The 72,089-nt window shown below is 34.4% G+C and overlaps 2 protein-coding genes and 1 non-coding gene across 3 annotated transcripts; 2 read left to right on the top strand and 1 right to left on the bottom strand.

The window, feature by feature from the left end:
* The first annotated feature begins 21,844 nt into the window (after positions 1 to 21,844).
* On the top strand, positions 21,845 to 44,151 carry LOC129220986 (proton-coupled folate transporter-like). The gene is made up of 6 exons (XM_054855422.1): positions 21,845 to 22,853; positions 29,822 to 30,058; positions 34,893 to 34,976; positions 37,424 to 37,580; positions 41,505 to 41,560; positions 43,505 to 44,151. Exons 1-6 carry the CDS (start codon positions 21,845 to 21,847, stop codon positions 43,555 to 43,557), a joined length of 1,596 nt encoding a protein of 531 aa, XP_054711397.1. The 3' UTR covers positions 43,558 to 44,151.
* Positions 44,152 to 45,050: 899 nt separating this feature from the next.
* On the bottom strand, positions 45,051 to 66,503 carry LOC129220985 (uncharacterized). Its single transcript, XM_054855420.1, has 7 exons — positions 66,386 to 66,503; positions 64,674 to 64,852; positions 55,515 to 55,600; positions 49,258 to 49,403; positions 49,076 to 49,159; positions 47,483 to 47,642; positions 45,051 to 45,162 (listed from the first exon to the last, which is right to left on the bottom strand). The coding sequence occupies exons 1-7, from the start codon at positions 66,501 to 66,503 to the stop codon at positions 45,051 to 45,053; spliced, it is 885 nt and encodes a 294-aa protein (XP_054711395.1).
* Positions 59,821 to 60,012, top strand: LOC129221667 (U2 spliceosomal RNA). Its single transcript, XR_008580544.1, has one exon. It is a non-coding gene; the product is annotated as a U2 spliceosomal RNA (small nuclear RNA).
* Positions 66,504 to 72,089: the final 5,586 nt, after the last annotated feature.

Below are 72,089 nucleotides of genomic sequence, written 5' to 3'. Positions count from 1 at the left end.
GTTATGCATTGTGATTAATATTGTTACCCAAAAATACGAAAATAACCTACCGTAATGTTTTAATTTCTTCGACGTTCATCTGCGATGCCGCATCTGTTAGTCACTACAGAATGCCTTCATAGAAGACTTCTAATGTCTTCAGGAGCCTTCAAGAAATCTTCAAAAGGTTTCAAAAAGGTCTCAATGAATTTGCAGCGTTCTCTCACTGCGCGTTTACAAATCAAAGGACAGGGAGTTGGGATTTTTGGCAGCAACCATTAACATTAAACTCTTCTGTTGTTCAGCAATATCTCCTCTAAAAAACGCTTCGCACTTGGTTAGGATTAGGTCAAAATTCTACCTACAATGATCCGCTTGTTTTCGCCTTATTAAGGGATTTTCTTATTACGGTGTTAAGTAAAGTACCGGCAATGAGTTGGAGATTTGGTAAATGGGAACGAACTCTATAAGATGCCGCTAGGGAATAAGTGTCATTTCGTTACAAGAAACGATGCGTACGAACGAAAACATTTCAAAATATACTTTAGTGCTAAGTGATTCGACTCTTTTTATGGTTTACACAGCGCCGTGTCCAAGGGAAGGGTTTTAGGGGTTAAACCCCTCCCTTGGGGAAAAAATAAGCAAAATGAAGAAAATGTATATTTGACTTAAATTTACTTTAATGAGAAAGTTTGCGTTCAGCGTTTTTATTTTATTTTAATTTTCTCTCTGAAGTTTTTTGCGATTTACAACTGCTAAAGCCTTACAAACTGATGTAATATTTCGGAAAAAGTATGCCGGACGAACCGCTGAATGATCTACCAATGCAAAGAAAGAATATTGCTTATTGTAAGGAGCTTATGGTGAATTTGGCATATGTTACATCTATGAATATGCATTAGTGATTGTGCTTGGCTGTGTAATTTGCATCTGCAAAGAGCTCTTTCTTGTTCAGTTTATTAAGCATTATTTCAGAACATAACAACCTGATATACATTCTACATTATAAAAGAATTTGTGAAGAGTTTTTAATACTCATTGCAATATACTACATAGTAAACAGATTTAATTAAAAAGAAGCAAGCAAAGTTTGATTAAAGTGAATCTGTGAAACGAAGGAATACTTTGGTAACTTGTACAGCCCCCCCCCCCTAGAGGTATCCTTCAAAAATACAGCAGCCCTTACATGTGAATAAACGCCATACTGGGATCGGCAATTTGTCGTAAAACTAAAAGCTGTAAGGGGGTTGAATTCTCCCCCCTACTGGTAAGATTAAAACCCCTCCCTTTATGAAAATCTGGACACGGGCCTGGGTTTACATTCCGGATTCGAAAGGCTAAAACACACACACACACAGGGTTGATATCTTATTATTTGGAATAGGAATTCGTCGAATATCTTCTTTTTTTACGAGTACTTAAAATATCAGTGGCGAGAGCGAAATATATATTACATAAAAAAGACTTCAAAAAAAAAAAAAAAGTTTACTAAACACATTAAAGTGCAGAGCTATTTCAGAAATTCAGTACTTATGAAAAGCTATATGCTCTGTTCCTTATAATACGATGTAAAAATGCTCCCATAGTATTCTATAAAATAAAAAATAAAAAAAAATCGACGTAACAAGTCACAAAATAAGAAGAAATTTTACATGCGTTAGATTAACATGAAAGTGATTGCATAATGAGAGCAAAATGATCATTGATTTCTAGAAAAATCCCAAATGAATGGAATGTTTTACTATAATGTTGAGTCACCTCTAACGTGAATGTACTGGGTGATAAGTTGAGCATTGAAGCATAGCAATGTCGTACGATGTTCCACGTCATCTCGTGCCACAGTTACTACAAACCCTCCACAAATTCCATCAAACTCATAGGCTGTCCAATTTACCGTCTCAAGGCTGTTTCGGCACCCAGCCTACAAGGCACCAAGCTATGTTCAATTTGTGGCAATTCAGGGCATCGAGCTGAACAAAGTGATAATGTGGAAGAGGAATTCCCCGACACCCTTGCTGTGTGTAGCATTATACTGTTAAAAATGACTCCTGGGAGCCCCGCCATGAGTATCAGCACATGTACTAAAGCATGACACTAATTTGCCGTTATACAGTCACGGTGCTGTGGATCAATATTATGGGTGACACTGTTTCGTATATGATAGTACCCCATAGCTTCACGCCAACTGTGGGTGCCGTCCCAATAAAGCCATTGCTTTTCAGCGGCAGACCGCATTTACAGCTGGAGTGACGTTATAGAGTGCTATCATATACGAAACATAGTAACCGCTAGTATAGATTCACTGCACTATGACAGCCTGTCGGTACGTTTGTGTCATGCTTCAGTCACATGTGTTGGCACTCATGGCGGGGTTTCTACGAGCCTTTTTATTTAAGTATAATGCTGGGTCACACACAGCAAGGGTCACAGGTTGGCTTCCTCTTCCGCATTATCACCTTTTCTGACCCCCGTGATGCCCTGATTTGTCACAAATTGAGCATATAGTATGTGATCACTTGAGACGGTATTTTGGACAGCGGATGAGTTTCATCGAATAACTTGCGCTTTTGCGGTAACTGTTGTACGAGATGACGTAGGGCATCGTACGAGACTGCTATGCCTCAAAGTTCGATTGTATCGCCTCGTACATTCACGCTACAGAGATGACTCAACAGTAGGGTACTTAAACCTCCTCTCCGATTCAGAGTCACAACTGACTTCAACTGTATTTATGTCGAGGACTGCATACTAAGTGCCTTGCCTCCATTATTTTATATACCGATAGATGGCAGCACCATCACCGGATCGAACAGTTAGTGAGAATTTTGTACTAGTCCAGGAGCTAAACCTCCTCTCATTTTGGGGATTTTCCAGCAGTCAATGATCATTTGTTCTTCTTCTTTCTTCTCGGAGCTTAATGCTCAGGTTTAATTTTGATAAGGACTACAATCTAAGGAGATGTTTCGCCTCCCTTACATATGTTATACTTTTTTTCCATATAGGACAGAACATGAAAGAATTTACAGCACACAGAAGGGAAAGTACGTCCGAAGCGAGGGTGGGAGTCGAACCCACCACCTCAAGTGTGTCAAGCAATCGCTCTGACTATTCGGCCACTGAGGTCCCCAATGATACTTTTGCTCCTATTTCGATTTCGATTCCGAGTCACAACTGACTACAACTGTATTTGTGTCGAGGACTGCATACTAAGTGCCTTGCCTCCATTATTTTTTTATACCGATAGATGGCAGCACCATCACCGGATCGAACAGTTAATGAGAATTTAGAACTAGACCAGGAGCTAATAGCTACCTGATGCTAGCACCCCCAGAGGTATCGTTTCACTTGGAGGACATTGAGACCACGAGCATATTTAACGTCGCCCAGTCCCCTTTAATGACGACGGTGGGTTTTCGACCATCGAGATTCGAACTCAGGACCCTCCGGACCAGAATCCGACACGCTACCGATCGGGCTACCACGGCCCTCTTTTGCTTCTATTTTGTAATCGCTTTCTAACATCAATGTTGCCATCACGTGTGTAAAAGTTCGTTTCATTCCGACTACTCCTTCTTGGTGCGCCCATTTTTTTTTTTTTTTTTTTTTTTTTTTTTGTAAAATGCATTTTTTTTAATCGTAACTATAGCATTGTTCCAACTCCCTCAGTGTTTCAGCTGAGATAACAACTAATCGAAATTCCAAAACAATATCATTCCGAGAATTTTATTCCGTTGGTTGCACTATCTCGACAACGATTCTCGAGATACCTTGGACCGCAGGTTTATCATCCAGGATATATTTAAAAACAAGCTCGTGTTATTTATTTGACAGTCTCGTAAATTTCAGGATGTTTTACCTTCTACTCAGTAACCCCAATTTTTTAGCAGTTGTGGAATATTCGTTCAGTTTTCACTGAGCACCGTAATGTTTTACTAAAAGAAGTGGTCAAAGATTTAGAGCCATACTTCCTTACTGTGTGACCATCGATTACATGGAAAGGCTAATATCCGGTTTATAGGCGGAAATGGACGTATCTATTAGTTTATAGGGATGTTAGTTGGTTTGTTTCAGATGTGCACTTTTGCCTCTCTATTATTTAGCCTTAGTTTTGTAAAAATGAAAATTTACTGACCGCAACATTTTTTAAATCTAAAGTATATTTGATCTATATTCTCACGGCAAAAATTAATTGATTTATTTATTCGCAACAAAGTTTTGAGCTTACCATTTTGCTTTTACATTTCTGAACGAAAAGAAAATATTTTATTTTGTTTTTGTTGTTTCCATGGTAACTATTCTTGTTTCCCTTTATTTTATTTTTGAGAATGCAATAAATGAATAAGGCTCTATTGACATTATAAAACGCGTGCATCAAAAATCCCACCGTTATTTTCCATTCTCCCCTGCTAGATTCATTCGGATGGAATCGTCTTTACTTGGCAGATTGCCGAATTACATACAATCCGTGTTCAAGATAGATTTAAATACGAACCTCTAAACGCAGTTGGGTGATTTTAAAATACATTGACACATTAGGTTTGACTCAATTTGAAAATGTGGGTTGTTTTAAACATAAAAACTTCTCAAGGTACTGTCTGACCATCGATTACATGGAAAGGTTAATATCCGGTTTATAGGCGGAAATGGACTCATCTATTAGTTTGCAGGGATGGTAGTTTGTTCGACACAGATGTGCGCTTTTGCCTATTTAGACGCAGTTTTGAGCAAATGGCACTTCATTCCCCGAATCATTTCTTAAATCTAAACTATGATAGATCTATATTCTTACTACAAAAATTAATTGATAAATTTTTAACAACATAATTTTGAGCCTACCATTTTGATTCTACTTTTCTTGATGAAATGAAAACATTCAATTTTCTTTTTGCTGTTTCCATAGAAACTGTTTGTTTCCACTCTTTTTGAACTTAGAGAATGCAATAAATTAATTAGGCACTGGTGACATTATAAAACGTATGAATCAAAATCCCATCGCTATTTTTCCTTCTCCCTGCTAGATTCATTCAGATGGAATCGTCTTAACTTGGCCAATTGCCAAATTACATACAATCCGTGGTCAAACAGTATCGATTCCTTACAATGTACAAATTTCTAACCAGGTGATTATTTGTGAATTTATTTATTTAGGTTTTAGAAATTCTAAAGAACTTCTTGCAAGTCACCGTTTTTCTCACGAGTGTTACCTTAATAAAACATTCTGTATTTTCTTTTTCTAAAAATAATTTACCCAAAAAATCATGTTTAAACTATCTAAAATGCTTGGTAATAAGTCAAAATGGTATAAATATTTATTCATTTAAGAAACTTTAGATCTTTGAATAGCTGTTTCTCTCACGAGTGTTTATGTTGTTTCTTAAATAAAGGGTTTTGTAGTAAAAACAAATTTAGCTAAACATTAAATGTTTTAATTGCAATCACCATGAATAGCTAAACAGTTTCAATAGGGAAACAATTTTTTAAAGATTAATTTAAAAAGTTAATTAATACAAATGCTATTTTTTATCTTATGACAAGAAATAACTTGGACATACATGATACATTATAATTTTAATGCTAATGAAAATATTACAACTAAACTTCAAAATAAATATGAATGCATTATTTCGTCTAGTATATTTACAAATTTTCAAAGTTGCTACTTTTAGCTTTAAACGTATCACAAAATTTTCCGCTTTGGACCGCACTTACTGATATTTTATCATACATCCCTAGAATAAGGATTTCTTTAGGGATTCCAAAGTTTTATGAGGTTTAGCACACACCCTTGTGACCAAGCAGAATAAACCATTGGGTTCAAATCTTCCCTAATACTTTTGCTAGCTACAATAAACAATTATTTTGCATATAAATAACATTAACTGAGGTAACACTCATGAGTTGCACATCAGGACACAAACTGCGTTTAAATTTTAGGGTGTTATATGGAATGCTCAGTTAAATTCTATATCAGTTGTTGTAAAAAAGCAGTCGAAAACTTTGTACTATGGAATAAAGTAAAACAACACAACGTGTATAAAGTACAAATAAAGTATTAAAATAAAGTTTAAAACTCAGCAAACAGCTGTTTCGGGGCTGTCAAATGCAAGCCCCTTCATCAGTGCATAAAAGAAGAACCAAAAGCTCACACAATGTAGACCAAACGACAAATGAACGAAAAATGGAAGGAAGCACAGTAAATGGACATGGAAACGTGATGTACCGGAAACATTCCGTCACAGAATAGCAACGACACCTATAGTGCGGAAAAACGTCACAAACAGAAAAAGGTTTTCAAAGATAAGATCTCCAAACACCAGGAAAGGTGGCGTACTTGACAAATCATTAACATTTAGATTCCTGGGAATCCTATTACATTTGGGAAAACTCTGCTTCAGCTGTTAATGATTTGTCAAGTACGCCCCCTTTCCCTGATGTTTGGAGATCTTATCTTTGAAAACCTTTTTTCTGTTTGTGACGTTTTTCCGCCACTATAGGTATCGTTGCTGTTCTGTGACGCAATGTTTCCGGTTTCCATGTCCATTTACTTTGCTTCCTTCCATTTTTCGTTCATTTGTCGTTTGGTCTACACTGTGTGAGCTTTTCGTTCTTCTTTTATGCACTGATGAAGGGGCTTGCATTTGACAGCCCCGAAACAGCTGTGTGCTAAATTCTTAACTCTATTTAAATACTTTATTTGTACTTTATACACGTTGTGTTGTTTTACTTTATCTCAGTTGTGTTTAACTAACACACATCACTTGTTTCTTTATTGCACAAAAAAAAAAATGCTTTGAAGCATGAAAAAAAAAGGGTTATGTGAAATTTCTGTTGAGTTTATAAAAATGTTCCTTACTTGTTAACTAGAGTAATGGGAAAAGGCTCATGAGTTTACAATCATGAAAAAAGTTACAATCGTGAATGCAATGAATTAAGAGTAAAATGATGCCTCACTACATGTTCATACAGTGACATAAAATAATTTTGTGAACATTGTATTGAACGGAAAAATTTAAGACGTCAAATCGTCAATCGTTTTGGAAACCACCCAATTAGTAAATTAGGGTAAAGAAAAAGAAATTTTTAATTTTAGGTCCTTCATTACCTCTTGGGGGAATGAATTGAGGTATAAAATTTTGGTGGATTGTTTCCAAGACTAATACTTCTTGAGAGAAACTGTTCAGGCTGCTGAGTCAGAGTCGGAGCTGGGAACATTTTGGGGCAAAGGAGTCACAGCCAAAGGCTTTAAAATTTCAGGTGTCGGAGTCGACCATTTTCCCTTCAAATCCGATTCCAAAGCTCTGTGGCAGTTCTATAATCAGATTAAATAGTTTATTCCAGTTAAATTTTTCATAGAAACCCTCTAACGTACGGGAGAAAAAATTGTAATAAATATTAATGTTACACATAAATAGAAAAAGCCCTGATTTTTCTGCATAAGAAGAGTTTTGTTTGAAACTTCTAAGTTCATTTGGTAGTGAATTAAAATTGATTTTAATTAATTTCAACCTAAAATGAAGACGACTCTTAAATTAGAAACAGCGACAATGTTGAAAGTGTTCCTTGTTAAACTATACCTTGATTTTACGTCATGATGTTCCATCGATTTGATTGGCTACTGCGGCGCCATCACTATAGGGTTTGTAATATGGATGCCTCAGTTGCCAAATTGATTCACTTCACTTTTTAAAAAATCCTCATTTCTTCTTAAATTGTGGGTAATCAATGCTTAGCATGTGAATTTATATTAAACTTTAGGTTCAGTACATTTCTGATCCTGCGATGACAGAAAATGTAACACGAGGGCCCATTCACTCTTATGGATAACACCATCTTCTTCATCACTTTTCTCGACTTTTTGTTTTATGGAGTTAATCGATTTGGCAAGTGAAGCATCCATGTAGAAAAAAAATACTACTTTTATAAAAACTCCAACTTGAATATTTTTTCAATTTTCACTGCTTAATATTAGACTATTAGTAAATCTCAGTGACAAAGATTTTCATGGTGCCCGTAATTAGTAGATCCTTGCAATGAATAAACTTTCGTGATTAGTTTGACGAGATCTTTTTTTAAAAGATGTTTTGGAGCAACTATTTAATAAACTTGAACTACTGATATGCAGAACTAGGAATGCAATTCAGTAAGTTACCGCCCTATAGCCAGGGCTAAGGCAGAAATACATGAAATACACCGCCAGCTCAGTCAATTCTAGCCGAGGACTGCAGTTTCGTGCTTATTAGCACCCATCAGTCCGGCATAGGAGTGAATGAGCTGGAGGTGGGAAACCTCTTAAGGAAGCCAAGAGTGCCAAACAAACTGGTAGCTAATACAGACTTAGCACTTGCCAGACCAGTGACCGAAGCTATAGGGCGGTAACTTACTGAATATACCTGCCTTGCCTTCAATCTTCGAGTTGAACCAAACCATTGCTTCGGTCACTCGTCTGGTAAGTGCTAATTCTGTATTAGCTACCAGTTTGTTTGGCACTCTTGGCTTCCTTAAGAGGTTTCCCACCTCCAGCTCATTCACTTCTTATGCCGGGCTGATGAGTGCTAATTAGCACGAAACTGCAGTCCTCGGTTGGAATTGACTGAGCTGGCGGTGTATCTCATGTAGGAATACAATGTCTTTTTAGAAACATAAAACAGAAAACTAATGCGAGTCTTTTTGAAGGTTTCTCTTTCTAAATAATTTATTTATTGTTAAATAACAAGTATGAACGAGCAAACTCGTTCAAACATATGAGAGGTTTTTATTTGTTGTACCGAAAACCCAGAATAATTTTGCGTTGGCAAGTGGGTTGGCACTCTCCCCGCTCAATAGCTCAGGCCTACTCAATTGATCATAAAAACCCATTACATAGCTATGGACAGACTCTAAACAACGGACAGGCATGAACATCACAATGAACAGAATAATAAGTGCTCTAGCCAGTCGGATCTTACATTAGGGGATGTCCATAACGATGTCACTCTTTTCTCACCATATTTGACCTCCTCATGTGCCATGCCTCACCCCTCCCTTCCTCTTGTCACATGTCCCGCCATATTACATAGACAATAGACATATTGTTTTCAAAAATGCTTTTCGCTCACTCTTTTCAAAGTATTGAGTTATGCCTTTTCTTTTTTTCTTTTTTTAATTTTATCTTTTTTTTTTTTTTTTTTTTTTTTGAGCTGCCATAGTAGTATATCGCTGCAAGACCTGCATTTCTGTAACTAAATGTTTCGCCATTAGAGAGCAAAGGTGTCGTATTTGCATTTTCAAGTTTTTTCGGAATGTTCTTTTCAAGAACGTCAGATCTTGGGTAGTGTTTGATCCATTAGGCATGAACAATCTGCGTCGTTTAGGGAAATATGGCATTGTTTATTTCGAAAGCAGTATTATAAGCGAAAAAAAGAGCATTTTTTTACTCTTATTTTATAATCAAGGACGCACTATTTGCATTTATGTCGGTATTTTCGGAATTCTAAGTAGAACAACAACAACAATGACATATTTTGAGATACTTCAAATAGCATCTTCGAAACATAGTGCCAGAACGTCCTAAATATGAAACGCAACTTTTTAAAACTAACATATTTTACACTTCTTCATGGAAGCAGACAAGAAATACCAGATTTTCTTGAAAAAGAACTTACGCGTAAGAGAAAGTTGAATCAGTGGCTTGAAATATAGCTTTACTACATGATATCTAACATTTAATTTTTAAATCCTCTCTCCTGAAAAATCACGTTTTTTGAGGTGTGATGCTCTGATGCTGTTGAAAGGAGTGATGAGCGTTTTACTTAAACAATAAAGGCTTAGCCGTTATTAAAATCTGCTTAAAAATTTCTATAATTCGAATTCTATGAATAATGGAAGTTCCAAATACATTCTATCAGACGGGGAAAAAATTCTCTTTATTTTGGTATTAAATTTTTTAATATTCAACTATGTTTTCACTGCAAAAATCGCGAAAACCTTTTAGAGGTTTTTAATTAATATCTTCGTTAGTTAATGTCATCCAAAGATGCAACCTAGCTAAGAACACTCTCGATAAACTCTCCTTTCGAACATTTTTTTTTTTTTTTAAATCGGTTCATCTGTTTAGGCGCTAGAGTGCCACAGACAGACACACAGATACACAGACACGTCAAACTTATAACCCCCTTCCATTGTTTGTCGGGAGTTAAAAATGTGTGATGTCACACTTCGTGTGTCCCCCTCTCTTCCATCTTCCCACAAACTACCACAATTTCATGACCCACTCCCCCTCAAATCGTTTGTGGGCGAACCCTTAGCTCTTTTTTGACACTGAAAATGAACTTTGACGTGTCTGCAATTCCTGCTACCATGTGTACAACTTAAACGTTTTTATTATTTTTTAACGCATCACTATGTCTCTTCAAGCATAAATAGGCTCCACATATTTAAAGAATTCATCCATAAATATTTTTATTGGCACATACAACAAAACCACTTTTTAACATGTTATCTTTATGGGTAAAATGCAAGCTATAAAAAAAATTCTTAAGAACACTAGCAATGCAAAAGTTTTATGACTTGATTCTTAAAATCTGCCATATTGTTTAAATAGCCACAGTTCGTTCCTTTCTCTCCTGAAAGACGGTGATTCGTTATCTAACAAAGAAAAAAAAATGTTTCCATTCATGCAATCTGTCTGATCTTGCTATCCTAGATCTTTGTCAGACATTATCAGAAAGCCGACAATATCATAATTGCTTCAGCATTGTCAGGGTAAGTAGATCAGTTAGTTACCTTGCTAAAGTTTAATTTTCTTCGTCACAAAATCTTCTATTGCTCTGTTATTTTTCAGAGTAAAACATAGGAAAAGGGGAAAATTAATTTTGCTTTTAGGCAATGTTTGAAACAATTCTTGGACTTTACAATTCAAACGTATGGCTGCAAAAGTCGATACAGTAGAACGTGAAAAACCCGAACGTCAAAAATCCAAAACGTCAAAAAATCGAGCCTCCAAAATTCGAAACGTCAGAAATTCGACCACACATTTCCAAGTTATCTCAGTCGAAAATCAGGGAGTTTTTAAAAATGAGTTTAAGTCACTTAGTTCTTCCTAGCAGAGAATAATTTTAGTTAATTCATTGGTTAACTAAATTCGACTTTCTTTGTGTGAAGTCAATGTATTTCCCAGAAGTTCATTCAATTTTCTCTGTTTATTTACTGTATAATAGTTCCTCATGGAGTACATATACAATACTGTAAATATTTTCACTTTTCCTTTATATTCAGTAAACAATGATATAATTTTTGTCAAATTTTGTTGAAAAAGAGTATTTAGACATTGTAGCGTTATGTATTGTATGGTAGGGGAAGACTGAGTACAGGGAGACACGAAAATTCACACAATTGCATTTTTTTACTTTTTAATGATAAAAATCATTTAAAAAACACAGAAATTAAATTCTTTCAAATGGTATAATATTTTCCAGTGTAATAGGTATTAGAGAAGTGGATCTAGAAAAAACTACGAATTCCCAAAAACAAGGAAAAAAATAAAAACGAAATGCAATTTTGTCTCACTCTTCCCCTGGTAAGTGGGAACAGTGAGACACATATTTGTTGAATTAACAAATTTTGAAAGAATCTAAATTTACCTGGAAAAATATGAATTATTGTTTTTGTTTGTTTTTGGTATAAGCTATTGCCTTTGGCAAGGTAAATTTCATATCGTCTTGACACATAGTAGTGACATCTACCACGCATTTGTTTGGGAGTGAAATAGAATGATTTAGACCAGCGTTTCTTAATTTCTTCGATCAGTGGAACCCTTTTAAATGCTCCCTTTTTTCTTGGAACACTTAGTTTTTTGTCAATAGTTTGCAGTAGCGTAGCCAAGGTTCTGTTTGAGAGGGAACCCAGGCTCTTATCTCAAAGAGACTATCACATTAACTATTTGCCGTTAAATTGATAATTAAATAGATTTCATTATAAACCATGGTAATTATTGCTAGCTGCTAATTGTTATTTATTATTATTAAACACCAAAACACTCCTGTTTGCATAGGCTGGTGCCCCAAAAAAGTGGGGGTTCAAAGGAGGTGCGGAGGGAGGGAGGTGGCAGGTTTGTAGGGCGACACACCCTTAAAGCTAATTTTTTTCTTCAAAAATTGGGCAATTGAATTTTTACGCCATTATTAATGAATTGACCTTTTTCCGAAAATTCGATAAACGGACTTAAAAGGCGGGAACAGATGGCCACAGGAGATTCCTCCTGCAAAATCAAAGTTTCATTTTAATTTTTACTTAATGATAACATGAAAAAAGCATGAAACAAGCAGTTATTAAGTCAGTTCTTTCTTTAAACACGTGAATAGATCATCACTATAATTTTTCATTCGATCCTTAGTTTGAACTTAGAAAAATAGAGGGGCAAAGTCCCTTTACTGCTGAAAGTGAAAGGGCAATTGTTCCCCTTGCCCCCTCATACGAGCCGCCTATGCCTATTTGTGATTCTGAGTATTTTTAAAAGGGATAAATAAACTCAGAATGTATGCATGAGTTATATGATTAAAATACTTTCTTAGTTAGGAAAAGAAATACTGATGTGTTTTACCCACAATGTATTAATAATTCACTAAAAGTTACAAAGAAAAAGTTTTTTAAACTTAAAAACTGAAATTTGTCTTATTTTACAACAATTTTACAAGTTATTTATAACTCAGAGACTTTGATGTCATTGTATGTTATTTTGAATAAGATTGGTCCTCACTCGTTAAATGTTAAAATTGAGCTTCCAACTGCTGCCATAGATACTGGGAGAGTGGCTAGTATTGACAGTAGAATGTTTGAAATTTACGTCAAAAATCGTAATTTTAGGCAATATTTGGTAATGATGCAGGAAATTGAATTTGAGGTGTCCTTTCATAAGTTTTTCAACATTGAAGTGTTTTTTAAACTCTCTTTGAGTATATTAGGGGTTCAGTAGCTTCTTCGGGATTTGGTTTCGAAATTGAACTGTTGAAAGTGAGGAGAAAGAGGTCCTTTTTGTGGAAAAATCTTGGTAAAATTTCGAAGTTGAATCTTAAAGGCACGATTTCAGGGGACAAATAAAATTATTCCTTTTGTTGCTAACCCTGATGGGTAATAAAGCTCAGATTAGTATACGAAAGAAAAAGGAAATTTATTTTTAACTTTGGGAAAGCGTTTTTATCGATTTTTTAAGTGACAAATTTGAAAGATGTGGAATGAAAACATGCAAGTCTCATGGAACCCCTGAGAGAGCTTCGTGGAATCCTGGGGTTCCGCGGAACACAATTTAAGAAACGCTGATTTAGATTATTAGTAAATTGGCTTTTAAGTGTCATCTTGAGATGTAGCATTTGATGGAATGCTTTCACTTGTCTAACACTAGAACAACCGCTTCTTAAAATCTCCAAAATAGCTTATCTGACTTCCTTCTTTCTCAGCACGTTAACATTTCGAACTGTGTAAAATTATTATTATTACATTTAGCATATTGCAATGAAGCAATAAAACTGATTCAAATAGAATAAATGCGAAATGGAGACATTTATGTGATATTATCTAGCTATAAAAGTCACAATTCCATTCAAGCTTTTTTATTTTGTTGATGCAGGGCTTTCAAACTTGTGTTATTATTATTTACATCAACAGTCTAGTTGTAACTCAATTTAATGCGACGTATAATCTTTCCACTTTTAATATGAAAGTGCCATGGGAGCAGTGAGAAACGAATTAATGGTGTCTCACTGTGCCCTGATTTCAAAATATAAAATCAACGGCTGCCATCTCAGACAAAGAAAATTAACAACTTCATTCTACTGCTAAAATGAACGTCAATTAATAAGCTAATGTCAGATTAATAATATCAGTCTGTAAAGTTTATCTAACAGTTTAGAAACTGCAACAAACATGGATATAATTTTACTTCGAACTATCAACCTATGATGACATAATTATTTTTCTTACATGATACTTCAAAGCCAACTTTATCCTATAACATTGTTCACAGTATGTCGACCTGACTTTTCAAAAGTTTAACCAGCCTGGAAATGTCCAAACAGAAACTATATTGCTGTTATTTCACTGTACCCACTTCCCACCTATGCTATGTTCATCCATATTGTAATCACTTCATCTGATTAAATGGTATACTATTTCCTTAAACGGTATTTTTTTGGTTATCATCGAAAATACGAACTACCTGTGGTGTTAATTAGTTCCAATTTTGACGCTCTACTGCAACGGTGCCCAACCTACGGCCCGCCGGCCACATGCAACCCATGATACTGATTCGCGTGACCCGTTGTTTTGTTCAATGTTACCAATCGAAAATCAACGATTAGTGACAATATCACAAATTTAAAGCGAAGAAACGAATCGGACAAAGAGTGGATTTGGAAATTGAAAGTAGGTATTACTAAATTATTACATGTTTGAGGTTTGTAAAAAAAATTTAAAGCATAAGTTTTTTTTTTTTTTTTTTGTAAGTGATATTAAAGATTTTCCGCAGCAACAGTGAAATTTAGGAAAATCAGAGAAAAACGGGAATGTTTTAACTGCAATTTTTTGGAAGTAAAATTTAAAAACGAAGGGAAAGGCACGATTCAAAAATGACCTTTTCAGACTTTGTGAAAAGTATTCGTTTTTGCAATTGTAGTCACTTTACTGTAGGAATTTCTCCCGTAATTGTAATCACTGAAAAATCTCTTTTTGAGAAAAAATCGTACTAAATGACGAATTCAAAACAAAAAGAAATTATTTTCCTAAACTCTACTAAAAAAAGTGATTTTTTTTCAGTTAAAAGATTCATGATAAATGCCTGCAGATTGAAAAGAGAAAAGAAAGAAATAGAGTAGGAAATTGCAAAACTTTTTTTGATTCATTTATTTCCTTCTTTACTAATAATAAAGCTGGAAGTCTCTCTGTCCGCATCTCTCTAAGTCTGTCAGGATCTCTGTGACACGTATAGCGCCTATACCGTTTGGCCGATTTTCATGAAATTAGACAAAAAGTTAGTTTGTATCATGGGGGTGTGCACCTAAAAGCGATTTTTCGAAAATCCGATGTGGTTCTTTTTCTATTCCAATTTTAATAACATTTTCCCGAGAAAAATTATCATAAGATGGACGAGTAAATTACGAAATTATCACAACGTGGAACCGTAACATGGGCACAAGCTAATTGGCGAGAAAATTCACCATACATTATTTGTAAATATACAGGCGAACCAAAAGACCTTTTAATTTTCTATTACGAGCAAAGCCGTGCGGGTACCACTAGTGTAAAATAAAGTACACTGATATGATATTTATCCTAAAATAACACATGGAAAAAAAATTATTTGGTGCCCAGAGTTTGTGAACAGATTTTAGATATCTCTCTAAGTCTGTCAGGATCTCTGTGACACGTATAGCGCCTATACCGTTTAGCCGATTTTCATGAAATTAGACAAAAAGTTAGTTTGTATCATGTGGGTGTGCACCTAAAAGCGATTTTTCGAAAATTAGATGTGGTTCTTTTTCTATTCCAATTTTAATAACATTTTCCCGAGCAAAATTATCATAAGATGGACGAGTAAATTACGAAATTATCACAACGTAGAACCGTAACATGGGCACAAGCTAACTGGCGAGAAAATTCACCATACATTATTTGTAAATATACAGGCGAACCAAAAGACCTTTTAATTTTCTATTACGAGCAAAGCCGTGCGGGTACCACTAATGTAAAATAAAGTACACTGATATGATATTTATTCTAAAATAACACATGGAAAAAAATTCTTTGGTGCCCAGAGTTTGTGAACAGATTTTAGATATCTTTAGGGCTCTGAATCGAAATATGAAATTAGTTTTTCTCCAGCAGCACTACTTTTTCAGATAAGTGCTGCTATTTGTCTCATAAATATGCAGTTTTAACTCCATTTTGCGCATTTCTAAAGCAAGTATGGGCTTCTGAAACAAGGATTGCTTCCAGCACATTTACCCTATTGTTAGTCTGCAGTTCAGTTACGTTCAGGAAAATTCACTACATGGAGTAAATATCCGGCAAGTTTATTAACGACGCCTCAACAAATTAACGTCAACTTGTAAGTTTTTGCTTTGCATATATTCGCTTCGCGTAATGTGTGACGAATTGGATTTTTGTATATAATACAAGCTGCGTTGCCGGCTTTGTCCGGTCTACCTTGAAAATAAATATTGTGTCAAGTGACGTATTTTCACCAATCAGGCGTAAAAAATAAATTAAAAAAACATCATGATTTCCCTTCCAAATAATGACGACCGATATTAAAATGCTTATAAGAAGTCAAATCCAGAAAGATGGATTTAAAATACGTAACCATGGAAACACAAAATAAGTTTAAGGAATTAAAATGCGAAAGAAAATGGTTCACGATTTGAATGGAATCGAGATTTCTTAAACTTGATTTAAAAACGCTTGTAACTTTTTTCCTTTCGAGATAAAAGCTTATTTTTTCGACCATAGGTCGAGTTAGATCTGGAGTAAAAAAGGTCGCTTTTTCCATTGGCGTCAAAAAGAAAGCTGTGCGACAATTCCTTCACTTTTTATTGATTTATTTAATGAAGAAAGTAGTGCCTAAATTTCAGCTAAGCCTAAAAAAGTTCCAGCTAAAAACGCAAATAACTCCCGCTGTAATGAGGTTAGAGCATTGAAATAAATTGCGTAGAACGCGGGAAATTCTACTCTTTCCAACGATATGCAATATTAATATGTGCAAGTAATTTTGCACCCCCATATTCGGGAATTTGCGTGAAAATTGGACCTAAATTGGAAAAAAAAAAAGAACTATTTATCGGATTTTTTTTGGAACCAGTCTGCAAACCTTTTCAGGACTTAAAGGAATAAACGGTGAAAATTTCAGCGAAACCAGCCGGGCAGTTCTCTAGTTTTGCGAGTTCAAACACACAGACGCTTTTTGGAGACTTCATTTTATACTATGTAGAGATTTTCAGGGCCCGATTAATATAGTTAGTGACCCTAAACAAACATTTTTTGGGGGTCCTCTGCAGTCAAACCGTATAAACTTATGTATTGATGGAGAACCAGGGGTGGTTGTTTCAATGGTATTGAACCACTCATTCGAAATACATGTTGTTGAAAGGCAGTGCATCCCACACCTGTGCACTTAAAAAAGGGTAAACAGATAAAAAGGAGCACCTTAATTTTCTTAAATTAATAGAGTAGTACAATTTTACTCTTTTTGTGGTCCTTAAAAATCGAGGATCTACGACCAACAGTCTAATTGGTCTGTTTGGTGAGCTCTGATTTATTTGTATTATACAATATGAATAAAAATTCCATGTTTCGTTTTTTATTTGATCTATGGATGTAACTAAAACCCATGTCACATATATTTCAATTATTTCAATGTTATATCTTAGAAATTTGAACTCCTGTGCAAAACCTGATGTCATATTTGAACTCGGGGTACCAAATTCATACGAAATCAGCTCTAAATACCCGTGCACCAAAATGATTGTTCCCCTGTGTAATCAATACGATGAAGCATCCGTCAAATTTTATAAGGAAGGAACTTCAAGAAAGTTTTTTTTTTTCCGGGAGGCCTCAAAACATCGGCAACTCATCAGCATCTATCTACTTTTATCACTAGTTCTTTGTTATATTATCAGTTACTCACGCAACAAATGAAATGGAACGTTTGTTTTATTAAAAGGTTATGGCGAAAATCATCACAAATATTGCGAAGTGATTAAGCAACAGTGGGGGGGGGGAGGGGAATTTCAGGAAAGAATAAAAGAATAATTTTCCTTTAGACCCGTGTTTTACTTTTATGCGATGCTACAATAGATAAATAAAATGACACATTTTTCCTCATGATGAACTGAAGAATGCATTCTTTACAGATTTGCAGTTATTTCACAAACGCTATTTAGCAAAAATTGTAATGGGGATTATGAATTTATTAAGCATTTAAAAAATGTGTTTGATGTATGTCCGAATGTGTACATTCTAAAGATGTACAATTTATTTAAGGTAAGTTTTTTTAGTTCTGTCATTAGCTTCATTTGAATGCTCTAAAAATATTAGTTTTAAGTGAGACATCCTTTTTAAAAAAACACCCAAACATAGAAATATAGTAATGTTAGAGTTTATCAAAAAGAAATACGCCTGCTTCGCTTGTCTCAGGAAAAAGGAATAAAGACAATAACCCATGTCCTATTTATTACCGAATTTTGAAACAAATTCCATGCTGTGGGGGATTTTTTTACATTTTAATTGATGCAGAATTTAAAAGTGTTGGGAACTTTCCTCCACTTCGTATTGTCGAAAAATTCTTGAAATCGAAAAATATTTTTTTAAACAAAGAAGAAAATAATTCGAATTTCTGCTATTCTTGTCTGTTTTTTCCACCCATGGGATGATTGAATTCCGCGCCAAATTTTCTTCCGATATGCCAAATGCTGTGAATTTGCAAGGAGAAATACATACATAACCAATAAAGTTACGTAAATATGCATAGATTCTGATAAAAGCTTACCATAATTTCAGCGCAAGAATTTAAGATAACAAATACCATCATTGCTTTCAATTGCTTTTTATAAAATACAGCCTTTTGTTAATAGTGCGGTATGTGTGAAAGTTTTGCACCTTTATCAGTGTCACTGGGTACAAAATCTGTGTTAATAAGTTCAGGATAAAAGGAATTATCATGTTTATATATATTGACTGTTTTAAACATTTTATACATACTTCTTTGAAATGATTTTAGCAATCAAGTCCGCAACATTCACCCATTTTATAATTTATTTTTTTTAGTTATAAAGAAACTGCTAATTGTTATTATTCAATTGCAACGGTTTTTCCAATAAAAACGTGACGGTTTAAAAACTAGTCTTAATAATGCACGCAAGATTAGTTTAGGACAATCTTTCTAAACAAACCTTCACGGTTTATAAAGTTTTTAAACTCTAACTTTAAAGCTGCTGCTTTAAAAAATGTGTTTCTTTACTTTTCTTTTTCTTTTCTTTGTTTATTTTTATTTTTTATTTTTTTAACTCCTGGGGGTTAAAAAAAGAACACTTTATACTTAGGAAACTTATTTTTTTTCTAATTTTCGATGCAAAAATTTTGCTTTAATTATCATTTTGTTTTTGAGATTCAGAAGAAAAAAAACAGCTTTTTTTCTAAAGGCTCTGGCGGAGTGGGTATTTTTTTCAGAAAAACACATTTTACCAATTTACTCAAAATCTATAAACATATTTTACACGTTGAAAAAAATCTCCTATCTAAAAGTTCGTTAACGACATTTACCTGGAAGACTTCCAAGGCCTGTCGACACCCTGAGGTAACATTTATCCTTGCACTTTTAGATAAAACTTCTGAAAATCAGCTGAATACGTTTTTATCTCATTATAAACAAAAAAAAGTCTGTAAATATTGTTCTTCATACAATCCGAGGAAACCGTGTAAGTTTGACACGCAAGAGGATGCTTTAACAACGCGAGATTATGTAAGTACTACCCGTACTTAAAAAAACTGTCGGTAGGGGGAAAGTTATTTCGGTCTCGTTTTCTAATAACGATGGAATAAAACACTTCTTTATTTGTGTATTACAAAGACGGTGAATTTCGATAAAATGGTGAACAGGTATAATGACGTAGCATTTGTAAATTCTCAGTAGGGAAAGATGAAGCAAAATGAAATAGAGGGGCAAAGTGAAATGGTGAAATATTTACTCTTTTAGCACCACCAATCTAGTAATATTTTAACTATATAGTAACACTAGTGGTACCCGCACGGCTTTGCCCGTAATAGAAAAATTAAAAGGTCTTTTGGTTCGCCTGTATATTTACAAATGTATGGTGAATTTTCTAGCCTTTCGGCTTGTACCCATGTTACGGTTCCACGTTTTGATAATTTCGTATCTCGCCAATTGGCTTGTGCCCATGTTACGGGTTACACGTTATGATAATTTCGTAAATTACTCGTCCATCTTAAAATATTTTTTGTTCTTAAATTTGTAATAGAAAAAGAACCACATCGAATTTTCGAAAAAATCGCTTTGAGGTTCACACCCCCATGCTACAAACTAACTTTGTGCCAAATTTCATGAAAATCGGCCGAACGGTCTAGGCGCTATGCGCGTCACAGAGATCCAGACATCCTACAGACATCCTCCGGACAGAGAGACTTTCAGCTTTATTATTGGTAAAGATTAGTCTGTTCCAGTTAAGAATAAATTACCTCTGAAAACCAAAGAATATGATAATACAATTTTCAAAAACTGATACTGATATTGTAATATTTTGTTGTAAGTCAAAAACTAATGTTGTTATTATTAAATAATAAAAATATTGTTCTCAACATTTTAAATATTAATTGACATCTACTAATATTCAGTGTACTATTTATTTGTTGCATATTAAGTTTATTTGTATTTTAAATGCTTTGTACAGTTAGTAAAGTGCATGCGGGACAAAGTGATATAGTTCATTTCATTTAAATAGCCATTTCTTTTTTTATCAAATCACTTACGTTATAATTTATTAATTACTTCATTTCGTGCTTTCATTTAATAATTCGCTTGTTTATTCATTTATCCGTTTATTTTCTTATTCGCTCTCTATTTTTTTAACTGGTTTATTTTTTCTCATTCATTAACTTATTTATTTACTTATTTATTCGTTTATTGTTTTATTTCCTTTTACATTCATTCATTCACTTATTTACTCAGTTATTTGATCAAAAATACCTTAAATAATCGAATAGAAAATATTTCATTGGAAAAATATTTTATATTTCACTTTGCCCCACGAAAAAAAGAAGTGAAAAATTTCCAACTTTTTTTGGAGGTACAAATTTACTGCCAAAAATATAAAATAATGTTTCAATGGAAGTTTTACTACGAAATATATTGTTCTTTCTTTATGTACCGTAATTTTCGGTACAAATTTGCCCCTGGTTCATTTTGAAAAAAATAAGTTATCTTAACCATTTCCCTTTGCCCCACATTCCCATACTTATAATTGCTCTCTTTACCTTTTCCCATGATTTTGAAGTATTTTTACGGAACAAAATTAGACTTCCAAGACATAAAGGTTGTGTGATGTTAAAAAAATTATTAATGAAAATTTTTAATGGTTTAAGATTTTATTTTAAATTAGGGAACCTATATAATTCATCTGAAAATCAGCTCTAATTGTTCTCATAAAAAAAATTTAACATTATATGTAAAACTTCAAGGGTTTTAACTGCAGGTATTTAAAGAATTCGTATTTTTCAGAAGTACACCATTTTATTATTTAGCTTTTTAGTTAGGAGAAAAAGAGGGGAGAAGGAGGTGAGTGCCCTCTCCCAGAGGAATCTTCAAAATGCATATCAAAAGTTGCAATTCTAGGCAAATTTTTGTAACGTTAGGTGAAAGTGTAATTGGGAGGCTCCTTCCCAAAACTTCTTTATAACTAAAGCCAATTTTACACTTTTTTTGGGAATATTAAGACGTTGAGGATTTCTTTTTTTAAAGCTCAATTTTGGGCTATTTTTATAATTTATTGTTCGCTTTCTTCCACAATTTTGTAATGCTATTTTTATTTTCACTGATTTGCTCTACTAGTATATGAAATTAAAAAAACTACCAACGCAATGCAATTCAAAATGTAGCTTCAATACGAGTCATTGAGGATTGATGCATAAAATTCTAACTTTGACACTAGCAGTTTAATTTTTAAGCAAATATTCATTTTTCTTTCTTTTTACAGGTCATACATCTTTTTCACATTAAAGAAAATGTGGGGAAAATAATACAGGTTGAAGATTTGTTCAATGTTTGAACGTTAAAATGGCCTTCTGAGCATCTAAAATCAAATATAATTCACAGAATTTAAATTACATAATGAATTCCAAGGAATCAAAACTACCTGCACCCTCAACAGTCGACGACATGGATATGGAAACGGTAGAGCTTCACAGAGCGGAAAGTATGGTTCAGGAATACCCTCCTGAAATTATCGAAAAAGTTCCCGAAGAAGCTTCCCCAAAGAGACAGGATGTTTATACGATAGTAACAACGTGGGCAGTATTTCTGTTCAATGAAATCAAAGAACTCAAACTGGAAGTGGTCATGTTTCTGTATATGTTTTCATCAACAATGCGCCAAATATCTAGCACAACCATGATCATGGACAAGGTTTGCTTAGTCCATATGGGTTTGTCCCCGGAAATATGTTCTGATCTTGCCAACAACCAAACCCTCAAAAATAAAGTCGAAAAGCTGACGAACAATTATTCTTTAGGACATGGCCTAATCCAACTGATACCTTCAGCCATACTCAGTTCTTTCATTGGACCATGGAGCGATAAGTATGGAAGAAAAGTTCCAATCATAGCAGGTCTTTTGGGAATTATTGCCGATGGTTTAGGATCGGCTATATGTGCTGCTGCTATGCACAGCAGAGCAGAGTTCTTTTTCATTCCCCCCATATTTGCTGGTTTATCTGGTGGCATGATTGCTGTTTTGACAGTACTTTACAGTTACGCCTCGGATATAACTACATTCAAGAAAAGAACCATGAAATTTGCGCTAATGGAAGTCTCATTTGGGCTTGCGATGCCTCTTGGTTCGCTTGTCGGTGGAATGCTGTACAAGTACACAAGCTATGTGGCCGTTTTTCTAATATCTACAGGTGGCCACATACTTGCTCTAGCCTGGGTCCTGTTCATTTTGACGGAGACAAAGGGATTGGACAACAAAGAGAGTTGGAGAGTTAAATTTCGAAAATTTTGGTCATTAAAAGCAGTAGCTGAGGGATTTAAAGCAGCTACGATGCGTCGTCCGAATAAAGGTCGGGAGCAGATCTTATTTCTACTCTTAGCTATGAGTTTGAACGTTCTAAGTTTGGCTGGTAAGTTGAATTGCGTAATGCTATTTTTTTTTACTTAAATTTCCAATTAAACTAACATTATACTTCAACTAATGGCTTTATAGTTCATTTCTCGCTTGGGATGATTTTTAACGGTTCTTAAAGCTAGATTTAAGCTTTTTTTTACCACCTATATTTTTTTGTTTGCATAAAAAGATTCCGTCCCTAATAATGTGGGAAGTCAAAAAAAAAAATAAATAAATAAATAAATAAATAAATAAAAGAAAAGAAAAAGGAAAAAAAAAAAAAAGAAAAGAAAATACGATCAGAATTCAGCTGAAGAAATTTAATCATTCAAAACCTATATTTTTTTTCTAATAGACTGGATTTTGACCTTACGCTGTTTGCAGGACGCTCTTTCCAGCTTAGCTAATGGGTCTCCATGTAGGGATGCTATACACTAAAGCAACGCGCAATGAAGCAACAAAATAAATTGGAAATCAATGCCTCTTTTTTGGTAAAATATATTTAAAAAGTTATGCTGCAATTTACCATGTTAAAGTTAATGTCTTGCTTTCTGATTTAAACAGCTCAGAATCCTGCAATGAATTTAGATTTATATTCATGGAAATTTGGATCAGAATTCTCAAAAACAAAATATGTCATCAGAAAGATACTTTTATGGCCATGAGGATTCGAACTCACGACCTTCGCATTATTATCACGTCGGGCTAACCAACTGAGCCGAGTCGCCATTTCACGATGCTCTGCATTGAAGCAATACTCAATTTAAAAAAGAAAACAGAATTAATCTTTTGTCGATAAAACAACCAAAATGAAATTTCCTGTCTCTTGATTTTTTTGCCGAAAGCTTTAAACAAAATCTTTAAAATGATGCCTTGCTACTGAAGTTTAATAAAGTATTAAGCAAGTTATGACGCCACACAGTGGTTCAAGGGCGGAAAAAATAGCCATTTTTAAGTTTTAAGATAAAAAATATTTCATGCCGTAATTACTTAGCCCTTGAGCTGTAGTAACTTACTCCATAAGAGTTTTTTGAAAAAAAAAATTCGTTTTTACAAAAATAGGCCGAGATTGTTGAACAATTATGTTTTTACTTTTTTCGGACGTACGCCTTATACTTCAGTTTTAATTCATTCGTTCAATAAGGAGAACTAAAATTTAATAAAAGTCATTTCTGATTGGTTTTTCACACTTATAGGATGCATATTACATCGTAGTTAAAAATTCATGAAACTTGAAAACTACCTGAAATAAAAAAAGAAAATTAATTTGAATTCTGAAATTTTGAATCCAAATTATGTTTTTCGCAATCACGAACTGAGACAGGACCCTACTCATTGGAGTTATTGTTTCTAGAAACGGCTCCTGTCCCCCCCAAGCCTGCCTCTCCTCCTGGGCGGTTATGTGTGCATAGTTGTGTGTGTGCGTAGACCTGTGTGTATGCACGTAGGCGTGTGTGAGGGTATGTGTGTGAAGTCGTGTGTGTGTATGTGTGTGAACGTGCGTGTGTGTAGGACATGAACGCCTCCGACCGGAGATTGGATAGCTCAAAACCGGAGCAGCCGCCAGCAGAGGCAGTGGGCGGTGGTGCTGCAAAGGCTTCTGGTCAAAGTTGAAAAAGGCACGGACACCAAAAACGGTCAAATGAGAACAATAAGCAATCGTGATTGCTCAAAAACATCATTTTCTAAGAAATATAATGAAAAATATTGTGGAATATACTTTTATCGGCGGCTTCCGGTGAGCTAAAATTTACATGAATCAATAGTTTAATCCTTCCTGCAAATAAACAACATTTTAGCTGCGACCACCTGCGACTGCAGTCGTGGCAGATGTTTTTGTTTGATCTTCGCTATTTACGAATACCAATATAGTAAGTTAGAAAATAACTCGTAACGGTATGACAGGGGTAAATTGCTTTTTTATCATAGGAATTGGTCATCAAATTTGACATGCTCCAGACTAACGTATGTCACACTTTCACTACTTTGCAGGAGAGCCTAAAAACGTTTGTTTACAGTTTTCGAAAGTTGGGGCTTTTGAAACATTCATCAATAAATATAGAGGATTTTTTAAAAACAGATTTACGTTGTTAGGGCTTAAGGCGGAGCATTATTCTACATGCAATGCAGTAGTAACCTGAAAATAACAATTTTCGGATCCGTTTGGTTTTAAAAAAGATACATATGAGAAAGAAATTTTTAAAACTCATACAGAATTATATATAAAAAGTTAAATAACCATTCTGTTCATAAAACAATGAAATTAGAAAATCATTAAGCGTTTGAAATTTCTGATTTCCTTTTCGAAATCATTCTAGTATAAAGCTGTTCTCAGTTTGTCAAAATTGCCAGAAAATATTGTTCGAGGGTATCAATTGCAATAAATAAACCTTGCGTGTGGCGTACGGCTGATTTAATTTATATTTTTCACTAAAAATAGAAATGAATTTGAACTACAGAGAAACCCCGATTTCACGTTTCTCAGAGGCCTGAATCAAACATAAATTACATAAAATATGGGAAAACGTCAATTCAAATCCAGAAACATTAAATATGGTTAAACGTAAAATACGGGAAATGTATAAAAAGCAAAAATCAGATAACGAAACAAAAATAGTAATAAAGGTTGCTACGATGACGCTTATAAAATGTAAAAATACGAAATTTTGCGAAAAGAACATTATTGTACACACCAGTTTAGATCATTCTAACACATTAAGTAACGAATTCGGGAGTTTGGGTTGAAAATAGTCAGTAATAATGAGTCATTGAATTCAAAGTAAATACAGCATCTTCCAGGATCAGGGCCGATCCTAGCAGGTGTGCAGAGTGTGCGCCGCACAAGGGCGGCCAAAGCAAGGGGCGGCCGCAGGCAGCATCATATAGTTCTTATAATCAAGCGAAATTCTTCAAGAATTTCTCACAAGATAACTTATAATAAGTAGAATAAATTACTGATTTTTAAATGTTCAATTGTCAAAGTATGTGTCGATTTCCCGACAGCATAGCATAGTTTAAGAAAAATAGAATGTTAGGGAACATTGTGTTGGTTCATTGTCCATTAATATCTACTCTTAACACACATGCTTCATTTGGTTGCCAAGTTTGTGACAGAACCGGTAATCAGGCAAGATACAGGGGAGGGGAAAGGCCCCCTTCTGACGCATGAAATTGTGCCGTCTAAAAGGAGCACCGAGGGCGGCCACTAATGTTTACCCCCCAAGCTTTTATAGACCTAAACAATGAAGACATACTTTATTTATTAAAAAAAAGCTATACTGATTTCATACTCTCGCAAGCATTTCAAACAACAAACTATGTAACAAACTCTGTGTTTAACAATCGTGGAGAGAAAGTGGAAAATTGCGACTCCCATGAGAGTAACATATATGAATGACGAACTAAAATGTTGTACTTTTTCCCCTTTACGACAATTTTTCTGATTAAAATCTTGAATGAACTGCCCGGTTTCAGATCAGGTAGGAGGACAGGGCCCTTGCCCCGGGAAGCAAATGTAGCTCCAAAACGAAGATCCAAAAGGATACCATGACTTCCTTGACGAAACTAAAGAAGGCTTAAAATTGCGTTTCTAGTAATTTACTTTCGGAAAATTTCGCTGGTTGAACCATTGATCTTTAGGACCCAATTAAGTCTCTGATTCACCTCTTCCACCTTAACTTAATCAAACATAGCCTAAAAATGTTGGCTCCAAAATCCAAAACGTGTTTTCAGACGACAGCCCTTCCTATCATCAAACGTCATATAAAATTGCTTTGGCAGTTTTCGAAATTTTTGCAGTGGAAGACCCCGAAATCCATTCGCAAACATTACTACCAAAGACAGTCTCAATAAGCGTCTTTAGAGAAGCCCCTAATTCCACCCCCTCTCACTTAACGTATTGAAAAACAAACTAAAATTGCGATTTTCAAACATCAGTTTCAAGAACTTTTGGGGAAAGACCCCGGATCCCCCTTTTTTTTCCAACGCAATCACTAAACCTGAAAATTTCCTTTTTAGACGGTTCCGTGAAGCCACAGCTTCCTGCCTAAACTAGCCTGAAATTGACTTCAGTTTCAAAAACACAATTCGTGAGGGCACGCTGGACCCCCACCCGCTCTTAGTTCCATCGTTATCAAACAATGCTTAAAATACGATTTTGGGACTCATATTTCTAAAGGATTCCGGAGGAGAACTGCCAGGCTTATGTAACTTTTCACGGCGCTAGGGCATATCCATCAATCGTCGAGGTGAGGTGGACAAAAGTCTATAGTTATATTTTTCAGATATTAATGTTGAAAAATATCTGAAAGATCCGTAGAAGCTTCCCAGTTTTGTTAACGTCACCAAAGATGATATAAAATTGCAATTTCAGAATTATCCGCTTATGAGCTCCAAAATCCTTCCTTCCCAAAAATAGTCTATAATGGATTTCAGTTCCGAAAAATATTTTGGTTCGTCGCAACGTCAACAAAGGTAACCCAAAATTGCGGGTTTAAAATTTCAGTTTCGGAGATTTTTCGGGAAGAACGCCGATCCTTCCTAAGCTACGGTCTTAAAAAATAGCTTCAAATTGATTTCAATTTTGAAAGAATTTTAGGAAAGACCTGCAACATTACTTTCACCTAAAGTCTCGAAAAAGTTCCTAAAATTGCGATATTTGACGTCAATTTCGAAAATTTCTCCATGCACCTTCAATATACTTGACTCTTTTGTCCTTGCAACCAAACACAACTAAAGATTAACTAAAAATATTTTTCATACACCAATTTCGATAATTTTCTTGGAGCAATCCTCCTCCCCTGAACCCCTGACACCTCCCCCCACGCTCCCCCTTCCTCCGTCCCTTCTCTGATGTCACCTAAGAAAGACTATAAAATGCGTTTTTACGACTAGTTAATTTTGGTATCTATTACTTTCTTCAAAGATATAAATTGTACCTAAGGAATTTCTTACTATAAAAAATTTCTTCCTTTTTATAAGATCATTCTTTTGTCCCCCCCCCCTTTTTTTAGAATCCGAACTTGGGATAGAAATTTAAAGAAAGATTTATATAGACGTTAAAAATTAGTCAAAATATGCAAATTACTCTTGAGAGGCGGTACAGTAGGTCTTTGCACACGGGCGGCCGACACCCTAGGATCGGCCCTGTCCAGGATTGGAACACTTTGCTAAGTTTTTTTCTGGTCTTTATGATAAAGAACACGTCCTTATGATAAAGAACACTAACTTAAGTCTTACACTATTATTAAACTCTTAAATGCAGTATTGAAAGAAGAGACGAGTTGTGTTTCCTCTTCTTCTTGTTCATCTTCATTGGCGGCCGATAAGTCCATAAGGTCAGCTACGGATGGAGCAGAAGCGTTTCTGTTTTCACGGATTGACTTTCAACAGAGTGAATTATGTTTAAAAATGCACAGAGGGAAACACTTTTCTTAATTTTAAAACATTTTTTTCTCTTTTTTTTAACAGCCAAGGGAAAACGTAAAATGCGGGAAATTAATGAATAACAAACTTTCCATCCGGGTTAAATTAATATCATTAGTGTACGGAAAAACTGGGACCTGATGATAAAAAACGTAAAATGTGGGGCAAACGTAGATTCGAGGGACGTAAAATCGGGGTTCCGCAGTGAATACGATCAGCAAGCATGAAGATAAATATTACCATGCAACAATTTTAACAATTTTCCAAAGCCTTTCTTAAGAATATTCAAAGTTATTGAATTGTTTCCGCTTTTCTGTCGTTTTGAACCACTGTGCGTCGTCACAAGAACACAGCTTTGAGAAATAATGCATATGTATGATAATTTATTTATTTATTTTAATCAAGCATGATCAGATACTTGACATTTTTAATTTTGTTGTAATTTTCAGGATCTTCTCTTTATGTCAACCAATTACACACGTGTTTTTTTTTTTTTTTTTGAGCAATCACGATTGCTTATTGTTCTCACTTGACCGTCCTTGATGTTCCGGTTCCTTTTTCAACTTGGATCAGGGCCTCTGCAGCACCACCGCCTGCCGTCCTCCAGGCGCGGCTCTCCCCCGGTCCTGAGCTATCGGCTTCTCCTGGTCGGAGGCGTCCATGTCCTACACACACGCACGCTCACACACATACAAACACACGACTTCACACACTCCTACACACACTCATGCCTGCACACAGACACAAACACACATGCCTACATACACACACACACCAATGCCTACACGCACACGCGCGCGTACACAACACTCACTCACACACATGCATGCATACATACACTTACACACACACGCACTCACACACATACACATGCGCCTACACAAACACACACGCGCATACACACGCTCGTGATTGCGAAAAACATAATTTGAATTCAAGATGCCAAAAATTCAAATTAATATAATTTTTTTTTTTTTTTGAGCAATCACATTGCTTATTGTTCTCATTTGACTGTTTTGAATTCCTATGATTTTATTTTACTTCCAACTCCCTTTGCAGCACCACCGCCGACCGGCTCCTCCCGCTGCTGCTCCTCTAGCGAAAACCGTCTCCAGGTTGCGTCCGTATCCTAACACACACACGCATACATTTACACACACCTACACACACACACACTCATGCCTGCACACAGATACATACACACACATACCAACACACATATACACACACACTCATGCCTGCACACAGACACAAACACACACGCCTACATACACACACACGCACACGTGATTGCGAAAAACATAATTTGAATTCAAGATGTCAAAATTCATTTTTTTTTTTTTTTTCAAATTTTGCAGAGTGAAATTTTTTCTTAACGTTTTGGGAGGTCTATGTTGAAAATCGTCTGTTTTTATATTGAAACATACTATTTTACGTAAGGCAACACTTGTTCGCCAAGAGGGAGCCATAGCATTGACGATTTCTAGTTTAAACCAATTTTTCTCTCATTCAAGCCTGCTGTGCACAGACCCTTAAGTAAAGACACTATTTTTATTGCAGCTACTGGTAGCATCGGTTTCTTGTACGCCCACCATCGCTACGATTGGGACAACACGAAATATTCAACTGTTTCATCTGTCTTTGCAGTCTTCGGAGTAATAACTATGTTCATTTCCGTGCCTCTGTTCAAATACTTCAAATTTGGCGACCCAACACTAGGACTCGTGGGATCTGCTTCACTGTTTGTGAAAAATATTCTTATCGGACTCGCTGCTTCGCATGAATTTTATTACTTAGGTAAGTGTTAAAATTCGCATCTTTTACGTTATACAGACGAACTCGCTTATAACGAATTTGAACCTCGATATTTGTTCGTTATGACCGAAAAACGAGCTGTGCAAAAATTGTCAAAATTTGTGCATACTTTCTGCGCGTTTTTTTTTTTTTTTTTTGCAGTACCAAAGAAGCTGGTTAATTATTTATATCGAGCTGTCTTATCCCTTCTCGTATTTTGGTTTTCAAGGAGTACTCATGGGTCGAAAAGCATCGTCATTTCCACTCCTGGCTTTCAAATGTTTTCACTTTCTTCGGCATCCCAAAAACCAGGGGTGCCCACAGGGGGGGGGGGGATTTTGGCCCAAGTTGGGCCATCTAAATTTGGGGGGGGGGGATTTTTTTTAACTGTTTTATTTATTTATTTAAATTGATTTATTTTTAGTTTAAATTGATTTATTGATTCATTTTTAATTTAAATTTATTTTATTTTATTTCAGTTAATTTTGTTTGTATTTTATTTTATTTTATTTCAGTTTATTCTGTTTGTATTTAATTTCCTTTATTTAGTTTGTGTGTGTGTGTTTGTCATTGACGTAGCACAGAACTTTTCGAATAAAATATCAATAATAACAATAATTAAAAATAAATAAATAATATTTAAAAATAAAATATATATATATATATATATATATATATATTTTAAATAAAAAATATTGAAAAAAAAATATTTAAAAAAAAGAGAGTTGAAAATAAAATAATAAAAGGGGAGGGAGATTTTTAAGGGGGGATTTGCGCCATTGAGCTAGGGGGGGGGATGGACACCCCTGCCAAAAACCATGTATGAGCATGTTGAGGATTGTCCAGCTTTAAATTCTTTACATTAATTTGTCATTATGGTTTTGCTTTCATTATGTTTTTAAGCATTCATCAAATTGCTAATTACAATTGACCGCAGTTGATGTTCCTTTCAGGGCCGACTAGAGCTCATGTCAGCCTTGTCAGAAACTAGGGGTCAGGCCCTTTATGCATATTTTTGCTTCTTTTGACACCAGTGCAATATAAGTTAAAACGTGTTCATTTCAAAGTAGTTTTACTGTTTTCGTATTGGTTCAGACATTTCATCTGTTGCAGTTTTTTTAAAAGATAAGTATCTGCTTCATTTTATGCGTTATTTTAAGGATTGTACAAGTTATAGTAGAACCTCGATTATCCAGCCCTCGCTTATCCGGATCAGCTTTCCGACCTTTTTTTTTTTGAGCAATCACGATTGCTTATTGCTTTTATTTGACTGTTTTTGGCGTCCTATCATTTTATTTTCCCACCGCCACCCTCCGCACCATCACCGTCGACCGGCTCCTCACGATGCTGCTCCTATAGCGAAAGCCGTCTCCAGGTTGCATCCATGTCCTACACACACGCGCATACATACACAACTACACACACGCGCGCACACATACACACACACACGCATACACACAACTACCCACACATTCATGCCTGCACACACATACACATACCCCCCTCCACACACACATTCATACACACAACTACCCACACACGTATGCCAGCACACAGACACAAACACACATGCCTACACACACATACCCCCCACACACAAACACACACGCCTACATACACACACTCGTGATTGCGAAAAACATAATTTGAATTCAAGATGTCCAAATTAATTTTTTTTTCTTTTTTTAATTATGATCACACAGATTATTTTAAATTATGATTGCCAGAAATATAAGTGAACTAAGCATTCACTTTAAATTTAGACCTGTTAATAATAAAGCATTTGCGTGAAGTGTTTTACTCCAAAGTCACATGCATTTCTAATAGTGATGTGCCGGATCGTTAAAAAAGTAGATCCGCGGATACGGATACGGATCAATAGTGGCAAGATCCGCGGATACGGATACGGATACGGATCTCAAAATGTTTTTACCCAAACCAACTACCCAAGTGCAGAATTTGCTACGGAAGGTATTCCCGTTAGGGTAATGGCACTGTTTCTTCAAAAAATATAATCAAGACTATAATTTACTCTTTGAAGAAATATCCGTTAAAATTGAGGGGGAGTAAGCTTATTTCTAGACAGTTTGGTGGATGTAGGATACAGGAGCAAGAATGTAAAGCTGCTTCTGGACAGGCTAGAATTTTTTTTTCGCATTTTATTTCAGCATAAATGCAGCGCTGACTCATTTCACCCGACTTACCCCGACCGATGAAATAGCAGAGCCGGGAACACCTTTACAAACAGCGAATAGAGAATTTAGTCTCACTTTTTTGAAGGATGCCAAGAAAAACCAAAATGAAGTATAACATAACAACAATAACAAAAACCAATATTAAGTTAAAAATTTAAAAAAAAAAAACATATCCCAGAGGGCCGACCTCAGGTTGAGCTGAATTTCGCGGGTCAGAACACGCATTGCTGACAAATATGAACTGACAGCAGATAGAAATTTTAAATCATTGAGTTTTTTTCTCCTTATCTTCCCGACTATGAAATCGCTACCAATCACGCGTATAAAGGCTTAGAAAAGCATTTAAAATTTACTTATCAAGATAGCTCCTACTGTATATAACTTGAAAGTTCCAAATAAATATGAAACGCAGAAAACTTCGTTCTTTCAATCAGGGCCATTATTTTTACGTACCGATAGCTTTTACTACCATAATTTTTTTAAAAACGTTAAATCGGTTTTTAATTAATAACTCCAGTAATTAAAGTTCTACAAAAACGAGGCCAAGCTAAAAACACTTTCGAGCAAGTCACCTTTTGAACGAAAAAAGCAACTATCAAAATTAGTTCATCTGTTTAGGAGCTACGATGCCACAAATAGACACACAGATACACACTTTTAAAACTTATTACCCCTTCCTTTTTGCGACGGGGGGTAGAAATTGGCTTCGGAAATGATCCCTTATAATTTAATTAGGGAATAAAACCTAATTTAAACGGAATTAGAGTCCTTTATTCAAATATTAAAGAATTTTTAGAATAGAAAAGATCCGTTTAAGATCCGCCAAAAAAGTAACGGATACAGATACGGATACGGATCTTTATTTTCCCCCCGGATATCCGCGGATACGGATACGGATATCCGGAACATCACTAATTTCTAACAGAAGAAAGTAATGTTTTTTGAACAATTTTAAGGAATTGGGTTGTTTCCGATAATTTAATTTTTTTTTTTTTTCTGAAAGAGCATGCTTAAAAACATAGGAATTAACCATTTTTTACGTAATTTGACAAAAGTTTACTATTTAAAAAAATATATTTCAATCGGTGCTCAGATTCAATTTTATTTTTACGCTTCTGCGCATGACATCACACGGGCCATTCACTGATGCCATTAGAGCAGAGCGCAATATTTTGGCATTATATAAATATAAAAATATTATAGCGCAATTATAGCAATGAATTTCATGTTTGCTTCAGAAAAGCCCTCATTCAAAATTATCATTATGATAGCTATTAATATTACTCTTTTTACGGCAACCTGTTTTTTTTTTTTTTTTTTTTTTTCAAAATACGTAAATATTCAAAGTGCCAATGGAGTTACGTGCCCAAGTACATCACTTGTGACGTCATAAAGATCACGCCTCATTTCAAAAATCGAACTATTAAAAAAATTAAGTAAAAAACTATTGTAGGGAAACTGAAAGCTTTTTTCTGACTCCATGTTTTTTTTTTTTTTTTTGCTTATTCTATCAATTTCAGTGACTAAAAGTACAGACGAACCATGGATTGTATAGAATTGGCAAACGTCCAGTTAAAACGAGTCTATCTAAATGAGGGGTAAAAGTAAAAAATTGATCCGCTTGTTCCGCTCATTTGAATGAAACTCTGCTAAATTTAGTCTTACATACATCTGCAAAAGTTGGCATACATAACGATACTGTACGAGTTTGGCGATCTCCTTGCGCACTAAACAATAAGTGACAAGCACTCCCCCCCTCCCCCCCCACACACAAACACTCGCAGTTTAATTTAGGAAGATTTTTTTTAGTTTGAGAAACAAAAATAATAATTACAAAATATAGAAGTACAAACATCGCTACAAGTTAAATGATAGCTAAAAAAATATTACAAAACAAATTCAACGGAATGAACTCAGTGATGATTCTTTGAGTTTCAGCCCACTTTGAAAAAATTCTTAATGGGATGGTTAGGGAGCGAAGAATTTCAAAGTTTATCCCAAATGTCTTGTCTGGCCGTTTCAGTCTTACATTAGGTTCGGCATTTAATTTCCTTCTGCATTTATCTCTATGTACTAAAATTCATTTTTTCCCATGGAAAATTTGTCCAGAAGGGGTAATAAAATTTATCCAAAAATATCGAATCCCCAAGCGTTATCCAAAAAGTATCGAATGTGCAAGAGATAAATGATGAACTAAAAACGCTTGAACTTGAGACTTCATCTTAAACAAATGTTGAACTTCCGCCATTACGATATTATTTTCACGAATTCCCTTTGTACATCTCACGAACCCTTAGGGGTTCACGAACCACCGGTTGGGAAACGATGGGTTAGTCTAACTCGTGATTAAAAGATACTACCTCACTCAAATATGTCACCTTGAGGGATTGGGAAAAACAAAGGAAGCAATTCATTTTTAGGCCCAATATTCTTCATAACAGTCTTTAGCATGTTAACAACACATTTTTGTTGTGGTTATTGTTACTGAGAAGAAAAAAACACGCACTCCTGTGCGATTTTTTTTTTTCTTTTCTCTCCTTAAAGATAAAACTGAAAAGCAATATGAAATGTTGTAAATTGCGAAATAATTTTTGATTGTAAAAACTTCAAAAAATAAAGTTTTATAATTTTTTCCTTTTTAGGAAACTTACTTGGACTCTTAGTTGGATTAGGTACTTTAGCGGGACGCAGCAGAATTTCCAAAGTGGTGTCAAAAGATGATTTAGGTAAGCAGATTTGTTTTGTCTTTTTAAACTCACAATGTATTTAATTAATGGATATTCTTAAAGCAAAACATTTGTTTAATTCTTAAGAAAAAGGTTGGGTTCCCAATTAGACGCTTTGTTTTCTAAAGTAAATTGTAAGTGAAATGAAAGTGTGAACATAAATGTATCAATAAATGTATTTTGTTGGCATTTGACTGAACTAAGAGAAATCGCAGAAAAGGTTTTAAACAAGCAGCGATAAAATTAAAATTTTTAAAAACCCCGACCGAGTCGCTACTGTAGAATCAAGACGGAAAATTGAAAATCTTTTTAAAAGTCATATATTATTGAAAATCGACGTCAAGTATTTTATTTGCTACTAGGAGTACCAGCACGGCTCTACTCGTGCTATAAAAAATTAAATAAAAAAAACTCTTAGAGCAAGTGAAAATTTCCCTTTCCACTCCGAAATAAAATAAAAAAAGATTTTGTTTTGCTAGTTAAAATGTGCACACATAATTTTGTCTTTGCTCCAAACATAGTCCACAAAGTAATTAAAAAAAAAAAAATCTTGATATAAAGATACTCTTCTTCTCTCTCTCTTTCTTTGAAAGAGAGAAAATTCTCTCTTTCAAAGCAAATAGCATCTAATTTAAATATGTTTAGAATCATTTAAAATCGTCGTAGAAAAGCGTTTAACTAAGTTATTATCATAAAAAAGTATGATAACTATGATTTTAACTCTCCAATCCGAAAGATACTGCCAATAAAAGAAGCAAAGAAATAGAAATATCACTAAACTTAGATTTATCGTCTCGAAACATTTATAAGCAGAACAAAAAGTAATCAATAAGAATAAACACTGTATTTGCACATGCAAAAACATGATGATGATCACTTTACTCGCTATCTACCGTTTGCAAGGAGAGTAGACAAACGTAAGACATTGGGCAATGAGACCACTATGAGCAATCCTGATTGTTGAATCAGAATCAAGTGAAAATCTCCCAACCCAAAGAATAAATAATTTTGTTGAAATACTAAGTACTTAAAAAACGGAATGAAAATCCGTGTCGCTCCTGATGAAAAAGTATTTTATTGAAACATCTGTTACAGTTACAACGAAGGCAAATTATTACCGAAGAAAAAAATCTTGTCATCAAAATACTCACTCCAGTTGAGTCAGCTGAAACTACACATATATTCCTACCAAAACGAATCACAGATTTTATGATAAAGCGTATTTTATGTGTGTAAAAACGAATTTTCACTGTGCCTCTAATTTCAGTGAAGGACAATTCCACGAAAATGACAATTTTTACGAAAGATTTTTTTTTTCATTAATTTATTAGAATGATTCTGTAAACTATATCACACATTATGATTCATTCATTATGCGTTGGGGGCCTTCGTGGCTTTGTGGTAGAAACTTCGCTTCAAATGCCGGTAAACGTGGGTTCGATAACCTCGGATTCTCTGAGTAGTGTATTTATTTTCTTGACAAATCTTTCTCATGTTGTCTATGTGTGAATAAATAAAAAAGTCCAAGATCTCGAGGCAATGGCCCTCAATCCTTCCATGGTTATTAACCATGGACACGTAAACAACAACAGTAGTGTCGTAAAAGTTAAAGGCACCAATTTTTAACTTGATTAAAAATATGGTCTTTTTTATAGTAATGAATGGACTTTAAAAGCCACTCCACCGCAGTCATTCCGTCAAAACGCATAATTTGAATTTGTCAACCTAGTGTATGAAAAATTATTTAAACTAACAGTTTCTTGAAAGATTGAAAAGCGATAGCTTTGTGCAAGGTAAATTAGATAAAAATGGAACAACGTTTAAAATCACAAAAAGAATAAAAAGTTTTTAAAAACGCAGACATGTTTCGGAGGCAATAGCCTCCTTCCTCAGTGCGAAATGAACAAATGGATGAATCAAGGTCAAGGGAGAGTTTAAATGCGTAACCGGAAAAACATTTGACCAATCAGCTATCAGCGAGTGCTGAGGCAAAATATGACGTATTCTAACGTGTAAGATTGAATAAGATTGGAGAAAAATGCGGAACAGCAAAAGATTCATTGCAAAGGTTATTTAAGTTCTTATGAATGTAAAAGGATTCCAGAAAATCTAATTCACCTACTGTTGTAGATCTGCAAATGATCTTGACTTCCGAAAAGAGAAAATTGTGCCCTGTGTCCCAACAATGTTTAGCAACTGACGATTTGTTCAGTTCCTGTTTTTTAACGTGGTTTTCATGTTCTTTCAAACGAAATTTAAGTGATCGTTGTCTATTTTTATCTAATCTATCTATCTTATCTAATCTATTTATCGTTGTCGTGTTTTTATCTAATTTAACAGTTTCTTATTGTTACTAAAAATTAAATATTAAAAAAAAAACCTGAAAGCTGGAAAATAACAAAATGTCCAGTTCTGTTTCTCATTACTTAATCTCTTTCTGATTTCAGGTAAAGTCTTCGCTTTCCTTTCAAGCGCAGAAACCGTACTGCCGATAGCTGCAGTTGCTTTCGTTTCGCAAATATTTAATGCAACTCTAGACGTTTCTCCTGGTTTAGTGTATCTTGTTCTTGGAGGCTTAATGTTGATTCCTATTGCCATATTTATGTAAGTATTAAACAACTTATTCAAATTAAAACGAAAATGAAAAAAAAAACGCATAATGGGGTCGTTTCCAAAATTTTAAAAGTATTTTTTTCTGAAAGAGCATGCTTAAAAACATAGGATCTGACCATTTTTTAAATAATTTTTTTAAGTTTAATATTTTTCAAAAATTACTTAAATCGGTGCGCTTCTATTGTTTACACTTCTGTCGTGTGACATCACAAATGATGAAATGCCACTCAATGTTGCCATTCACAGTGCAAAATATTTAATTCGCATCTTTACTCACGTGTATTGGCAACGATATGGTTGATAGCAAGCGTAGAGCGCAATTTTAATTCGCTGCTTGATTATCATAACGTGGGAACGTAGTAGAAAGATGCGCCAAATTGCATCATTTGTGACGTCATGAAGACCACGCCTTGTTTGAAAAATAGGACATTTTAAAAAATTAATTTTAAAAAAACTGTTGGGAAAATGAAAGTATTTTCTGAGTCCATGTAATTTTTTTTTTTTTTTTTTTGCTCATTCTATCCATTTCAATGAATAAATGTAGTACTTTTGACTGAAGGAAACCTCTCTATTAAGAAAATAAATTCTTCAGTTATTGTTTAAACCGAACAGTAATGAAGTAGATTTGTTATTTAATATTTTGTTAATTCTTTACTATCAGTACCCGCACGGCGATGCCCGTGCTAAGAAGTTAAAGGAAGTACGTTGAGCAGAAAAAATCCACGCCCCTTGCCCTCCTTCTGATGTGAAATGATCATTTTTCTTTAACTAAAATGCGTACACACCTTTCCAAAAGACCTATTAAATTAAAGTATCTTTGGAGTTTAGCGATAACTATTCGGCAAAACACATAAAAATATTAACAGTAGCTTTAAAACTCAAAATAATCCTTCAACAACATAGTTCATTGCTCAACGCGCCAAGAAACCACGTTACCGTAACCCTGTTCTTTAGCGAGTGAAGCGGTTTTTCCCCCTGCAATTTAAAGTGCTTCGCCAAATAAACAATGCTATAATAAAAACGTTATAAAGAACAATCACAATTGAATAATAGGACAAATCAAATTATTTATTTAGATAAGTATCTATCTTCAACTATAAGAAGCAAAACAACTATAAGAAGCGTTGAAGAAATAAGGAAAACAAAACCAAATAGAAAAATCCTACATAATCAAATTATGTACCTGAACATCGAAAAAAAACGCATTCAAAAATCTGTTCACTGATCACAACAGCGTAGCATGGGCATGGTTCCTCGCAGCTATCGACACTGTCGGCCAGCACCCTCTCGAAGAGTTAACTTACCCCGCCATCTGTTAGGAATCCATAAAACTAAACTTATCCCGTCATCTGTTAGGAATTCACAAAACTAAACAATTAATTAAACATTTAATTTGCAATTACAAATATTTCGGTCAATCTGATTTAAAAAATAGTTTATAGCCTTCCTCACTAAATGGACTATTCAACACAAAAAGAAGTTTTCAATTAGAACCAGTAGATCCTGAGGTTAACGCGTTCAAACAAACAAATTCTTCAGCTTTATATTATTAGTTAATTAATAAGAAAAATAAGACAGTGATACGTATACATATTTTTTTTTTTTTTTTCCAAATCATTTTCAGCATCGTTTAGGATTTTCTCTGAAAAGTTCCCTCGAGATTTGCCTCACGGCTGACTCGAATCTACGCCCACTGGATCGCGAAGCCCGCACTTTCAGGTCGAGCCACCTGGCTACGCTTATTCCGCGTTCCAAGCATTTTATATAAAAAAAAATTAATTTTCTCGTTTTCATAACATTTTTTATTGCTACTCCACTCCTATTAGTCATAGCGTGGTGTTATACAGCCTATAGCCTTCCTCAATGAATGGACTATTCAAATACAAATACAAATGTGACGACCAGCAACAGGTTCTGAGTCCTAGTCAATTAATTAGTCTCCAATGAAGAGCAATGACCCTCTTAAAGCTATCCACCCCCTTGCTCATTACCGCCTCTTCCGATAAGCTATTCCAAGTGCCCACGACTATGCTAAAGTAATAGTTTTTCCTAATTTCCAAGTAAGCCTGAGATTTAAATAGCTTACAACAATGACCCCTTGTCCTGCTTTCCCCGCAAAAATTTAATCCATTTACATCGTTCATTTTGATAACTTTAAATAACTGAATCATGTCCCCTCTGACTCTCCTTTGCTCCAGGCTACACATGTTAAGCCTATTAAGTCTGGTATCATAATCTAATCTGAGAGTCCCCTTACTAATTTAGTTACCCTTCTTTGAACCCTTTCCAATACAGAAATATCTTTCTTCAGATAAGGCGACCAAAACTGAACAGCGTACTCCAAATGAGGTCTTACTCAACTCTTATATAAAGGCAGAAGAACCTTCTTAGATTTGTTTGAAATAGATCTATTGATAAACGCAAGCATTTTGTTGACTTTGCAACACAAAGAGAATTTTTCAATTCGAACCAGTAGCTAATGAGATTAGCGCGTTCAAACAAACGAACTCTACAGCTTTATATTATTAGTATAGATTTGTTAGTTGATATTGCTGCGTTTTCAAGATTGTTGAAAAACACAGACAGTTGACGTTTGACTCACCTATTGAACATGTTATTGCGAGCACAAAACTCAAAAATCCTTTTGGAAACATGTAATGTAAAAAACGCTGTTTAATGTCCCTTCTTATTGCAAAACTTTTTAGTTTACTTATAATTCAAATTGCGCAACCTGTAGCATAGAATTTCATTGGGTCGCTAAAATTTTGGGAAGGGCCTTATTATTGTAAACCCTTTTAGATTTATTTGTAATTCAAATTGCACAATGAATCATACGTTTAGAATTTCATTGGATTGTAAGTAATCAAAATGGTCGCACATTAACAAGTAGACCTTGCTCCAAACCTGGAATGAACTAACTTCTATTTGGATTTTTTTTTTTTTTTTTTTCAATTAAAACTTTTACATTCAGAAGGTACAAGAACTGTTGTAACTAAAGAATGAAAATGAAAATGTAAAAACTTCTTATATAAAGACATGTATTTGTTTGCACTGAAACCGAATATTCCATAAGATAGATGAATTGAATCGTTTATTTCAAAAACCAGTCAAGCGAAAAAAATGTTAATTTTAGGAAAACACCTATATTACCATATTAATTATTCAATAATGATTACAACATTGTTTATTGGAAGAAATATAGCTAAATACGTATCCCTTTTAGTTTAAAACTTTAATCCTCATAGAAAATTTTCAATACGATGGTAAAAATGCTTTTTCGAAATTTTTTTAGTCGCTTAACTGATTTTTGAAATAAACGGTTCAATTAACTGTGAGACGATTCTGAACATCCTCAATTAGTAGAGCAGAAAATAAAATATAATTGAGAAGTTAATAATGCTTTAGTAAATAATACTTTAGTGAGGATTCTAAACGTAATTTGAGGAGAAAATAAAATAGAATTGAGAAGCTAAAAATGCTCTAGTTAAAAATACCTAAGTGTGGATTCTAAACGTAATTTGAGGAGAAAACAAAATAGAATTGAGAAGCTAATAATGCCTTAGTTGTATAATAACACTTTAGTGAGGATTCTAAACCTTCTTTTTACGAGAAAATAAAATAGATTTAAGAAGCTACAAATGCTTTAGTTAAAAATACCCAAGTGTGGATTCTAAACATCGATATTCAAGGAGAAAATAAAATACAATTGAGAAGCTAATAATATTAAAGAAAACAATTCTTTAGTGAGGATTCTCAACATTGTCATTCAAAATTGAGACAAGCTAATACTTTAGTTGCAGATTTGTCTTTAGAAGTATTAGATGAAAAGTTCACTGAAAATAAAATTTGAATGAATTTGATGAATGCTTTTTAATCAACAAAAATAAATAAATAATGCATTTTGTTGTTTACCAGATGGCTTGGGCGACTCCCGAATGTCAACTACGAAGAGATGCACAATGGTCCGCAAAGTGAAGAAGGAATAGTTGTGGAGACCAAGTCATCAGAAAAACGGTGACCATAAGGATATGCACGATGTTTCTTTGTTTGTTACAAACTACAGTCGAATCTCCATTTATCGAACTTCCACATATCGAAATTTTCTATGTATCGAAATCCCAGCAAATTTCTATGTTCACTACATAGAAAAATTGTTTCTACAGGGTCCATTATGAAAGTAATGAGCATTTACTGGCAAAATATATTTATTGATCGTAATTTGTACAAATGTTCAATATTCTTCAAAATACATTCCTCCTGCATCAATACACTCGCGGAGACGTGTTTGCTACGCCTGAAAGGCACCCTGAAACTCTTCCAAGGGAATGCCTCTCAGGAACGTTGTAACATGGTGTTGGATGTTTCCCAAGGTTCCCCAATGTTTTCCTTTCTTCTCTCTCTCTCTCTTGAGTCGCGGAAACAAAAAGAAGTCACATGAAGCTAAGTAGGGACTGTAAGGTGGTGAGGGATCACCGGGGGGGGGGACATCCATAACGGGGTTCGTCGGTGACCTCCTCCTGGCTCTCTTTGAATGCCTTGTGCCACTTCCCAGATTGTGATCTTGAAATGCAATCGTCCTTGAAGGCTTCTTGCAGCATCTGGAATGTTTCGGTCGCATTTTTTCCAAACCTCACGCAAAACTTTATGGCGTATCATTGTTCAAGCGAACGCTCCATTGCGTTATGTTACAAAAGTTGAAAACATACTTCAAGCGGAGGCACTTATCTCCGCTCACACTGCTCGAAAGCAATTGACGACTGGATGCATTGAAAGGGCATATCCCGCACCACATTTCCCAGCCGGTTTTACCGTGCTGACATCTATCGTCGCGTCACAATAACATTATGCTCATTACCTTCATAATGGACCCTGTATATATCGAAAAAATCTCTACATATCGAAATTTTTTTCGAGACATTCGTAGATTTTTTTTTTACTTTTGACTTGTCTCATGAAAACTGAAGATTACGGGAGAAAATTACGTTCACTAAAGGATGCTATGAAACTCATAAGGAATCTGGGGTTGAGGGGTGTGTAGATAGGTCGTTGTTCCGTTCTGGAGTTCTTAAATTCCCTCAAGTTTATGTCAAATCTTAGTTGTAACCAGCAACACTGTAAAATCAGTTTCAAGTTATCCCTTTTGTCTGTTGATTGTCATTCCTAGTCTTTTTAGCTTCAGTAAAAATCATTCAAGTTAAGTAGATTGATTTTTTACTTTCATCTCGATTGCATGTCAAAACGAAAATCCCCCTAATGTTGCGGATCAAGTTGAATTGCCGAAGAATGAAGATGTATGAAAGCACAAAAATAATTTATGTTAATTTTTTAATTATTTATTTTCATTTCATCCGATGCTGGTATAAATTAGAAACGGGGTTTCATAAACGGAAATTAGTTTTAATTTTAATGTTTTAGGACATTTTTATGATAAAATAAGATTGTTTCCATATATCGAAATTTCTATACATCGAATTATTTTCCGGCAATTTGCTACTTCGATATATAGAGGTCCGACTGTATATTAGACAGTATAAGCATAGACAGTACATTTTCATTCATCGTAACATATTAAGAATCCTAATTCTTATTGTTGTGTGCTGTTGCTATTTTCTTGGTGCGACTCTGGAACAAAGCAAAAAAATGATCCCTCATGTTGTAAGATTTCATCGGAGCTGTCATTTCATGGAGCCGGGGGGGGGGGGGAGCATTTTTAAAACGGGAAAATGTGCCTTTTATTCTTCTTCTTCTTCTTTGTACGTATTTAAAAATTATTTACTTCATTTTGAACATTGAGTAGAATTTTCAGTTAACTAATCAATACGGCAGCAATATCAAGTTACTGTTAAAAAAATTTGTAATTATTAAATACTAACTTTCATTTTTCCTAATTTACGTAAATTTAGTACCGTTAAAAGAAATGCAAATCCAAAAAAAAAAAGAAGAAGAAGAAGAAAAGGGAAGATCTTAGTTGCGAAGGAATTTTCTCCTTAATTGATTTTTTGGGGGGGGGGGCAGGGAGGGGACTAGGTAACTAGAAACTAGGTAAACCTTTTACAAATTTTGATGCGATTTACTTTCTTTCATGGAACCACCGTTGTTTGTACAAACGCAAAGAAAAAATTTAGGAAACAACGGTGAATTCAAAACGGTGAATGAGAGGATAAATTTCACAGATCAGAAATTATTCCTGAATTGTCAATTCTTCAACATAATGCTTATCATGGAATCAACCACAATAATTTTTTTGTTGTCAATGGTTTTTGAAGTGTAATTAGGCGGCACAGATATGTTGATTTTATCAGAATTGTCCTGATTTTTAGAAGCTTGTCCTGATTCCAAAAATGTCCTGATTTTGTCTTGAAATTCGAGTCCTCAATCTGATTTATTTTGAAAGTTTGTAAAATTTTAGGATAATCAATTTAAAAATGCTATTTTTTATCTCTGTTAGATAGTGCATTTTATTTATCCCCAAGATTATGAGCCACAATTCATTTTAGTACATTGTCATTTTTTTAAATAATCCAAAAATAATCATGTGTTGTTGAAATAAATGTAAATAAAATAAACCTATTTTGCAGATTTCTTCGATATACTTTAATTTATATAAAAGTTGATGCTTGCATTTCTCCCCGTTTTTGACAATTCCTTTATGAGTATCAAAATGCTGTTATTTTTTTACCTATGACCAAATGACCATGATACATGCTCCATAAATGTAGAGGCATCAATTTTCTCTCGAATATAATTGAAGGCATTTGAAGCAGCAGCATATATTTAACAATCCGTGATTCTGAGGTCACACCAAATTTCATTGTTATCTTTCCCCATGGGATAGTTATTCCAGCCATATTGCACCATCGCATTTATTCCCAGCCATATTTCACCATTCAAGCCACACCAGCCACAAAAGCTGGTGTGGCTTGAATGGTGCAATATGTGGCTGGTTTTACATTCAGGTTGTTAACAATAACACAAGCTTTAATGTTTCAGTCAGGGTCACAAACCTGCTTTGAAAGTATGAGAAAAAAAAAGTTTAACAAAAATCCACCTATTATGTGTTTATCCTTAATATTCTGTGCAATTTTTTTTACTACCGGAAATGATAGAGCAGTAGATGGTAAAAATAAATCCACCTTTATTGGTTTAGTGGAAAGTTGAGGACAAGTGGGACAAGCATCCACCCTTCATACTGGATCATTTACAGCTGTAATGCGATGTAAACGAAACAAACTTATTTTGCTGACTTCTTTGGTACATTTTTATTTAGCAGTTGGTATTTGCATTTCTCTTCGTTAATAACAATTTCTTCAAGACCTCCAAAATGTTGCTGGTTTTTCGCCAATTGTCATAAACCTAGAGGCGTCTATTTTTCCTCAAACATATTGAAGACATTTGCAGCAGCTCATATTTAAAATAAGTATATCCATATTGGGGAAGTGTTAAAGACAAATATCCACCCGTTCATTCAGCAAACACGTCATTTTCATCTTTTCTTCTGGAATATCTCCTGATGGGTATATTGCGGTAGGCTGCACTGAACAAATGTTCTGTATCGATGGATATAAATTGAAATCTGAAAAAAAAAAAAAAAGTTTGAAATCGTTAGAACTTTTCATCTTCTGTTGGACAAGAAAAGTTGAAGGTTAAAAGTTACATTTCGTTAGAATAACTTTAAAGCTAGGAAACATTTTTAACCTTTTAGTGGGCACGGTTGCTATACCAACGTGAAATGTCGCGCGTATTTCTGAAATAATAAATAATATAAATTCTTCTCTCTTAATAAATTCTATTCTCTTAAAAAAATAAGTAAAATACATATTTTCACGAGGATAAATACCAAAATTGGGCTGCAATTAGCTAATGGGTAGTAAGTACAATTATTTTGAAAGTTGTAGTTTCAGAACGCAGAAACAATGTAAAAAGATTAAAGAATTACTAAAATCTGCATGAAAATAAAATAAACAAAATTGTAGATATTTTGACTCAACTATTAAAATTTAGAATATGAATAAGACAAAAGCAATGTAAAAGTGGACAAAAAAAAAAGCAAATTTAAATAACAAGAAACAAAATTAAACTAAATAGCCAAGCGTATCTCTCAAATACAAACAGTAGATATGCAGACTGCTTCTGACGCGAGAAAATTTCCAGTGATGTCTAAAAGCAAGTCAAGGGGAGGGGGAAGAACATTTAAAGTCAGAGATTCACAGTGCTATCATAGATGTAATATAAGTAGATGCACATCTCTGTAGTAACAGCAACTCTGACTGCCATTGGACGCGCGAAACTTGAAGTAAACGGGAAAAAGCTTAACCTACGCATAGAGCTGCAACGCTGTTGCATCTTATCAGGCTACAAGCAAAAGTTGCTTACGCGCATGCGCTTTTCGGACAATTGCCCGTCTACTATGCAGGCTCGGTTGCCCATGAAACCGGTTTCTCGATGTGCATCTAGTTAATACTAAATCTATGAGTGCTATTTGGTATCTTTACTAATAATAAAGCTGAATGTCCAGATGTCTGTGACGCGCTTACCTTCTAGATCGTTCTGCCGATTTTCATGAAATTCAGCACAAAATTAGTTTGTAGCATGGGATGAACACCTCGAAACGATTTTTCGGAAATTCGACTTTTCTTTTCCTATTCCAATTTTAAGAACATTTTACCGAGGAAAATATCACAACGTGAACGAGTAAATTACCAAATTATCATAACGTATAACGTAACATGGGCAAGCAAATAAACATAACAAATTGGCGAGAAATTCTTCATCCTTTATTTGCAAATATATAGGCTAGTCAAATGACCTTTTCATTTTGTACTACGGGTACCGCTAGTCAAACTATGAAATGAAATTGCCTCTCAGATAGGGGCTCCCGCTAGAGGGTTAAGATCTTCTCAGCGCAAAGAATACGTCCATATTAAATTTTCTTTTTTAGACGACTTTCTGGTCTAACATACAAAATGCCTTCGGTTAATGTCCGAGCGTCAATTAGTTCCAATGAGTGTCTGCGCAAATTTATTGGAATCAGTAACGCTCACTAAGAATGCCAGGTAACTACTATTCAAGATGGAAACATAAGCAAAACATTATGAGTTTCTTATTCAATGCGCCTTTGAAAAGGGCACACATTATGGAACTACTGGAGACATTTCGACAATTGGGAAATTGGTGCGGGTGACGAATGTTTGAGTGATTAATTTTATTTTGGTAACCCTCAGGGGCGGATACAAGGGAGGGGCGATGGGGGCGATCGCCACTCCCTTGAGGGACACTTCACCAGTAATTTTTCGAAACTGAAGTTCAAAAAACACAAATTTAGGCGAGTTTCATTGATATTGGGAGAAGGGGGGGGGGGTTATGACCATATCCCGGAACTCTTTCGGAATGAAAGTCAAAAATTTTTGTGATCAATATTTTAAAATCAGTATACATAGTAAAAAGTATGTAATAAAAATCAATCGCCCCTCCCTTGAAAAAATTCTGGGTCCGCCCTTGGTAACCCTGTTGTTTCGCGGCAACTGTACATGCAAATCTCGACCAACTCATTGCTCACGTATATCCAAAGGAAAAAATTCCTTGCACAGGCATTGGTTCCAAACATTTAATGCCGATGAATTAAGATCGCCAATATCCAAATTATCGAAATCTTCCAGAGCCAAACACTTTATCATTTAGATATTTAGAAGAAAAACAGTCGAACTTTAATACCCTATTAATTTAGACTACAAAAACTAACCAGTAAACATAGCATTATTTCAGAAATCAGTTAAAAGTAGTGATGTATAAAACCTTGACTTTCTCGAATGTTATTTTTGTGAGTTGTGTTTTTTCTGTTCTTGGCTGACGATATCGTTTTAAAATGTGTAATTAGTAAAATGCATCATACTTACACGAACGTACACAACGCGATTATGAGAAAGGTGCTCACTAGCAAATAGGAAAGTATCGGGTAAGCTTCTGAGCCCAGGTACCGGAAAACTTGACTTTGCAGCAGATCACCGAAATAAAAGAACGCCACTTCGACAAAGGCCAAAAGAAAAAATGTTTTGCCTGCAAGAGAATACAAATACAAACGTTACAGAATGTCTCATCAAGGCCAATGTTTTCTAGGTCAGTGTTTGGTAATGTCTAAATTCTGTACCTCAGAGCCAGAAGGACGTAAGTCCCATTATGATAGTTTTACAGGAGAGAGGAAAAGTTTTTTCTGGCGCATGCAAAGGATGGGACGCGCGCTCTTTTAACCCTGGTAAGAAATTGAAAAGGATTTTTTTTTTTTAAGAATGACGTTCACATGACTCGATGCGGAATATTCTTCTACACACAATGCACTAATAAACGGAAAATCGCAATTTTTGGACTCACGTCAGACCAGCTCTACGCATTGAGAAGGATTACTAATGGAGGGAGCCATAGCAAATGTTTCAGTGAAATAAGCTTGGGACCCAATGTTTCCCAGGTCAGGTGACTTGTTTGGCTGGGAAGTTGTCGCGTTTTGGCACGCAATCGCTCTTTTGGCATTAAATATTTTTCAGACGACGCGACGGCGCTTATCATGAAGTCGGGGCTGCGAGTCAGAGCAACTCTGGCTCCAACTCTTTTACCGCATAATATAAATAAATAAATAACGGATACAAATACAGGCCTATCATTCAAACTCCCTCTCCCCACTTCTTTCCGGATTTTAAAATATAATGTAATTGCATTTTTCATGTATTTTGATTTTTATTCCCTGAAATGACAGGCATGTACAAATAGTTTATAGTGTTCTGTTATTGACTGAAAATTTATGGATTCATATGTATTGTAATCAATGTTTTGAAATGATTTCACACGCAGGCATACTAGTATTTAAATTGAAACATAAAAATAGCAAATCTTTATTCTTGCGCATCTGCTGTTCACAGGAGCTTGGCGAGAAGATACTCGCCAACAAAGCAAATGTACACAAAATGCTTAAGAGCCGTTAAAATAATTACTAGTTAAGTAAAAAGTGTTTTTATGGAACTAAAATGTTATTTGCACTCAAGATATACAATGTTTTATAACTTCTATAGATAAAATAAGTACGAAAATTTAAAATTTATAGGCAACTGTGGAATATGTACTCGTTGAATGCATATAAATGTTATTTTTTCTTTATTTAGAAGTAAAAAACATTCGTACATGCTAGGGAAAAGTTACTGGACCTCCTGGTGTGGCTTTTTCCTCACAGTTTACAATGCTAGAATACTGCACTATTACTATAAATCTAATTTTTCCCTTCTACAGTTAAAGGTTGCTATCATGCATGGCTTCAGCTAATGAAAACTTCTTCAGCGGTTAGGGTCAACTCGAAATAGCTATCCAAGTCACATGGTATTGTTCCCGTATCGGGATAGTAGGGTTGCACTCTCTCCATCTATTCCTTCTCAATGGATCTAAGGTACAGAACTCATGCATTCTGACAAACACAGAATAACGATAACAGTAATAACGGTAATCACCTCGTTCGTCTTCAAGAACAATCTTTGAGAGAGAAGATCGAAGTGAAATGGCAGCTAAGTTCTTCAACGGAAATAGTCCGAGAGCTAAAAAAAAATGAAACATTTCACGTAAGAAAGGAAACTCAAAAACGTGGTAGTTTCTTTTTTAAATAATCTTTCTACCAGAACTTTGCTTTCCTTACCTATATAAAAGGTCACATAATCCTTGAGATAGGCTCCAATCGTCAAATCCAGATATAGATTGAGGAATCCAATCATTCCGATGATTGGGTCTCTACACTTAAAGCAGGACTGCAATAAAAGGATTGCTGCAACTCCAACACCGCAGCTGTATAAAGCAGAAAAGTAAATTGCTCTGTCATAAGTTTCTTGTTCGTCAAAAACTTTTGAGTGGGATATAGTGTAAATCAAAACTCCTTCAACAACTGAAAGAAACACATAAAAGTTAGTTTTTATTTCCTTGTTACGGGAGCAAAGGAGTTATTGCACTTAGTGTTTCATATTGGATGGGATAAAAAGAACAGAATAGTACAATTTGTTGCATTTGTTTTATTTAGCCAAATCTAATTAATTTTGAAGGGACAATCATTTTAGTTTCACATAGCAACAACGAAAAGTCTTCTTGTTAAGAACTAGATAAGTGGCACTGCCATCACCAGTGGCTGTAGCCGAAAAGAAATTGGAGTGGTCACCATCACTATTGCAAGAATAAGGACTGGGCACCTTAAAGGCATGGAAATCAAGCCGGATGGATCAAGAACTTTCGCTTCAATGTGTCCACCATTGCCCATCATCTCATCCTTTGTCCAGCCATGATATCGGCTCTCTTCAATATTGACATCGACTGGACCAAGGACATCATTTTTTCAAAGCATGCCGAAGAAGTGGCAAAGCGGTAGTTCCTTCCTTTGGCCCCATTTATTTATTTAAATTAATCTATTGCACCCATGGACATGTCAACAACAACAATATAAGGGAGCGTTGGCTGGTGAAGCGTTGGTGGTTCCGTTATAGGTACATCACTTGGCGCATTTTTACTTTTGGCGATGTTTATTAATTTATCGCTATCGCAAACTAAAAATAGCGTATTTGGATCAACAGTTACTGTCTGACCACGAATTGTATGGAAAGACAAACATCCGTTTTACATCCGGAAATGGACGAATCTATTACTTTTTAGCAATGTCAGCTTTTGCAGAAGCAGTCTCATTCAAATGAGCGGAATACGCGCATCAAATTTTTACTTTCCCCCTAATTCCGAGATTCCTCTCATCTGGACGTTTGAAAATTCCATACAATCCGTGGTTGGACAGTAACAACTTGAATTTCCAAATTCTAGGGATGCCTTGTGCTTGTAAACATCGCCAATTGCTTTAAGCATTTTTTCTATTGTTGCTAAGGTAGAAAGTAAACATATCGCCAAACCAAATGACGTACCTTTAACAAAAAAGTACCGACGACAGTTCGGAAAAGCAGTGGTCAACATGTGGCTTTTATGTGTAATACAGATCAGATGTTTGATTAATAAAATGACTAGGTTACCGTAACTTGGTCGGGTCGCTTTGACGAAGTTGGTGACAAATATTGGGGGTACTTACGGTTTTATGCCACTGCAGCAGAAGTTGCGCTAATGCACCAATAAAGAGGCGCAGTTAAGAGGCATTTGGCGCATTTGTTGTTCGCACGTGCACGCAGTTATCTTTTAGATTCCTTGTTGCCTTGTTTTGGCAACAAGGTAAAACGCCAAATATTACAAAAAAACCGCCAAATCTGTCAGGTTAATCGAATTTTTAAGTTTTTGATGGTTTTACCTATTTATTTGGCAATGTTTTGTATTTTAATCGAACATTAAGAGTGAACGTGGCACCAAGATTTTTGAAAAATAGCCATGACCACGCTACCGTAACGTTGCCGATAAGTGGTTCAAACTTACTCCTATAGCTCATCATTACAGCAGCAATTGAAAATAAAATGAGGTATATTTGCTCTGCGCCACAATTACTTCTCCATTTCGTGATGGCGTGCCAGGTGGCTTCGTAATGCTCTCTCACCGATAATGACGGTTTCGGCCGGCTTTTCTCCTTTTCGCTTAATTCTCTGCCTCTGAAAAAAACGAACACCCACAAAGCGGACAGCAGCCTGGACGTGGTGATACATATCATTTCTCCGAGGAAATCCTGCCGGTGCTCCAACATCTCTGAAGTATATATACCCAGTAAAACTCCAACCATGAAAACGAAGTCCATGATTGTAAACCTCAAAGTCCTGTTTCGGTAGGAAGAATGGTCGGTTCTGTAACTGTACACCATCGCCAAGATGCACGTGTTTCCACCAAAAACTCCGGGAGTGACGAACATGAAGTAAAAGAAAATTATGAAATGCAAATATGAATCAATGCCGGTCGAAAAATACGAAAACATATCGATGCATTCGCAGACGGTAGCCAAAATAAGAGGGAATTTCCTTCCATGGGAGTCCGAGCGCGAACATAAGACAATGGAAGAGAAAAGCTGCACTATGGTCCTCAAGCCCAGCATCACGTAGCGGTGAGTCACAATGGAATTTAAAACTTCCATAATGTTTCCATCTATGGTTGTGTTTGTGATGTTTACAGTTGGGTGACATAACGGATGCTCCTCCGAGAGTCTGTGCAGGCAGATTTGCTGATACAACATTTTTTCGAAATATGAAAAATGTAGCGAGTGTCCAAAACCGAACAAAAGCATAAATACTTCGATGTTACAATATTTCATCCATTTTAACTTTTCTAACATAATTTGTAGTCCATTGAAATCAGAAGTCATTTAATCAAATTCAGGCATGAAATCATTGTCACTTACTACGCATTTGCTAACAGTGATTGCCACGTAAATATAAAGTTGCGTTCTAGTCGCGCCTGGGGCGCCACAAGAAATGTTTTCGCAAGGCTACACTTGATACTTGTTTTATCAAGTGAAGCCTTGGTTTTCGTATCGTTCATTCGATTGCTTTGTTGTTTGAATAACGGCTCTTCACTTGCACTTGTATGTAATATAGTTTTGTGCATTAAAGCCTTAATTAGGTAAAACTTATAATAAAATTTTAATAGACAGGTCTTAAATCTACATTTTCTGTATTTTATTTTTCAATGGTAAATATGCATACAAGGTATGATTCAGAAGTTTCCAAGACTTTTTTTTCCGAGAAGGGGAGCGCGTGCGGACGATTTGGGTAAGTAGTGGGGGGTGTCGGTGAACGAACGGATGCTGCGACAGTTGGCTTCGGAACACTGGAGAACTTGCTACGTGAGTGCGTGTCATTGACCTCGGCCAAAAGGTAGGATATACGAAAATGGAGCAGCACTTAGAGCAGCTCCGCCGCTTGAGCGATCGAGTCCCCCGCGTCTACCCGGCGATCAAGGGCAATTGGATTCTCCACCACGACAACGCATCCGCTCACACGTCGCCGACGAAGTTTTGACCAAATTCAACGTGACAACACTGCCTCAGCCACCCCACAGGCCCGACTTGGCTCCAAGTGACTTTTTCCTGTTCCTCCGAATCAAACAGGTCTAAAAGGGAAGTGATTCGACTTCATTGACGCCATCCAGCAGGCTTCGACGAGAGCCCTTGACAGTACGTCGCCCGAGGACTTCCAGAAGGGCTACGAACAATGGAAGACGCGCTGGCAGCGCTGTGTTGATGCTGAAGAATCTCATTTTGAAGAATTTTAGTTCGCTGTATTTATATGTCCAATAAATTTCTAGCTCCGAGATCAATCTTTTAAATTCCACCCTGTATCCACGCCAGAAGTGTGGTTCAACGGGGTGCTGAAATCTCCATTCATTTGGATTTTCATTTTAAAAACGACCATTTTATTTTAATTTTGGAATGACTACACCAATGTTGCCTTTACGTGTGTAAAATTTGGCTTCATTTTGACAACCCTTTCTATTGTCGGGGCAAACCTAACATGACAGCGTCGTAATGCTGTAATTAGAATCTGTATAGTCTTTCCAATGCTGCTAAGTCAGGCAGCCAACTATAGGTGCATCGACTTTTTTTTGAGCAATCACGATTGCTTATTGTTCTCACTTGACTGTTTTTGGCGTCCTATCATTTTATTTTCCCACCGCCACCCTCCGCATCATCACCGTCGACGGGTAATCACGATGCTGTTCCTATAGCGAAAGCCGTCTCCAGGCTGCATCCATGTCCTACACACACACGCATACATACACAACTACACACACACACACAAACACATACACACAACTACCCACACACTTATACCAGCACACAGACACAAACACACAGCCTACATACACACACTCGTGATTGCGAAAAACATAATTTGAATTCAAGGTGTCAAAATTCAAATTAATTTTTCTTCCCCCCCCCCCATCAAGGATAGAGAAGGTTCAACAATATTCCGAGTGGTGGTGTAGTAGGCGATGTTATAAAAATGGATGGAATCATGGTCATGGATTCGAAACTATATATTACATCCAGGGTCCAGTTAAGATATCAGAGGACTCTGGGCCAAACGCATTTTCGGGGGTCCCTCCTCTGTAGTCAAACCTTATAATTTTAGCCATTTGGTGACCCTCCTAAAAAGCTGGGATCGTAAGACACTGCCTATTCAGTAATCAGACCCTGATTTCATTATCCTTATACTACATTCCTTCTAGTACTCGCATACATTGTGTAGAAAGTAAGTTCAAACTGAGCGTCAACAAGTCCAAGTGCGCCAAAACATGGTTGACGCTGCCTCCAAACCCAGATTACACTCTTATTCAACAACTCCTGGTTCATTTGGATAGGTGCATCAGAAACTTAAATATTACAAGCCAAAATCATATGCGAGAGGAAACATTCAGCTGGAGTAGGATTGATTCGAAATTTCGGATTAAACAATATAATGCCCCCGCGTGTGTGTGGCGGTGATCGCTTTTAAAAAGGGAACATTAAAGAGAAAATTAAATGCTTACGCTTAAGTATAGTGAATATGTGTTTTAGATTGAATTAAAGATTACATACATGTGTGACTCAATTTCCTTGTGTATTTCTTGAAAAAAAAGGAAGGAATTTAAATTAATGAGAGGTAACGTATCACTTTCGTATTAGATGTAAATGAATAGTTTTACTTTTTTTGTCCATCCGTTAAATAATGCAACGGAGAATTAGCAGTACATCCTAGCTTTTTCGTCGCACCATCATCCTGTTTGAATTGATATCAGCCAAATGTTATAGTGTTTCTAAATGTTCTTGAGGCAAACTTCTTAAACTTCGGCACGACTAGAACAACTTTATCAATTGATGCTCTAATTTAAGGATATTGGAAATTTCTTTAAAAAAAAACTCTGAACAACCTTTTCTCAAGACCTTAATTGCTTTTACAGTTCTGTGAAAATGCTTCCCCTTGCTCTAACCGTTTCATATCATCAGCTGTTATGAATTGGTAGAAATTGATTTAGGGAAATATGTTCAATAATGCTAAATTTTTACACCTTCTGTAAATGTTTTTCTAACGTTTCGTTTACAAACATTCCAACTCATCACACCAGCTGCTACAGAAGCATTGGCACTTCTCAAACCATTGCAAACAGTAAGTCTTTAGATGACGTCAACATCAGGTGACTGAAGCCCATGTGGTGATTACCGAGGGACTAAATGCAAACACTGTACCAAACCGTTACTCGCCACTACTTCAAAAGGACTGCAAAAATACTTTGCATGATTTTTTTCAACCTAAGATTTTAAAAGAGCCTACCAGCAATTTCCTGTTAACGAATTCGGTGTTCTGAAAACCGCCATCGTAATATTTTCCGTCCTTTTTGAACTTCCTCATATAATATTAGATTTACTTAACTCTGCATAAACTTGCCAAAGGTTTATGAGCACCATGCTGAGGAGCCTAGATTTTGCTCTGCTATCTTAACGGCATTTTCGTTGATTATACCTGTTACAGAAACACACTGCCGAAGGCTCAATTACCAAGAAATAAATATAAACACCGCAAAATATGAATTTAGTGCGAGTTGAAATTTTAGAACATGAAATAGCATAAAAAAGAATTAAAATTCTCTAAAAATATGCTAAACTTTCTGCTCAGATTTTTGAGAATGGTGGTTGTTCAATATCGTTTCATAGAAAACTGGAACAACGTTGAAAAGATTTCGCAAAGGAGCAAAGAAAAACATCAAAACCTTTAAATTAGTATAACAGTGCAGAGGAGCTTTTACCGATATCGAAAGCGAGTTATACAAATCAACAGTGTTGGCTCAACATAAAAGATGCATCTAATTTTTCTGTGGGGGGTTGCGGCACAAGCCGCTAAGCACAGAGAAAATAAAGTGCTTATGATTGAAAATTGCTTGCATCTACTTAGTGATGTAACATTTTAAACACATCCGGGAAGGACTATCATTCATTATCTTTACTGATCACAACCCACTCACCTCTGCCTTCCGGCAGAATTTATAGATAAAGCCAAGTCCGGCAGTTGAATTGTATTACGGAGTTCACGACGACGTATGATAGATTCCTAGAGAAAAAAAACAATATCAAGAACAGAAAATATCGCTCTTTCTGCTCCAATTGATTGTACTGTCAGTGCAGATGGCCAGGGCGATTACCTAAAGATAATTAAATGAAATTCCCGTTTTAAAATTCTATTCATTCCAATTCTGGACAGCAGTTGTAAAATTTACTGTACTTTCACGAATTGTAACCGACCGTACGTTCTTAAAGAATTTCCCAAAACGCAGCCAGAGTAATTTTTATGTGGTAGGGCTCTTTTACGAAAAGTTGATAGAGTTTTTATAGAATTCTATAGAAAACTATACACAAGCCTGTAAGAAAGTTTCTATAGAAATTATTTCGATGTAATTCTATAGGTATCCATATAGAACTTAGGAATGAAGTTTCTGTAGAAATGTTATATAAAATTCGAACAGAAAATTTTTATATGTAAGTACTTCTATAAAATTCTAGAGAAAACTTCAATAGAACTCGAACATGAGGTTTCTAAAATAAGTAATTCTATAGAATTTGATCATAAAATTTTTCCTGCTGTAGAATTTTGAAAACAAAATGAGAATTCGTTCATTTTTTACAATTATAGCTTTTATTAGTGTATATATATAATTCTTCTAACTTGAAAAGGGTAAAAAAAGGTCTTCAATATATTTCATTTAAAGAATAATTATTTCAACAATTAATTATTCCGTTGGCATTTTGTCATAGTTCAAAGAAAAGATCAAACGTAGTGTAATTTAATTAATAAAACATATGCTCATAAAAGATAAAAAAAATTTATTATTAAAAATGTTTAAATTATTTATAGCAATAATAAAACTTCTTTAGGAAGATCTATAGAGGCTCTATAAGAAATACCTGTATATAGAGTCTTATAGAATTATGGCCCTATTTTCTATAGGCCATTTCTATAGAAAAACCATTTACAGCGATCTATAGATTTCTATAGAGCTACTTTTATAGAAACCTATGATTTTCCACTATAGAATTCTACAGAAAACGGCCCACAGAAATTTGGGCCACAATTCTATAAGACTCTATATAGAAGGTATTTCTGTAGATTTTTTAATAAAACTCTATAGACCTTTTTCATCTTACGAAACGTTGATAGAGCCTTATAGAATTCTATAGAAAACTATACAGAAGTCCATAAGAAAGTTTGTATTGAAATTATTTCAATGTAATTCTATAGTTATCTATATAGAACTTAGGAATGAAGTTTCTGTAGAATTTTTTTTTCTATAAAATTCTGTAGAAAATGCTTTAGAACTTGAACATGAAATTTCTATATGTAAATATTTCTATAAAATTCCATAGAAACTTTAATAGAACTCGAACATAAGGTTTCTTAAAATAGGTACTTTTATAAAATTCTATAGAATTTGATCATAAAATTTCTTCTATTGTAGAGTTTTGTAAAAATTTGAGAATTCGTCCATTTTTTTACAATTATAGCTTTTATTAGTGTTTATATAATACTTCTAGTTTGGAAAATTTGAAAAAAAGAGTCTCCAATATATTTCATTTTAAGAATAATTATTTTAACAATGAATTATTTGTTAAGTTCATATTTTTTATTACAAAGGAGGATTGGAGTGTGGACTATAACAATACCACTGTTGGCATTTTGTCATAGTTCAAAGAAAAAAAATCAAACGTAGTGTAATTAATTAATAAAAATATATGCTCATAAAAGATAAAAATAATTTATTATTAAAAATGTTTAATATATTTATAGCAATAATAAAACTTCTATAGGAAAATCTATAGAAGCTCTATAAGAAATACCTGTATGGAGTCTTATAAAATTACGGCCCAATTTTCTATAGGCCATTTCTACAGGAAAAACCTCTATAGAATTCTATAAAGCTATTTTTTAGAAACCTACAGTTTTCAATACAGTGTTCTACAGAAAACGGCCTATAGAAAATTTGGCCATTATTCTATAAGATTCTATATAGAAGGTATTTCTATAGATTTTTTAATAGATTTCTTTAAACCTTTTTCATCTTACGAAAAGTTGATAGAGCCTTATAGAATTCTTTAGAAAACCATACAGAAGTCTACAAGAAAGTTTGTATAGAAATTATTTCGATGTAATTCTATAGGTCCATATAAAACTTAGGAATGAAGTCCATGTAGAAATTTTCTTCTATAAAATTCTGTAGAAAATGCTTTAGAAATCGAACATGAAATTTCTATATGTATTTCTATAAGAAGATCTATAGAGGCTCTTTAATAAATACCTGCGTAGTCTTATAGAATTATGGCCCAATTTTCTATAGGCGAATTCTATAGAAAATATCTCTATAGCATTCTATAAGAAGTAGATAGAATTCTACAGAGTTTATTTTATAGAAACCTATAGTTTTTCACCATAGAGTTCTACAGAAAACGGCCCATAGAAAATTGGGCCATAATTCTATAGGATTCTATATAGAAGGCATTTCTATAGATTTTTTAATAAAATTCTATAGATTGTTTTCGTAAGGGGAAGGGGATTGACCATAACAGTGCTTTCATACATAAAAATTTACATAAACTACCGTATTAAGATTGGAATATATAAAAAATCGATGTGAAAAACATATCAAACTTAAAAAAAGTAGTATTTTTTATTTTAAACTCGGAACTCGCAAATAAATAAGTTACACTGCTTCATATTACGCTACGTTATGTATAAAAACTAATCATACGAGGGATGATCAGAAAAAAAGTTACAACCCACAGCATTTGAAAACTACATATTGTGGAGAAATTTTGATTCTCCAGAGTGGAGACAGATGACGCTACTTATCATACATACAGCCCGTGTGCAGGTAGGTGGTGAAAGGAAGTTCCCAGACGGTTCAGTACGATTGAAATATGACAAGCCGCTTCAAAAATTGGTCTTTTGTGGAAGTGTGAGCCGTGATTCGATTTTCATGCGCAAAAAAATGCATCCGTAAAGAATGTTGAGTACCAAATAATATTGAGGGAAGGCGTCATCCTCCTACATGACAAAGCCAAGCCCCATTTTCTTTTGTATTTTCTGGCTATTCTCAATAAATATTTCTTCATTCGTCTTTTTTTTTCTGTTTTGATCACCACTAGTAGTATCTTTGCAGAGAATAAAACATTTACCTCTATTTAATTAACTTGCCGTGGAAGAAATTAATATAAAATATATTGAAAAATTAGCATTTTAGCACTGCCAGTCATAGGTTAAAATGTTGTCATTCATATCAGAAGAGCGTTATTAAATCTGAATCTGCTATTGAAGCTAATGAAAACACAGAAGTCTTACTCAAGCAAAAAATGGTCGCAAAATCGACATGCTACTTCAGTTTTCCTAATGATGGATGGAATCCAGAAAATGGAACTGTTACACAATCGCGTGTTTACATTTCAATGGACTAAACATTTTTGGGCAAAACTGCATTTCCTAGTTCTTTATACAACTTTTCTGACAAAATTCAGGAAAATTCTAAGGGCTGGCTTTAACACGTTTTACCGCTTGGGATGCGCTAATATGTTACTTTTGGGATGGACTAATATGCTTGAAAACGAATTATAACGTTTAGGATACGCTATGATGTCTGAAAAACCTCTCCCCACGACAGGAAACGTAACCTGAGAGCTAGTCCGTACAATAAAACAAACCAGAACACATTTTGAATTCCTGTTTGGGTTTGTATAGCTAGATTAACAATTTGACCATTCACTTGATATTGTCAATACGTCGACACAGAAGTTTTTCACATACAAAACCAGAAACTTCAGAATATTACTTATTAATTGCTGAATCAGCAAGTCTAAAAGATATTTTCTCTCTTACTCTTCTCAGATTGCATTAATAAATTTAATTGCTACAGTATCACCTTCTATTTTAGAAACAAAAGCATGACATGAAATCACTCGATTCCGCGTATTTGAGACTCGGTCTAGGTGGCGTTGATCACCGTGATCTAGTGGCAATGCCATGGGCGTTCCTTGGGCAAAACTTTAATTTTATATAACGCCATCTTTGGATTAAAATGAAAATTAAACTATGGGATTCAGTGTAATTTTTTATTAAATTATACGTGCTTAAAAAGTGCTTGGTGAGAAAACTGACCCGCTACTTCGATCCTAAAAAAATCACAGAATTCGATTTTTTGGTTTTCAAGTTTTGTATTGCGAAATTTATATTTTCAGTTCAATTTTGGAAGCAATTCTGGATATATTTTCGCACCGATTTTTACCGTTATCGCTTCTCGGCCTTTTGGCTAAGATCAAAGTGTAGTATCTGTTCTTATCAGCTTAATATCTGATACACTGTCCATTGGACAGTACGATATTAAACTAATTTTTGATACAAGGCTTGTGGTCTGGAATTTATTCCGCCCTTGCCACGGGTCGGCCTGCTATTGCACTACTTGCAGGAACGGCCCACACAACATAAAAAAGTAGAATTCACTATCTTCTCCTAGTTCAATCTAAATTTTCTGCAACTACTACAGGCAAAATGCAAAGTCTTATATCAACATCTACATTCAGCAAGAAACGGGATGAGAAATGTTTCATTCAATATAGATAAGATGCAATATGCAAACAACACAAGCAATAGTTAGAAATGTTGCAGCAAAATGTATGCAGAGTTGCTTTAAAGTAGAGGTATGTGCTGATAAAATTTAAACAATACTTTCATGTTCATTATTTACATGCAGGGTGATTACAATTTTCACAAATTTTATAACTATTGACAATTCTACATGCAACATAGCAATAAAAATTTCCGAATGCACTTAACAGATTCAAACACTTTGATCATTGCACATAACTATTTTCGTTCAGGAAAGCATACACAGTGGCGAAAATATTCGTTTAAAATGCAAAGATAAAACAAGTTCTGAAAAATAGGAATGCAGTAGCATCACATGTTGGGGGAGAAGGCAGGTAAGTTCAACCAAGCTTGCACTTGGTTGTTGTGAAACGAGCTCAAAATATTGAATAAATAATACAAGTCTTCCTGTGTTTTACTATCAAGATTCTCTTATACTGAAAAAGAACAACAAGTAATGCTTTTTGTCAGAAAGATATGTGAATAGTTTGAATAGACTGAAATGTTATATTAAAAATGCATGTTCAAATTGTAACATTCTAAAAAGAGTTAAATATCTATAACTATAATAAACAAAAAGGAATCCCAGTCAGCAAATTGTGGATACTTATGTCACATCAATATAAATTTTATTTCTAAAAGCAATCATATGAAACTATTGTCAATGATAATTCAAATGTTGTCCACCATTTAGAGCAGGGGTACTCAACTTGAAAACCACCTTCCCTAGGGGCATGCAGTAATTTAAAGAAAGGCGTGAATGTAAAATATAAAATAAAAAGTTAAACAATCAATAATTTACACAGTGGTCACATGTGAATGTTTAAGTGTTGGCCCTCTCGTTAATGCTCTGAAAGCAACTGGTGTGCACACCAACTTTGCATTCATCTTATATTTCCTCAAACAATTGGTATTTATTGCTTCGTTTCTTAGATTTTTAATGTTCTAATAACAGTTCATATAATATATTACATATAATTCAAAATACAGTTATATGCAGTAATATTAAATTTTATGCATGAAATTATAGATTTTTATTTAATAACTACCTTTATTTATCTTAAACCGCTTCAGTTTCAAATTGTACTACTTGTATTAACCACATATGTGGGGAGGGGGCATGAACTCACATCAGTTTTCACTGGAGGGCTTGGAGCCTGAAAGGTTGAGAACCCCTGACCTAGAGCATACTGAAAAAATTACCTTAAAGACAACTGCTAAAATAGATATTAAATGATAAAATATCATAATCATTTGAACAAAATTACTTTGGCATTATGTTAGAATCATATGCTAAATGTTAAAAAAAGAACAAAATGTCTGACAACACATATGCAGATTAATTTATGTAGAAACAGTTCATAGGTCAACAAAAAAAAAAAAAAATAGTTCACAATTTGTTTTCCCACAGACTTGACATTTGAATTCTGCAACTGAATAATAATATGAAGTAACTGACTGACAAAACTAAATTGCTACAAATTAGAGCTGTAAAAAAATAAAAAGAATCTCAATCAGATAAGTACACATTCTATGCATGTTAAGTTACAATCAAAAAACTATAACTTTCCTTTTTGGGGAACATAAAAACTTCATTTATTAGTATAAAAAATATACAAATGTATGTGCAAGTCAACTTATAGAGATATTATTATGTTGATAATTGATTATGAATGTATTAAAAATACTTTTTACAATTCTAAGGAGCCAAAATAGCATTTCATGTTCAACACCAATTTTAGAATATTCATAATGTCAATGAATTTAAAAAAATGTTTAATCAATGGTGTGCACATAAAAAAGATTGAAACTTTTAACTAATAAAAAAGAGCATGCATAACTTGGCAAACAAAACTAAATCAACTGGTATTACTTTCCATCAGAATTAATGAAACTTTTGAAATCAAAACATGCTACTAATAACCGGAAGATAATAAATAAGGCTGAATCACAATTACAAATTAAGACAAAAAACAATAAGTTCAGTGGAAAACAAACTTTTTGTACAATTAATATGTTTTAAAATGAAAATTCATGCTTAACACTTAAAAGAAAAACATGCAATTTAACAAAATAAGAGATAAATTTAGTTTGAAGTTTTGAAATTTCAATGTTTATACAGGGTGGGGACAGCATAACTTAATTTTTTCAAAACTTAATTAAATCCATTGTATGAATCAGAAAATCTTCATTTGTTTTTTACAATGTAAGCACTTATCTAACTTTTTTAAACTTAGTTTTGAAGATCAAATCAATTAAGTGACCTCCCCCACTCTCCATGCACTTAGTAAACTGATTTCTGGTATTCGTCATGACTCTCCCAAGCATAGCAGGCATTGTGTTGGCAATTTCTTCCTGGATGTTGGTTTTCAAATAAAATCTTGCAGGGTCTTTGGACAGTTCACATAAGCACGGGAGCCTACAACATTTGAAAACCAATATCCAGGAAGAAACTGCCAACGCAATGCTTGCTACGCTAGTGAGAGTCACAACAAATGACAGAAATTGGTTTACTCAGTGTATGGAGAATGAGGATGTCACTTACATGATTTGATCTTCAAAACTAATAAAAACAAACCTTTACATAAGCGCATACATTATAAAAAAACAAATAAAGATTTTCTGATTCATACAATGGGCTTTATTAAGTTTTGAAAAAATGAAGTTATACTGCCCACCCTATACTTGGGCAGGGTGGCCAAGTACAGGGCCACTTACTACTGCCCTGTATAGTTATACTGCCCTTCAGACAATGACCTGAATATGAGACTATGTTTCTTTAACAGTCAAATATATAAAATAAGCACATATAAGTAAGAAGCATAACTATTTTTGCATTTACGAAACTGGCTAGTTATGAGAGACACATGTGCTTGTTGTAGTAGAGCCAAAGGTTAAAACTAAACCGAATTTTTTTTTACTCATACGAGAATGGCACTAAAGGTGCTGATCTGTAGAAAGACAAGTCATGAACAAGTTTCATCATTGAAGAAAAACTGGAATAGGAGGAGGAGGTTGATAATTGGGAATAACACCCAATTATGTTTTATGCTAAAACAGAAGAGCCGATTCCTAATTTTATTTTTAAAGTATATTTCTATGTATATTAATAGGAGAAACTTCAATGTACTTTGATTCAGATTGATTGCGTGAAGTCAGTTTTAAATGTGACAACTGACTCTTCTTCTAGTAAACATTCCTCAAAAATAGTAGGGTTGTAACTTATTCAGGTTAAAATGGTATTTACAATCATATTTAAAAAGTAATGCAATTAGCATGAATTACATTACAAGAAACTGAAGAATTTTCATAAATTAGAAAACTATAATCTATGAATTAGGAAAAGAAAAAAAAATTGAAACAATTTATATTGATGCAAAACAATTGCTTTTAATAGGATACTAATTTTAAGTTGGATTTGGAAAACAATACTTTGATTACATTTCAAAGAAAACTAGCTAAAAATACTACATCCAGCAAATGTGTTCCATGTGATTTTTTTTCTCTTTAATCTTAATTTTTAAAAATTCTTGATTAAAAACTTAGTCAATGTAAAAAAATAATAGATAATAAGAAATTCAAATGTTCACGGTTATATTATAAAACATGAAATAATTTAATTTTGCAATACTGATTACAAAATTTAAAATATATGATGACGATTATAAATTTTACAAAAAATAAGGAATTTCAATCACTAGTTTTCAGTACATTAGAAGAATATCATATGACTACTTATCTTCCACAAAAAACAATAGCAATTTAGACAAAAAGAGGAAACACCACACAATAATATACAATTCTATATAAGGGAGCAAACTTTGAAGCTCTTTTTTCCAAAATATGACTAGATTTCTTTTTTATCTTTCATTGTTTGTTGATTAAGAAATTAGAAATTAGCAACTTTAATTAATTCAGTTTTCAACAGGAACAATAAAATTTGAATCAATTAGCTATAATAAAAGTTAAATTGTTCATAAATAGTATTGATTTTGGCCATTTCTTCAACTTCAGAATGAGTTGTCACTGTATGATCGAATTCTTCATTTAAGCAAGGCTGAAAATTTTTATTCCCTCTAGCCCTTAATTTACAAATTTTTGACACAAAATAAGAATCAATTTCATTAACGAGCTTTTGAAATTTGTCGATGATTGACGACATACGTTTATTAAGCTTTCTATCTAATTTACTCATCTTTTTTTCTCGATGCCTATCCCTTTTAGATTTGCAAGCCTTCTCTTGCAGGATTTGCCACTTCTTATTAAGTTTTGTCCTTAGCGAATTCATTTCTTTTTCCATTTCTTTCACACAAGCATTTGCTTTGGTTTCTCTTTCTTCCTCTAATAGTGTGATCTCGTAATCAATTGCACATATTCGGCGACGCTTCGAAGGAGGGGCGTTACCGGGACTACTGGCTTTTCTTTTTGCTTTATAGGAATGGAAAGTCAGATTTTGGTTAGGATCTGGAACTACATTTGAGTTCCAACAAGCTCTAACCTTCTTTTTTATTTCTGTATCAGTTTCAAGCTTCTTCACATCCTCCCAGGCAGGATCTTCATTATCATATTTTTCAATTTTATAAGAATCAAATAGTGGCAGACGAGAAGATTTCAAGTGCTTTTTCCTCAATGAAAACCGCATTTTCAGGACAATCTTGTCAACTTTTACGCATCTTCCTGAAAAGAGAAAATATTACTTTCATGAAGGAAAAAACTATCTAATTCTCATTGACTCATGAAATAGTTCAAATAATGAGCTTTCCTACTACAGCTGTCTACAGTTAGCAATAATCTGTCAATTTAACAAACTATATTTCATTAAGTTTAGTGATGTGCTAGATAGTTACCAAGGGTGGAATCCAGAAATTTTTCAAAGGAGGGGTGACATGATTTTTGTTACTTAATCCTTTATTACATATCCCAGTTTACATATGAGACAGTGAGAAGCAAAGGGGTTCAGTGGACTTTTCAAGTTTTGAGTAAAACGCGTTTTAAGTTCTCGTCCTAGGTAGGCCTTCATTGAAAAGTTTTTCTAAATCATGCTGTATAACAGCACTTACCAGGGTTACTACTGTTATGTCTTGCCCCAAAACAAAGAAGTTAACCTACCTTTTGTAATGATTATCACCAAATTTTTAATTTTGACACTTACATCCCTTTGCTTCTCACTGCCTCATGCGTTGATTACAAATGTTCCAGTCTTTATTTCCAAAACAAGAAAGCAAATGAACTGTTTTTGAAGAATCTCGATCAGTTTAGGTTTGACACCTTGTTAAAGTTTTTTTGATTTTCTAGTTTTCATGATCCAACTAATTTTTCAAATTTAATGCTCTTTAATTAGTCATTTGGTTGAAAGCTGTGATGTTTCTGGAAATATCTCATTTCCACAGAAATAAATTATAATAGTCCAGTTTAAAAAAAACTCCTATATGAAAAGATTTTGATTTTTGGCACCCAATTTGTGGAAAATGTCACTTTTTTCTAGTACAATGCTCAAAGTACTTGCAGAACAATTTTGGTTAAATGATTTTACGTTGCAGAACATCCTAAAGTATTCTGCTTTGGGGACTTTAATGTTCTGAACCAAATAGTCAACAAATTTCAATATTCAACAGTAGGTCATCAAAAACAAATGTTTTACACAACGAATGAAAGTTACAGCATAATAGCATAGTACACAATTTATTCAAATTTGTTACTCACTAACATTAACTATTCAAAGCAATTTTTATGCAAGAGAAAACACTCAGATGTAAAATTCAAATTTTGTTTTTTATCAGTTTTGCCAATCTTCTGACACATAGCATCAGAGTAAAAGCACCAAAAATATGGCATTTTTTTTCTTTCTTTTTAGTAAGCTACAACCAAACAATTTCGAAATTTTGGTGAACCAATGAAATTTTGGTTTTTGGGATTTAGATAGTTTGAGGTAAAAAGCTGAATTTTAGCTATATATATATATATATATATATATATATATATATATATATATATATATATATATATATATATATATATATATATATTCCAAAATCAAAAAGATTTGCTTACACCTGATGGCTACAATTATAGGGCTTACCAGAGAAAAAAAACTAAAAAACAATTTGGATTGTGTAAATTAATTGCTCGCACTTTAAACAAAGTATATTCTTTTGATTACCAGCAGTCTATATGAACCTATTTGAAGCTTTTTTTGACCCCCAAACTCACTGTTCACTCCCCCGATCATTTGAAAACGATTTGCCCAATCACAGACACATCCCGTGATTTTCATTTCTACTTCTCTATTCTTCCTTTTCTGAAGAAAAAGAAATTTACTTTGCCCCATATTGTCTATTTGGCTCAGTATTACACCTTACTTTAGTGCGATTTCCCAACTTGATTTTCATTCTTAATCACCTGCATTAATTGTGCTTGGAATGGAATAAATAAAGAAAAAACATTAACTGGTGCTACTACAGAAGTAATAATAACCTATTAAAATATAATTTTCAATGAATAAGAAGGATGATAGTAGGGATTACTGTAGCTCTACAAGAAAAGTCTGAACTGTGTAATAAGCAAACCCCTTTAGTCTACACAACTACAGCTCAGATCACTGTTTCTGGTCACAACACAGAGCATTATTTCTTAGACAACTAGCTACAACATTTTCTGTAGATATTGGATGCATGTATAAAAAGAAACATAGGCACCCCACTAGGGTGGTTCAAAAATACATGTAAAAAAAAGTATCTCCCCCAAACTTAATCAGTATGGGGAAGGGGGCTAAAAAAATACATTAAACTGAAAAAACAATGCTACATATTATAATATACACGAGTAATTTGCATACACATTGCAATAAAATAATTATTTACAAAAGAACAGCTGGGGAAATTTAATGTTTCTAAATTTGGGACATTTTCTATGCTACGGCCTAATGTTAAATTAAGGGGCCATTGGGCATCCTAGTTAAAATTTGAGAAGAGGCTAAAACTTTTACAGTATAATACTATTAGTAAGTCTAAAAAATATAGTGGGTGTCCTGAACTCTAGCTGAAAATTTTTTTTTTAATCACCCTACACCCCATATCAAGAGGTACCGTCATATTGGGCGACTTAACACTCCTTTTTCTAACTCATTTAAATATAAAAACCAAAAAAAAAAATTTATAATTTAAGTGTTCAGGAATACGTAAACTCAATAAACTGTTAATTTTTTTATGGAAAATGCAGCTATAAAATAATGTTTAAATAATCTACATTACAACTGTTTGAAAATGTGAATAATAATAGGTACATAAGCAAAACTTGGCAGCAATTTGAATGCTTTAATTTCTGAAGCTTTACACCGTATAAAATATTAAATACTTTTTAAAAACAGACTACTTTAACCACCTTGCAGTTCTTGATAAGATATCTCATCCATTTGACATGTAATTCTGAAACTGTCCAACGCAAGGGGGTTAACTGATCATTGTTATCCAAGTTTATTAATGATACAATATGGTGCAGGAATATGTTAGACATTTTGTGTATTCAGGTTTATACAGGCCTATTTGGTTTTGGTTCAGAAACATTCCCTGCTCTCGAAAATAAGATTTACAATCAATTCAGCTAACTGGTGCAGCTTTGCTTTTGAGCTGGTGCTTTTTGAATGATTCATTTCATTTTAAATTAATTGTTAAATAGAAATGCATTTATATTTCACAAAAATAACACAAAATAAAAACCATTTTCTACTTTGAATGAAATAAAAATACAATTCTTAGAGTTAAAAATATTCAACTGAATATTTGGTTAGAATAATATAAACCAAGTATTCCGTATTCGACACCGTGCATCCCTTAAAAAATAGTAAGCTACCCAGTAAAACTATCCTAAAAAATAAGGTTATTTTATATGCATTTTAACTCATACCTTTTGTTCATGTTTACAATTTTTATGCAATTCTAGTTTGCTTGAGGTTTTTGCTAATGACTCACCTGCTTTTACTTTTCAGTGACACTAAACAACAAAATAGCTCCAGAAATTTAATCATAAAGAATTGAAATGGTTAAATCAGACTTTTAAATGATATATTAATAAAAAGTTTGTCAAAAAGTAAGCATAAAAGAGTGAAACCTATATTTACAGCCAGGTTGCTATTTTGTCCACTTTTTTGTAAAAAGTTCTGGATGACAGAAGAAATTAGGCAAAATAGACAAAATGAAAATCAACTGATTTTTCATACATTTGATGTACAAATTTTTTTATTATGATGTAATAAAATTAATACATGATTCTAATGCATTATCTATTGTCAGTTAACCACTTAATTAAACTAGTATTGCACACTTCAGAATCTAATAACCAAAATTAAAAAAAAAAAAAAAAGTTGATTACACATTCGGCAAAACCAGAGCCGTGTTCAAGGGGAGGGTTTTAGGGATTAAACCCCTCCCATTGAGGAACAACAATAAAAACATAATTAAAGAAAAGTGCACTTTTGACTTTAAAGTAGCTTTAATGTTGAAATTTGTGTTATAGATTTTTTTTTTTTTTTTAAGTATTCCCTTTGAAGCGTCCCGACAATTTACGGTTGTCCTCTCTTTATTGACTACTACTGGTACCCGCACGGCTTTGCCCGTAATAGAAAAATTAAAAGGTCTTTTGGTTCGCCTGTATATTTACGAATAATAGATGGTGAATTTTCTCGCCCATTGGCTTGTACCCATGTTACGGTTCACGGCTTTGCCCGTAATAGCAAAATTAAAAGGTCTTTTGGTTCGCCTGTATATTTACAAATAATGTATGGTGAATTTTCTCGCCAATTGGCTTGTACCCATGTTACGGTTCTACGTTATGCTAATTTCGTAATTTACTCGTTCATCTTATGATAATTTTATTCTTAAAATTGGAATAGAAAGAGAATCACATCGAATTTTCGAAAAATCGCTTCGAGGTGCACACCCCCATGCTACAAACTAACTTTGTGCCAAATTTCATGAAAATCGACCGAACGGTCTAGGCGCTATGCGCGTCACAGAGATCCTGACAGACAGAGATCCGAACAGAGAGATTTTCAGCTTTATTATTAGTAAAGAAAATCATAGTTTGGAAAAACTGACAGGAATGGTTGAATAAGCTGTCAATACAAAGCATATTCACTGCGTCGTTTAATATTGCTTCTCATACGGAGGTTTTGACTTGGGTGTTTCACAAAAAGCGATGAGTGTTGCCACTATGTAGATGCACAGTAACGAACCGCTAAGCCCTTCGTTGTGACCATTAAACAGAAATGAATTATTTGACACACTGTCCTGTTTTCATGATAATGCAGCTAAGAATGAAAATTTTTGATGCCAAAGCCAAGCCAGTCATTTGGGCGATCAGGGGGGGGGTCAATTGCTACCTCTCCCCCAGGATTTTACAAACATGATGAATTTGAGCATTTTTGCACGCATTTTGTTGTTTTTCTTTATAAAATATATCGAGCAAAAACCCTTTGCCCCGAAAGGAAAATTTTTGAAATGACAGGCCTTCCAAAACCCCTCCCTTTATAAAATCCTGCACACGGGCCTGGGCAAAACTAATACAAATACAAATGTGACGACCAGCAACAGGCCCTGGGCCCAGCTAGGCTGGTCCTAGTCAATTAATTAGTCCCCAATGAAGATCAATGGCCCTCTTAAAGCTATCCACTCCCTTGCTCATTACCGCCTCTTCCGGTAAGCTATTCCAAGTGCCCACGACCCTGCTAAAGTAGTAGTTGTTCCTGATTTCCAAGTTAGCCTGAGATTTAAATAGCTTAAAACAATGACCCCTTGTCCTGCTTTCCCCGCAAAAATTTAATCCATTTACATCTTTCATTTTGATAAATTTAAATAACTGAATCATGTCCCCTCTGACTCTCCTTTGCTCCAGGCTGTACATGTTAAGCCTATTAAGTCTGGTATCATAATCTAAATCTGAGAGTCCCCTTACTAATTTAGTTACCCTTCTTTGAACCCTTTCCAATACAAAAATATCTTTCTTCAGATAAGGTGACCAAAACTGAACAGCATACTCCAAATGAGGTCTTACTAAACTCCTATATAAAGGCAGAAGAACTTTCTTAGATTTGTTTGAAATAGATCTATTGATGAACCCAAGCATTTTGTTGGCTTTGTTACTAGCAATACTGCACTGTTGACTAAACTTGAAGTCCTGATTTATAAAGACACCCAGATCCATAACATTTTCTGCCTGATTTATGACTGAACCCTGTAAACGATATCTCATACGCTTATTTCCATGACCTAAGTGTAGCACTTGACATTTCCCTACATTAACTGCCATACCCCATTTATCTGCCCACTTAGTAATATGATCTAAATCCTCTTGCAGCTGTTTTACTTGTTCTTCATTTTCGACAATCCCCATAACTTTTACATCGTCAGCAAAACAATTCATGCTTCCAGAAATATTTTCATTGATGTCATTCATAAATATAATAAACAAAAGAGGCCCTAAAACTGATCCCTGAGGAACCCCACTTAAAACATCACTCCAAGTAGAATGATTTCCTCTCACAACTACCCTTTGCTTCCTACCAGTGAGCCAATTTCTAACCCAAAGTAAAGTTTTTCCTCCTATTATAATGTCAGCTAACTTGCTGAGAAGAGCAACATGCGGTACCTTGTCAAAAGCTTTTTGAAAATCAATATAAACAACATCCACACATTTTTTGTTATCTAAAGCTGAGGTAACCTTGTCGTAGAAATGCAATAAATTAGTAGTACAGGATTTACCTTTCCTGAAACCATACTGCAAACTAGTCAACAGACTATTAGTCTCTAAGAACATCATGATCTTAATTTTGATCAAAGTTTCGAAAATCTTACAAATCACCGAAGTCAAACTTACAGGTCTATAATTCCCAGCAATACCTTTAGACCCCTTCTTGAAGAGTGGCGTTATGTTAGCCAGCTTCCAGTCCTCTGGCACCATCCCCGAGTTATAAGAAGCATTGAAAATATTCAAAATAACATCCACTAATTCCTCTGCACATTCAACTAAAATTTTTGGATAAATATTATCTGGTCCCGGAGCTTTAGTTGCTTTAATCTTTTTCAAATGAAATAAAACCTCCTTCCTGGAAAATACCAAATCCTCAAGCTGTATAATAGCTTGTGTCTTGTTAGTGTCAACTGTTGAGATACAGTTATCGTTAAACACACTGGAAAAAAAGTTATTTAGAACATTTGCAATATCCCTATCGTTTTGGATTAAATTTCCATACTCATCAACCAAAGGCCCAATTTGACTGTTTCGAGCTTTCCCAGAATTAGCGTAAGCAAAAAACCTCTTAGGGTTCCCATCAATGTCATCTGCCAGCCTTTGCTCCAATTCCCTTTTCTGAATCCGTACCAAATACTTAAAATTTCGCCTTGCCTTACCATACTGGAGCCTCTCCGCACTCTGACCAGTTTCTTTAAACTTACGAAAAGTGGCTTGCTTGAACTAATTTTAGATCATACTAGCAAAAATACCTGGCATTGCTGGGGTTAGTAATAATTAGAAGAAACTATCGCTCCTTTCATTTGTTTTCTATTAAAACTGAAAGAATTCAAAACAAACCGTTTTAAAGTAGTTAAAAATCGAGCTTTTACCTCACCCATAAAACTAAAACAGCAATTAGTATATAAAGAACAAAATAGTATTCATTAAGAAAAGAAAGCAGGGCATTTAAGCATATACAAATCTGAAGAATTTCCAAAATATGAAAATAAACTTCACTTGTTTAAAAAGATTTCTTCGTTCATGCTTTTTTTTTTTAACATAGTCTCTAAACCCTTCTCTATATGGCTATTGATATACAAACTGTTCAAAAAAAAGGAACCCCCCCCCCCCCTGTAATTTGCTTTAGTTATTTTGGGAAATTTCAATTAGTGTGGGCTCTCGGTGCAAT

This window comes from Uloborus diversus, chromosome 4 (assembly GCF_026930045.1).
Source record: "Uloborus diversus isolate 005 chromosome 4, Udiv.v.3.1, whole genome shotgun sequence".
NCBI lineage: Eukaryota > Metazoa > Arthropoda > Arachnida > Araneae > Uloboridae > Uloborus > Uloborus diversus.
The sequence above is the reverse complement of the archived record's forward strand: the minus strand, read 5'-3'. Positions and strand labels throughout refer to the sequence as shown.

What these genes read in the sequence shown, in the direction of transcription:
- LOC129220986 (XM_054855422.1), top strand. Translation starts at nt 21,845, where the DNA reads ATGAATTCCAAGGAATCAAAACTACCTGCACCCTCAACAGTCGACGAC. An exon ending in GAACGTTCTAAGTTTGGCTG is followed by an intron (nt 22,854 to 29,821) that starts GTAAGTTGAATT and finishes TTTTTATTGCAG; the next exon opens with CTACTGGTAGCATCGGTTTC. An exon ending in GCATGAATTTTATTACTTAG is followed by an intron (nt 30,059 to 34,892) that starts GTAAGTGTTAAA and finishes TTTCCTTTTTAG; the next exon opens with GAAACTTACTTGGACTCTTA.
- LOC129220985 (XM_054855420.1), bottom strand. Translation starts at nt 66,503, where the DNA reads ATGGGGCAAAGTAAATTTCTTTTTCTTCAGAAAAGGAAGAATAGAGAA. An exon ending in TTATGTGACCTTTTATATAG is followed by an intron (nt 49,160 to 49,257) that starts GTAAGGAAAGCA and finishes ATTTTTTTTTAG; the next exon opens with CTCTCGGACTATTTCCGTTG. An exon ending in ATCGCGTTGTGTACGTTCGT is followed by an intron (nt 45,163 to 47,482) that starts GTAAGTATGATG and finishes TTTTTTTTTCAG; the next exon opens with ATTTCAATTTATATCCATCG.